The sequence below is a fragment of the Calonectris borealis genome, chromosome 2, assembly GCF_964195595.1.
Source record: "Calonectris borealis chromosome 2, bCalBor7.hap1.2, whole genome shotgun sequence".
Lineage (NCBI taxonomy): Eukaryota > Metazoa > Chordata > Aves > Procellariiformes > Procellariidae > Calonectris > Calonectris borealis.
In genome coordinates this window covers 122,523,499-122,589,722 of record NC_134313.1, presented here as the reverse complement: position 1 = coordinate 122,589,722, position 66,224 = coordinate 122,523,499, and the positions used below count along the sequence as shown (strand labels likewise).

Genomic DNA, 66,224 nt, shown 5'->3' with positions numbered 1-66,224 from the left:
GTGACCGCATCCCAACGGATAGACGGTCCCTGGCCTGTGCTGCCTGTGCCACGCTCCGGCTGACCTGAGCCACCTACCCCCATGGATGGCATTAGATGCTGGCAGCCAGCAGCGCTCCATGGCACGCTCTCCTGGTGTAGACATAACCCTCCTGTCCTCCAAAGGCAGCGTGTCTTTTCCTGGCTGTAGCAGGCAGATTCTGCTTCACTAATCCAAAAAGGAAAATGTCACCAGCACAATTTTGGCCTGAGTCGTGGAGTTTCTTTCTTGCAACTGTACTTCCAAAGAAATCAGTGGCTTCAGTCAAATCGGGATCCAAACACAGTGCTGCAGGTAAGCCTTCATCCGGGATAATGTTAATTTAGACTTTGAACCAACGGTTGGAGCCATTACTGATTTTTCTATACCTATTTTTTAGCTTAATTTCGTAAAGAAATGAGGCTTCTGTGACCATGTATGTGCACCTGATTGTATGTCATCTTCCAAGTCCCAGTAACTTTTGATACTGTTGGCCAATTTCAACCAACCATCCAGTTGGGATTAAATTCCTACCTGCAGACATCACCCCTCAGAAAAGGGGTGTGATGTGAGCTCTGTTCCTGGCGCACCCCTGAGAAGCAGCAGGCCACAGAGATGCACAGAGCACCCAACATGGGGACGCTTCCGCCACAGCTTGGAGATTTTTAGGTATCAACCAACCTCAAGACGAAAATCTGTAAGAGACATGGTTTTTCCCATTCTTAGTGCTTACACTTGTTGATACTGGTCCTGCTCAGCTTTTTAAGTTTATGCAGTGCTGAACCTTGGTGACAAAGAACCATATATATGGTGAAGCGTTTAGGAATTTGATACCATTCCAGAAAACTTAAAAAACCCAGCAGATCTGAAAGTCTTGGCACCTGAGATACTTAGGTTAAAAAACAATGCACCCTCAACCTTCACGTAGTAGAAGCTCAATAATTAGCAGTTGTCACCGATCATATTGGTTTAGAAACATCTTAGTTTCTGACTTCTTAAGTATTTAAGATCTTGATGTTGCTTTGAAAGTAAATCTTTAGTACCTACCTGTTCATGCTCTAGTCATAAGAGGAAATGACTCCTTTCTCTCCCAAAACCGGGATACATAAGGTAGTTTCACTGCTTCTTTTTGTCTCTTAAAACAGAAGCCTCCACAGCGGGACTTTAGTTATTGGGTTGATCTTCACAAAAATTTTGGTTTGATTGTTGCGGTTCTTCGAAGTAGCTGCTGGAGAACAGCGCAAGGTTTGCACAGACAAATGGATGAAGAACATTACCCACCCAATTCAGATTATAATTACTCATACGAATACTCTTTCAATGAAAGCAATGTCTGCGAAATGGGTGACTATTTTGTATTTTACACCCATCTCACTACTGTCCTCTACACTCTGGCATTTTTGCTCAGCCTGCTAGGAAACACTCTAGTGTTATGGATCCTGTTCAAATATGAAAACCTTACATCTTTAACGAACGTCTTCATCATGAATCTCTGTGTCTCTGATTTAGTCTTCTCCTGCATGCTGCCTTTCTGGGCAGTGGACCAGTCCTTTGGGTGGATTTTTGGTGAGTTCCTTTGCAAAGCCGTGAATGCTGTTTTCTCCATCGGCTACTACAGCGGCGTTTTCTTTTTGACTCTCATGACTATCCTGCGGTACTTGTCCGTAGTGAACCCCATTTCGACTTTGAGATCCCAGACGCAGTGCTGTGGTTTTCTGGTGAGCTTGGTTGTTTGGACTGGTAGCATATTAATTGTGGTTCCTGAGGTGATTTACACCACAGTGCAAGAAAACTTGGAAGGGGACAAGACCTGTGATTATGCTGACTGGAAATGGAAAAAGGTGGACATTTATCAAAGAAATGTACTCTTCCTGTTTTCCTTTGGGGTTATCGTATTCTGTTACTTCAAGATACTGATAATCCTGCTCAGAGCAAGATCTCGCAGAAAGCACAGAACTGTGAAACTCATCCTTATTATTGTGGTGGCTTTTTTCCTGAGCTGGGCACCTTACAACATCCTCAGCTTTCTGATTACGTTTCCACCACCTACCTGTCAGTATGAAAAAGACTCCAACCTTGCCTTTCACATCAGCCGTAAAATTGCTTTCTTCCACTGCTGCCTCAACCCTGTGCTCTACGTATTTGTTGGAGTCAAGTTCAAGAGGCATTTGTTACGTTTATGCAGTCAGTATTTACCCTGTGGCAACGGTCAAGTCTCCAGCCCCAGGATCTGCTCTCAAGACAAATTTCACTACGAAGGTGCGTCCATCTACTGAAGCGAGACCTGTTAGCACTAATCCTGGATGAACTTTCAGATTTTAAAAGCCGGGGATAAACTCTAATTCTTAGAGGCACTTCCCTGAGAAAGACACAGAAATTTACTCTTTGCAAACATGCTGTGTACGGAAAGTAATAAAAAAATGTATATTTGCAGTGGGATGGAGAGCTGAGAATGATGAGAAATTACTTCATTGGCCTGTAAGTCTTATCTTTATGATTTTTTGCGCAGTGAGATGGATTTTCTCTCATTTATAGTTTCTTTTTAAAAGCAAAAAAAAATATTGCTTTTTCCTCTGGGAGCTAAAACATCAGGTTTTAACATAAATGGTGTTGCATGTTGCTTTCTTGCTTGACTTAAAATACTTGGATTGTATATAGCAATGGATGCGTATGTATTTCTGTAGCTTTTAATGATTTACAGTGTTTATCAGTGCTGAACTCATTGGTTCTCTCTTTTTGGGGCTCTCAGGATTAACTGGCCTGACAATAGCTGCAAGACTTCAGAGTCTCTGAAGTTCTCAGTGCAAATGTTCTTTTATCTCTTGGTAGGTAAATATATATAAAACTAGCTTAGTGTAAAAGTAGTCTTTTGGGTCTGACATGGACATTTTGGGAGAGCCCTAGAAGAACACAAGCTGTTAAGCAGATACTTCACTAGGATATTAGTTTTCGTCCTGTTACTGCTCCTGCCACAGGCACATGAATATCCCTTCAGGCGGCTGCAGTGAATCGGCAGCCCATCTCCTGAGCTGGAGTGCAGGAGCATATTTGCTTCTAAATGCTCTCTCCCTCCTTTTCTCCCTTTGCCATGGTGCTGAGAAGAATTAAACTTTCTAAAAAGGTTATAGTGCAAGAACAAATGGCTTTTTTAATAGCAAGATAGAAGTAGCTTGCTTTAATTGTAAAATTAATGTTTGGCCCCTTGGCTCTTTTTTTTTTTTTTAGGAAGCCAGAGCAGCAGGTTTTAGCCTATATACTTGGATGCTTGCTGCTTCACAACTTTCTAAAAACTGCTTCACAGAGATGTTTAAATCTCTGCTTAAAACTTGATCATCAAAGCCAGTTTTTTTTGGTTTTGACGTGCTTCACCTCTGTCTAAATACCAGATGTGCTCCTATCTCTGAGGTGTGCGAGCGTCTGGTCTAACCAGCTGCCTGGCCACATGCAAGTTTTTCGTTTCATGCATGCATCTCATCTCTATGGGCAGGTGGGAAGTAAAGTGCAAATATTTGCATGAACCTAGCTTTGGAAATGTTGCTAAGAAGAGGGCTAGTTGTGTTAAGTGCAGGAGTGTTTTTACATGACCACTAAAACATGATTTCCCAACTAAAAGCAAGTTGAGGGAATTCAATTCAACATCACGCATTTTTGCAACAAAACCATTCACATTCTGATTACACCAATCAAGCCTTGTGGCTTTTTTTCTCATGGAAACTGATACTCTTCTTCATGATAGCTTGGTGGTTTTTTTTTTCCCCCTCAGGCAGTGTAACATGTAGGGCATACTCCAGTATAGCTGAATGACAAAGCCTCTGGAAACCAGAATGTTTAATTTTCTAACATTTGTATAAAAAGCCAAGGTAGCTTTGCAGTGGCACCAAGCAATGGTTTGGCAATGGTTCTAAGCAACAATTTGGTTTTTTGGGCAGCCATCTTAAAATGTCTCTGTGTTGTTTCCACATGGTTTCATTTGATCTCTAAAGATCATCTGGAGCAGACAACAGCTTCTTCTCAGCTATTGTATAGTTTATAAAAAGCAGAAACTCAGACATGCCAATAGTACAATATCCTATTTCTGATCGTATCCAGAAGCAAGAATACCTAGGAAAAAGCATAAGAATGGGGCAAACATATGACATATCTAAATAGTCTTCCTAGGGCTTGCCCATGGTTTCTAGTTTGTGCTTCAGTTTAGATGCCAGAACAAAGTGATCATATCTTGTCCCTTATCACCAGATGCGCTTTTCTGAACAAGCCAGTCCTGGTATCCCATTACTACAGTTATTGCCTAAAACTTAAAAAATTAAAAAGGTTACTCATTAATCCCACAGGGGAACTCACTTGTGTTCAGACAAACCATGGAAAAGTAGAAGTTGTCATTTGTCTGGTTGTGGTGGAGAGCAGCCTTTGGCTCTTGTCTCCTGATAAGAGACATTTGAAATTAATCTGGTTGCTTCTGTGCACTTCAAGAGACTTTGGACTGGGGACTCAATACTGTCAATTAGGAAGAGACAACCTACTGAAGGACAAATGAGTCCAAATTCTTCTTCTTCTGTTGTGGGAAGCCAGGACCACTTCACAGGCACCAGCAAAGCTCTACAAGAGGAAAATGCTGTGACAATGAGTAAAAGAAGGTCTCGTGCACCTACATCATTTGAACAAACTGTCATTCAACTCATTGTCCTAGAGCTACACTACCCTGAAATCTTTACCGTCGATACATTTTACATTTATTTTAAAAAGTCAAGAAATATAACAGAAGCATGAGAGATTGAAATGATCCTGCTCTGCCCAGTTTTTAACAAGTTATTTAAATCTGTTTGTAGCTTGAGCATCTTTTGGTACAGTATATCTGAGCATGTAAAGGGAATGCTTAACATTACCCAATTGTACTGCTGCCTACCATAACCAAAGTAACTCAGCATGTGGAGATTTCCCCTCCTGATATAATGAAGTGGTACTAATAAACATTCAGAAATTCAGTGGAATACTACACTGTGACTATTGTTCTCCGCCTTTGATAACCACTTATTAAAGTTAAGGTATTTTCAATTGAGGAAGTAATTGTGCATTTTCATAGATTAATTTAGCTTGGAAGAGTCTTCTGGAGGTCATCCACTCCTCCACCCTGCTCACAGCAGTTCTATCCTCCCACTTAGATAAGGTTGTCTGGTCAAACTCTGAAAATCTCCAAGAACAGAGGCTGCATAACTCCTTTGGGTCCCTGTTCCAATGCTTAACAACTGTCATGGTGGATTTTTTTCCCTTCTACATGAACAAAATTTCTTTTGCTGCAGCCTGGTAATGTTGCCTCTTCCTTGCCTTCTCTATGTCCTCGCATTACATTATGGAAAAAAGCCATCAGATCTCCCCTAAGCCTTGTTTCTTCCCAGGGCTAAACAAACCCCAGACAATCTAGTCTCCTCATACGTCATGTGCTCCAACTCCCTAACCATCCTGGTGGTCCTCCATTGGGCTCACTTCAGTCAGTCAATCTCTCTCTTGTATTGGGGGCCCCGAAACTGGATATGCTGCTGCAGATGTGACCACATGAATGTCAGGTAGAGGGGAATAAAGGTTTCCCCCAACCTGATGGCAACGCAGGCCCATACACGGTTAGTCTTCACTGCTGCAAGGGCACATGACTGAGTTGTGTTCAACTTGTTGTCCACTCGAACCTCCAGATCTTTTTCAGCAAAGCTGACCCCTAGCCAGGTGGGCCCCAGCCCATGCTCTTGCAGGGGGTGAGGCCATCCCACGTGCAGGACTTTGCATTTGCCATTGTTAAACTTCCAGAGCTCCTGTCAGCTCATTCTTCAAGCTTGCTGACATCTCTTTGCATGGCATGCAGTGTGTATCAGCTGCTCCCTCTTATTTGGTTTCATCCATGAACTTGCTGAAGGTGTACCATGTCCCATCATCCAGGCTGTTAATGAAGATGTTAAACAGTATCAGCCTCAGTATTGACCCCCAAAGCGTGCCATTCATAACCAGCCACTCATTAAGACTTCAAACCATTGACCATTACCCTTTGAGCCTGATGGTCCAGTCAGGTTTTCATCCACTTTGTAGTCCACCCATTCAGTCTATATGTCTCCAATCTGGCTACAAGGATGATGTGGGGGACTTTGTCAAAAGCCTTGCAGAAGTCAAGGTAAATGACATGCACAGCTTTCCCCTTATCCTCAGAGCCAGTCATCTCACTGTAGAAGACAGTCGACTTGGTCAGGCATTTTTTCTTCTTGGTAGATCTGTGCTGGCTGTTCCCAAATATTTTTGTCCTGCGTCTGTCTGGTAATAGCTTCCAGGAGGATTTGCTCCACCATCTTCCAGGGCACAGGGGTGAGACTGACCAGCCTATAGTTCCCTGGATTGTCCTTCTTGCCTTTTTTGAAAATGGGCATGACCTTTGCCTTTTTCAAATCATCAGGGACCTCCCCTGATCACCATGGCCTTTAGAGGCAATAGATAGCACCTTGCAATGATATCGGGCAATGCCCTCAGCACCATCACATGCACCCTACCCAGTCCTACAGACAACTATATGTCCAGTCTACTTAAGTAGTCCAAAGAAACTCTCCTCTGCCGTGGGTAGTACCCCTCTCTCCAAACTCTGCTATTAGGCACAGAGACCTGTAAGGCAGTTGGAGCTATATCCATTGTCAAGAAGAAATACGTTGGTGTAGCTTCCATCTTTGTTTATACACATATGTTATTGAATATCTATATTGCTAAAGCCACAGGATATGCCCAGTGCAGGTCTGGGGATGGGCAGCCTGTGTATCTCTTTCCTTCTGGGAGCTCCAGATCCTTGGAAAATACAGACTGCTCTGGGTCAAACATAATGCTCAGGGGACCTTGAATCTTTAATTTCTCTCAATCGATCAACTATTATGTGGTCTGAGCAAATGCAGAACTGAGAGAAAGAAGTTCATGAAGTGAAAAAGGAGAAATTAATTGCGTTTGGAAACCACAGTTTGTTTGGGGGAGGTGAGTGGTGTCAGATTGAGTGGTCACACTCATATTACAACTGTTGTACAGTGCCAGGGGTGCATTTACACAGGATGGTACCTCTAACCCTAACTGCAAGTTACAGTGAAATGGATATGCTCTTAATGTTCTGATGAAGTCCATATTAAGTTCCACCCAGTGGGAATGGGAGAACAATGGCTTCTTCCACAAGCAACTTAGCTGGATTGGGCCCTTCTCCCTACCTGTCTTTTCAGCAGGTCAACACAAAACTGAGCATCACTGCCGTAGCCTGTCAGAGCTCCCACTTTCTGTGCAGCCATGGCAGCCTGTGCCAGTCAATGATCTGCCAGTAGGGAAAATCCTCACTGGTAAGGGGTAAGGCACGTAACCAAATTAATCCTTTCTACCGCTAATGCAAACTGTCTTAAATAAAATAAGCAAACTTAAAATCCACACATTTAAGAAAGCATCCTGTCCCTACTAAAATCAATGATAATTTTGCTCTGATCATAATCAGAGCAAGAATCAGACTCATGAACGGGTGCAATGCATTGGGCAAAGCACAGCATGCACTGCTTATTGCCAGAAGTATTTTCATTGGGAGTCGGGATACCTCCATCTATAACTCAATATTTTGAAAATACCACCAGTGTTATTAAAATCATAAATAAAACTCTATTTTATCTTCTCCTTATGGTTACTCAGCAGTTTAAAGTGCTCTTGCCCTCATCCAGTGTTTAAATGGGAAGGCCCTGTGTTAAATGGACAGAAATTTGACTGATATTTGCTGTACTGATTAGATGCCTGCATGTTCTTCAGGAAGTAATACTAAAGCAAGCACAAAAAGTAGAAAGGAAAATAATGTGAGAGTTAGCTGTCAGTCAAAATGAAAACAGACCAGTAGGAAGTACCAGTAAAGATGACCTATGAAGACCAGTTGTGTATCATCGTAAAGGAGGGACAAACACAACAGTGCTTCACTTACCAGCATAGAGCTGTTCTCGAGATGAACTCACTCGCTCCTAAGCATACCGAATGTTGAAAGTGAGCCTCAAGACCATTTATTCACATAAGGAACCCCATCCACATTTAAAACACGAAGAACACTGAAGCAATCTCCTATGGGAAGGGACTGCTGCTAGCAGTCTTTCTCTGCATCTCACCTTCTTCATGTAAGTCTTACAGCAGTGAAAGAACCCAGTAAGGCTGGCCTCACAGAAAACAATTTGTGGTTTGCAAACACGATGATTATTCATTTTTATGTTATTTGCAAAGCCTTGTGTCTGAGACGGAATAACTATACAGGTTGGGGAGGGCAGCTGCCTGGGAAGGAGCTCCGCAGAAAAGGATCTGGGGGTCTTTGAACATAAGCCAGCAAGCACATTCACAGCAAAGGAGGCCAACCACATCCTGGGCTGTATTAGCAAGAGTGTAGCCTGCAGGTCCAAAGAAATGATCCTTCTCCACTATTTGGCACTTGTGAGGCTGCATCTGGAGTAGGTGTCTAGTTTTGAGCTCCCCAGTACAGGGAAGTCATGGACATACTGGAGGGAGTCCAGCAGAGGCCTTCAAGCCAGGCAGAGGTTGGAGAACATGATGGATGGGGAGAGGCTGAGGGAGCTGGGTTCATATGCCCTTAGGAAGAGAAGGCTCAGAGTAGAGCAGACTGCATCTGCAACTACCTGACTGGAGGACACAGAGAAGATGGAGACAGACTCTTCTCAGAGTTGGACAGCGATGGACACAAGCTGGAATATGGGATATTTCAATTAGGCATAAGCATTTGGTTTTTTACAAGGGTAGTCAAATACTGGAACAGGGACTCAGAGAGGTGGTTCAAGAGTCGACTGAACCTTGAGCAACCTCATCTGATTAGATCTGCTTCGAGTAGGGGTTCCCTTCAAATCTAAACTACTCTATGATTTTTAGGATTTGTTGCCAGAGCAACATTAAACCAAGTAAATGTTGCCAAAAGATTGTTTTAGTGCAGAATTCAGCCTGAAGAACCCAGTCCTCTAAGAGAATTGAACACAAAATTCAAAACTGAAAAGTTAGGTTTTGATGTCCAAAGCCTTCACTGACCTGTACAATGAACATGTCATGGAAGTTATTCCTAGTTGAGATTACGCCTGTTAAAAAAATAGCATTAGTTAAAAAGGTCTCATTTTGCTTTTGTGTGTAGGTATAGAAATGGCAAAGAATACAGTTCCTGGAAAGATTAATTCATGGAGATGTAAACCAGAAATTCCTGCCACATAGGGAACCAGCATGTTTTATTGCAAAGGTTCAATAGGTACCATATGCAAGGGAGAGGTTTGAAAGGAAGCCAGCCCCTTCTGACAGATTGTGGCCATTTTCAGATAGAAGTTTTAGGCTCTGTAAATGTTCAATATATATGTATCTTCAGTTTTAAATCAGAAGAGCAGTGTAAGACAAAAGATCCTGGCTGGTTGAAGCAAAGAACTGAGAATGACAAAGAAAAGTGCAGGGAGTGGAATACTCTCTCCGTATTCAGGAACCACTGAGATAGCAAATCCAAAATATTTTTGAGTACTTTCATTCCTCCGAACAATGCTGCTTTCTGAGGGGTCAAGTTCTGTTTCTTCATGGCGGTATTCTTCCAGCCACCTTAACCAGCTCTTAATCTCCAAAGCTTTAGTATGCTCTTTATCCATGTGCCACACACCTTTATGTATACAAAAGACTCTGGTTCATTTAAACTGTACAGTCCAGAGTCTCTGTCCTGGTTCTGCCATGTCATTGCTGGTTCAGTTGAACCAGCACCAAACCAGCTCAGAATCTTGGTACCTACTTTGTCCACACAGGAGTGAAATGCAGCCAGTTCTGAGCAGCGATAGCTCCTAACCCGATGTGCTCGGGTGGAAGTCATCTCAGAAGCTGACCTGATATTAGGAGAATATTCTTCCAAGCCCCTCAGCCACCTTGTCCAAAATGCCAAATTTGCTTCTAGAGGTTTTCCAGAGCTTTGCTGGTTCTTTTTTGTTGCCTGCTTCCAGCTTTATACCTACTGACAATTACTTGTCCACCTATTCAAACCAGAATGCAAACAAATGCAAAAAGTGCTTCCAAAGCTTTCCCCCCACAGCCACAGAAAGTCTCTGATGATGAACAGCAGCCTGTTGTTCAGTCTAGCTACAATGGTATGTTAATCCACTGAGGGTGACCAGGGAAACTGGGAGTTTGCTACTCTCGTAAAATACTTCAGGTGCCTAATGGAAGCAAAACCCTCCCCGGTTATTATATAACATCAATTAACTCTTTAAAAAATTAAAAGAAAATATGTAGCACATGTAACAATAATGTCAGACAGATAGAAAGAATGCAACCTATGGACACATACTCAGAGATCACTATGAAATATTCGCAGAATCCAATAGCCACAGGTGACATTTTTTCTGTTTTTTGATAAAGCCCAGTTATTTAAGAGGGTTTAGTAAAGACCTGCTCTAGTCAATGAGGCACCGGGCTGTTGTCAGCATGAGATGATTGATGACAGTGTATAATTTTACTTTATGGCGAGCTAGACAGTGTGAATGTAAATTGACTTGCCTGAATGGAGGAAACTTCCCACACAAAACTAGAGCACATTTATGCATCACAATCAAAACTAAAGGATTCTATATTTATTTGCAAACTTCATACAGAAATGGCTTCTAGTGCCACCAAAATGCAAAAAAAAACCCCAAACCAAATCAACCCACATTCAAATCGTATTTTCAGAATCACTCTAAAAGAGCTGCTGCTAGCATTAGATTTAACTTCTGATGTCAGAAGTTGATTTCAGCCCTAAATATTTATGCTGACTTACATTTTAGCCATATGGAACAGAACCTAGAGAATACAGCATGACCCTTTAATGATCCTTAATACATGTTAAGTAGCAATTTAGTAGTTTTAGTTGACTGAGTTGGGTACCTTCATGGAATATATTTACAATCGCAAGGGTAACATTCCATCAACTAGTGAAAAGATATGCCCCAACAAAGGTTTCCTTTTGCTGGGATGACTGACATTGCCTTTCCTGGGCTAGGAAAATTGACAATAATTCCCATCCAGCTTATCATAGTTTATGGAGACATTGATCAATAATTTTTATCAGAATAAAAATAAAGAAAAGCAACACAAATGGAACAGATAACGCATTTTTATTTCTAGGGCAGTTTTCACAAAACAAAAATCTTGAACCTCTTTTGTTCCTAAGAAATGAAGAACATACATAGAAAATTCTAAGGAAGTGTTGGTCATCGACAGACCTAGTTGGAAACAGCATGTGTTTCTCTGAAGAAATTGATGTCTGTATAAACAGGCAATAGTTCAATAATTAATGTCAATAATTAAATATTTCTGAAAGTAGCTTGTTACTACATAATTAAAAGGAGAAACAATCCATTCTACTTGATTATTTTTCAGTGAGAAGTAAAACTGCACAAAGACTTTTTGAAAATATATAAAACCCCCTCCATTGCAGTGAAATTATCTGGGATTTAATTTATCATTATTTGCAACTGATGACCCTGAGGTTACTTTTGGAAGACACCCAGTCGTCTACAGATCAATGGAAAACAAACATTCGTTTTCAGCAGGTGCTCCTGGCCCTATACTGCATGATGCAGCAAAGCGTGCCAGCCTGAAGGCTGCTTCCGAACTATGTAAGACATCCCATTGTGTTTCACGAGTCATGTGCCCATAACACGCTTAGCTCTACAGCCTGCGCTTCTGAGGACATTAAAATGCTTTTGAGCTATTCAAAACCATACATTAGATGAAGATTATTCACCAAAACTTAAGGTCACTTAGTCATCCTTAAGTTGAGGATGAAAAAATGAGGCTGATGGAGACATGTCAATGACTACATACTACATGCATTTCCTCAGAGTCTTGAAAATACTATGCTTTGATCTTATGGCTGCCTAAGCTGAATTTTATGACACTAATATAGTCACGAGCATTGTGGCAAGAACTGATGACAATCCATTTGGTCACAAGCTTTATTTAAAATGATTTATTTACCAAGCCAGTGTGGAAAAAAGCAAAGGAACTTAGCTTTCAAGTACACTTCAAATACAAAAACAGTGTCACCTATTTCAGAGGCTGTGAAAGGAATGTCCTTTCCGAGTATCATATGCCTCATGGAAGGGTTAAAATTTGAAAAGGAAGAGTGGAAATAGCTTGCTTGTAGAAGGAGCCTGGTTCCAGCTGGGCAATGGTGTGGGAGTATTAGGATCCCTGTGCCCTACGTAACCCCCCGCACCCCACCTTAGGAAGCGACCTCTTGTTCCAGTTTCACACCCGCTTTCTCCCAATCTCGTACCATACATGACCTTTATTAATCCCTACCTACGTCTTTCAACGGTGGGAAGAGGGTTACCCTTTTCGTGAAGCGACACGGGCAGAAAGGGGAAATCTGCTCTGTACTGGGTTTGTCCAGCCTGACTTTCATACTCACTTCAGTTGCCTGTGCAAAGACCTTGATGAACTCACGCATAAAACCAAAAGCAATCAATCAAAAAAACCCCATACTGTCCTAAAAGCGACGGTCGGTACTATATTAGAAAGTTACGCTTCTTGACAGGCGACCTTGCTTGAGGGTATCAGAAACACACACCCCTGAAAGGAAACCGCCCCAACGCGGCAGCTGTCGGCGAAAGCGGCTATTTTTTCCCGCAAATCCATTTTTAAACTCTCTGTTTTCACCACGGGGCTTTCCCCCAGCCTCCCTCCACCGCCTCCCCGCTCGGGCAGGCCCTCCGCGACCCGCTGAGCGGACCGCCGCGGCCGAGCTCGGCCGGGAGCCCACAGCGGCGCTCCCAGCCACCGCCTCGGGGGTGGGGAAGCACCTCCAGCGGCCTCACGGGAGTTGTAGTCGGCGGGGAGCGGCGAACAGCGCCGGAGCCTCACTCCGGGCCGCCTCTCCGCGACATGGCGGCGGCAGCGCAGGTAACACGCGACACTCCCCTCACACTCCGCTGAGGGAGCGCGGAGGGTGGCGGGGCCGGTGGGGAAGAGGTCGGCGGCTGCCGCGGGGGGGGGGGAAGTAACTTCAGCGACTTCCACTTGTTGCAGCTCGGAGCTCGGCTCCGAGGGGAGGAGCCCCGGCGGTGGACGGCGGGGCGAGGCGGGGGGGAGAGATCTGCGCCGCGGCCCCTCGGCGCCGGGGCGGTCTTGGGGGGAGCCTGGCTCGGCCCTGTGGCGGGGGGAACGCGGGCCCGGCAGGGCCACCTCAGCCCGCGGTGGGGTGACCGGCTTCGCACACACAGGCCCTGGGTGGCCTGGATGGCGGCCAGTGTGCGCCTAGGCGCTGGCCCTGAGGGACGGGGAGCTGCGGCTCCCCGCAGCTCCCCGTCCCTCAGGGCCAGCGCCTAGGCGGACGGCAGCCACCATCCAGGCCCAGTCGCCTTAGGTGTCATCGTTTCCACCTGGTGAGCGATGATTTTAGGCCGACATAAACACTCTTTTCTCCCCTGTCATCCACCTCTGAACGGACCCTCCGAGTCCTCCCCACAGGTCACGGCAGCTGCCAGAGGAGCAGAGTCACCCCAGGTCCTGCTAGAAATCAAATACCCGCCTGTGTCCGTGCCCTCACCCGTTATAAAGTGCTGAGAGACAAATATTTGCCACGGCCCTAATCCCGCTTGCCCTTGTGTCAGCAAATCTCCGGCGGACGGAGAGGGAGAGTTTTGCTGGCACACGGGGCAGCTGGGTCTGTCTCCAGAGCAGATGCTGGGTTTGCAGCCGGCCCTCCTCTGGCTTACGTTGATCCCGATAATCCAGAGGGAGTAAGGAAAAAAAAAAAAAACCAAACAAAGCGAATCTTTAGTGAAATGGTCGTCGGACGCCTTTGGGCTCTGGATTCTCCTCGGGCAGAGGTCCTGCAGTGGTGAGTAGGGCTGTGGAAGGGCTGTGCCGTGTTTTGGAGGCTGGTGAATTCGTTGCTGCTGCAGCTGCCTGTTTAGGAGCTGAGAGCCCTGGTGTTTTCTGCCTGGGTTATTACACCCAGCTTCCTGCTGATTTTTGCCTGTGCAAAGGTTTGCTTGGCGTATGGAGTTGGTCAGGTGTAGGTGCCATGCTCCTGGTTCAGCCTTTCACTTGAAACCGAGTTACTTTTCAAGTGTATACAAAGAGAGAGGAGTACAAGGCCTTCACCTCTTTATGCTGAAGAGTGAAAGTGGGTGTTTGATTTTAGCCAGCTCTGACTTCATGCACCCATGGAGGCAGGCTGGGATTAAACTTTCAGGGTACAACATGGACTCTATCTTGTCAGCAACATGGCGACATGTTCTCTGTTGGTGTTTTTCTTGTTTTTGGTTCTGACATGATGTTGCAGAACATGCAGCAGAGGAGATAAACTGCCTTGCAGTAGTATGTTTTATGTTTTCCAGATATTGTGTACAAGGCAATTTCCTGAAGTCTTCCAATGATCCTCATGGGAGTGCTTGAATTTAAAAAATGTTCTAGTTTTTCCAAACAGTGTTTCTAAACATTCATATTTAGAAGACTGCACTGCAGTTAAAAAGTTGTATCTAAGATACTATGGTGGAAAACAAATGATAGTCGATTTTGCTCTTCTTGTTGTAGTATATGTATTTGACAGCGTTTGTTGTGAACATGGTCTCACCACTTCTTCTGAAGATCCAGTTAGTTATGGAGCCTGATTTTCATGTATAAAGGAGCCTCTTATGTACACCATCTGATAACAGTGAAAGAGTGTATTGTATTTGCAGTCCCTCTCTCCACTGCTAGAAGGTTACATAAAAGGAATAGTTACAATAGTTACAAAAGATTACATAAAAGGAATTCGTACTAACATCCGGGAGGCAGGGTCCTGTAAGACTTGGTCGGTGGGGGATCAAGACCTAAAGGAACAACTAGGGAGAGAAAACTATTCAAAATGTAAAGAAAAGTATGAGTAAAATTGCAGAAATTATCCGGTGGACTCAAGGAAAAGTAGTGCTGAAAATTGTTTTCAACTCAGATTGTTATTTGTTTTTCTTAGTTGATCACATTTAAAAATTAACAAGTGCCTATTTGTCAAATAAACACTGAACCCTTCTAATATTCATTAGATGTTGTTGAGATTATTAAACTGAAGGGAACTGTAAAAGCCCTAAGTGTGTTTATTGTTACCCATTATTATTTTTATTTATTTACATTACTGTGTTTTGATTTCTGTTTTGTTTTGCCAATGCAAGGAAACTTTTTAGCAGTTTGTATCTAGTCTAGTTCATATTTTTGTGTAGTAGTTCCAGTTTGTGACTGTTTGTGTCCTAAAATTCTATAGTAGGAGTAATTTTAAATACTCTGTCCAAATGTATTCAGAAGAAGGCTTTACAGTTTGTAACACTGGTAGAAGGAGCAGAACCTTTTATGTAAAGCGTCTCAATCTCAGTGCTTGGAACAGCGCTGGGAAACTGTTGCTGCACAGAGCCTTAACTCTTACACTCTTCCCTTTGATTTAATGTTTTTGTCCATCACAGTGTTCTGTGGTTGCTGATGGTATAGTGATCTTGGCAAAGACATTTGTAAAGAGTTAACCCCCAAGTGTGTCCACTATGACATTTAATTTACTGCTGGGAAGGAGGATGAGCACAGGGAAGGTCTTGCTACTGCTGCAAGCCAACTTAGGTTTTGAAAGTGAACAGGATGGATCAGGGTATCCCCGAATAACTGGGCTCACGCCAAGCCTGCGTCATCTATGAGCCTGTCTGTTCCCACACTGCTCAGTGGTGGCAGTCTCATACAGGCCTCTCTTCCAAAGGCTTTTACATCTTTGGGGTTTGTAACTCTGAAATTTCCCTTCTCCCCCAAAATGGTGACCTTCACTGGAAAACCTGGGAGAAAAGAGGGAGAGAGGAAATACTCCATAATTCGTGCTACAGAGGAAAGAAAACAAGAATTTTTGCTGTTGGCTCTGGGGTAGCTTGATTCACTCAGTGGCCTGTCAGTTTGGGTTGTCTCAGCATGGTTTTTGCTTAATGTGCTTGCCTCGCCTCCCGTTTGATCTATGTGTGCGTGGCCAAAACCTGTAATTTTCAGTGTTGCTTGCGGCTAGTTCACGGGGAACTACATATATGCCAGGAGTTGCCCTAGGGAGCTACTGCTGCTGTTGGCTGGATGGAGGACAGATGGAGTGCTACAGACGGGCAAGTCTCAACACCCACCCACCAAACTTCCCAAAACCATTAGTTGGAGGCAGCCTTTTCAAGTACTTCTGAAACCTCGGCTTGGAGGGACAGTGTGGAACAGTAGATACAGAGGTAAAAAAATCTTGCTAAGGAAAGCCCCCATTCAGAGTTAGGATGTAATGGTTGTTGCTTTTAACTATCCCAAAGTCTCAGAAGTGGCTGAGATGCTTTAGTCAGGCCAAGCTTGCTGAGGAAGTTAACAAGGCTCAGAGACCAACTTTGGAGATTTGAAAAACATGAGATTTTTTTGAAGACTCCAAGCTTGTGCAATGAGCGAGTTTAGTGTCATGAATAACCAACGCTCCTTTGCAGCTGGAAGTCCTCTAGTGTTTCCATTTCTGTAGGTATTTATATGGTGCTCCTCAGAGTAGCATTGAAGCGTCAGGTGCCTGCCTTGAAGAACTTGTAAGAGATTTAAATAGTTGGGTGAGTTACGGAGAGGAAGAACAGGTTTTGTGGCAAGGAGAGTACATAGGGACATGGGGAGAATGGCTTGGAAGAATGAGAGTGCGAAGGGGGAAAAAACCTTCTCACTTTTGAATGAAACCTCTCTCTTCAACTCACCATACAGGCATTGAGGCGGCAGGGGTACCTTTCCCCAGGCGGGGTGGAATAGGATGGGAGCAGTTGAGGAGAAGCAAGTTTCTGGGAGAGTTATGGTTAGGTTAATTCGTAGATGTTAGTAAACACAGTGTAGCGTTCCTGACATGGGGCGAGGTCTGGCGTGTCCTAAGGAAAAAGGGCAGATGAGTTTGTTAAAAGCAGTACTAGTGCAATTCCTGTTGTCAGAAGAGCGCTCTTCTCCTTGAGAACTGACTGCTTCCTCAAACAGGCACCTTCTCTCATCATGAGATGGGTTGTCTTTGTGAGGTACGTACAAGCTCATCCCTGTGGTGTTGTTTGCGGAAAGCGGTCATTTGAGTTCATGTTGTTCAACAGTTATTGATGTAAGGAATATGAGAGACAAAGCACTGTATTCTCCAAATCAGGAAACTGTGTCCCTGGTCTAACACATCTGTCCTATTTGGCAAAGTTCAGTGTAATGTTTTAAAGGGGTTTAAGTCAGATCTTAGAGTGGAGGTCCAATTCGGTAGGTGCAGCATTAAAAAAAAGTTGTTAGGTTTGCCAGCTTTCCCCACTCAGGGTTAAAAATTAACTCTATCTCATGGAGTTCTTATCGTGCCACTTGTATACTCGTATCTGTTGCTTAGATTTGATCTTTTTCTAAGAACAGTTTGCAAATACAAAGAATAGGGGGGAAATGCAGGCCAGTTGTCCACAGAATAGGGAAGTTTGCACAAAGATTATACAAAACTTTACTGATTCTTTTGTATCAATCCTTCCTGTCAGGTTAGGGGTGCAAGCAGTATTTTGTGAATATCATTAGTTTGTGTTCTTATGCTGTAAAATGCAAATATCCCTAAAGCTGAAGGGCCTCCCCACAAATGGACTTTACTGTAAGGAGTCCCTGACTATAAACATGCTACTTTTCTGCCAGGCATTTGCAAAATATGTGAAAGTTTTTATGCACTTCATCTGGTTACTCTCTTCTGTTATGCTATGATACTCTGTGAATTTGTTTTTCTGGACACATATTTTCTGCAAGTTGTGTTTTATTACTAAATGTTTATACGCCTGAACACTTCAAAACAAGGTTTGTGTGTATGAGGGTGTGGGAAATCAGCATAGGTTTGCAGCGTGGTCTCCTGTTTGAAATACTAAAAGAAATAAAAAATATTCCTCCAAAAATGTATTTTTGTAATTGAAATGTGAAGGTTTGTTGGTGTAGAAGGGGGAAGACTAATTTAGGAAGAAAATTTCACTTCTCGGAATGGAACCAAGCTTCAAAACTCCGAATGGAAACCGTAGCTGACATTCAGGCTGTGCGTGGCTTTTGTTTTTAATCATTCTATTTAATGTAGTCCAGTGTGCTTTTTTATCAGTCACATATCTTTATATGCAGTGTTAAAACACAAAGGGTGGAGTTGCCCAGAAAAGCATGTGTGTGTGTGCATGTCAGAAGAGTCACGCTGTCTTTTTTGCAGTTCACCTCAGACCCTTATTTCCAGCAAACAGTTCTTTAGCTTTATGAATGTGCAGCCTTATGTACCTGCATGATACAAAATGAGAAAAGCTAGCAGCACAGCTGCAGTAAATTCCACTGGGACTCTTATGTTTCCTGCAACAACAAAGTACGGAGTACTTTTTCCAGACAATTACTGAAATGAAATTATTTAACTAAATCAGTGGTGTTAAGTCCTGAGAGGTGGAGACCTCCTTTTCCCAGTTCTTCCTTCATCTTTGCCATGGGGTTTGTGTTCAGTGTTCTTTTGTCAGTGTGTCTTGTAGCCAACTGTATGACCGGGTAGGTTGTTTTTTCCACACACTTTCCAAAAGTGTGCCTTGCAGTTATCGGTCAATGTCTGCTTTTATGGGACAAATCATGTTCACTTTACACAAGGGAATAACATAGTTGAAATTGTTGTGACTCATGAATGTAGGATTTGGCTCAGTATCCTCCCTTGGCTGTTTTGTTTTATAGAGTGTTAGAACAGGTATAGAATTGTGGGCACCAAATAATTAAAGGTCTTGTGATACCAGTGGGGGCCATGTGATAAAGTGCCTTTGTTTGGAATGGCTAGACCAGAGTAGTTATGTTAACATGAAATATTTCCATAAGCAGTAGAAAGTAGTGGACCTTGGTTTCCAATGAATTTGGCTTGCAGATCCGAATTACTTTTTAACTGAATTACACCAAGTCTGCAGTGTGAGCTCTGCTCTTTGTGTACACTGAAAATGCACTTGGATGGGGAGTGGATTCTTTGATATCAGGCTATAACGGATGTCTTGCTGCAGCCTTTTTATCAATGAAGAGAAACTCTGCTTGTGGCCTTCCTCCCAGCTTCCTGTTCTGATTGCACATGGAGGAGTGTAACGTTTTGAAGACCTCTACCTTCTGTCAAGGTTGGCCAAAATTGACTAATGAATTAAAAAAAATGTAGCTGCTGAAGATGCAGACATGCCTACCGTAACACAAAGAGAAATTTTATGAAATCAGATTAAAAGTAGGTCATTGTAGCTACCCCACTAACCAACTTAATTACAGTCATTAAATTTTGTTTACTATTTTGCATGTATCTCACTCCCCTTCAGGTAAATCTTTTCTTTTCCTGTAAGTGGACTGTTTCCTCTCTGCTGCTTTCTTTAATCTCCAGGATATCCTTCTCTGTAAAGAAGATTGTCACCCCCACACTAGTACTTATGCCAGCAGGAAGGGGAGCAGCACCTTCAGACATCAGGAGGCACAGCCCAAGAGTGCGAGGAGGGACTGATGGCATGCCCTGTCTTGCCTCCTCTGCCCTACTCTGTGCCAGGTCCTTAGTGTAACTGCACTGATGTCATTGCAGCTCTGCGGTTTTGTGCAAGTTAATGCCGCTGGCCTTAGTCAAATGCTATTATATCAGAGGTAACGATGCATCACCTAAAAAGCTTTTGACCCACAGCAGGTCACTCGTGCCTGACACATGTATCATGTTGTTTTCACATAGCAAATATTTACAGGCGTACCTAACAGGATAGGAAATGCTGGAGGAACAGGGTTGTGCTCTGAAGAATTCTGGGCAAAATGTTCTGTGATCAGGAAGGACTAGATCAGGTGTTTACAGAAGCTCTTCCTATTTTGAAACCTTGGGAAACTAGTTAAGGTACATTGTCAGCTTTCTTTGCCATAGGAAGTGAGCGCTCTGCACCTTTCTGTGGGATGGACTGGGTTTTCTAAGAACACCTCTGGAAGGACCACGGAGGGGAGAAGTACCTTTTTCCCCCTTTTGCAGAGGAGAAGGCAGGTAGAAGAAGTTTCAGCACATTCCCCCTGTGCAATAGCCCAGGTGGAAAGGTCCTCTTCACCTCTGGGAAAAGAAGGGAGTAAATACATGTCTCATGGGTGCGAGCTGATGCAAGGAAGGGGGAAAGCGTGAGACCTTGCTCCCTGTACTGAGGAAAGGGATGACTGGGAGGAGACGAAGAAGAGGAGTAGGCTGTGCAGCTACATGCCTCCAGCTGAGTTGTGGTCTCTGTTCAGGGTGCCTGCATTCTGCCTAGGAGATCCTGGCAGGGATAAAGATGCACGTCTTGGGCTGCTTTGGCACAACAGGATCACCCCCTTGGGAACACGCTGCCTTCCCTTGCTCTGTGCCGCTGAACTGTTGTGCACCCAGCAGTCATTTATCTGTGACTTCTGGGCAAACGCAGTAACTTACATAGTGCTAGTGGGGCTGGGGCAACTCTAAACCACCTTAATCCTCCCCCAGTACATCTCTGCTTGGGCAGTCTGCTAGGAACTAGCACTTGACGAGGTCCCATGCTGTGCCTGTCTGCCACAGGATGCCCCATGTCCTGCTCCCCACTGGCTGTTGCAAAATAAGGGCTCAACTCCCAGCTGCCATCTCTTCCAGGCTCTCTGTACATGCCTGCAGTTGGGCTGGTCACCGTTTTCCTGTCATGCTTCTCGCATAGTCTTTGTGTCTCTGGAGCCTTGAATTGGAGCTTGTTCTGGCCTTTGGGAAAGATGGGCAGGATCCCCATGTTGGTCTTTGCTTTTTTTCCCTGTTGTGTGAGGAAGAGCATTTGGTTTGGCCACATGTTTTGGCTTGCCATTGCCCACATTGCAGAGTCTTCTCACTTACACTCCTTTCTGTAACAGTTGCCACACTGAACAGATATGGCTGATACTACTGTGCCTGCTTAGAAAAGGAAACATTGACTCACTGGGTTTGTTGTTCGTGCTTTTTTTCATTGGTACCCAAACTCAGCAAGTTGCCAGGAGGTGTGGTACTTCGTATGATCACTCAGTAGAATCAAGATAAGAATCTTGGGTATGTAATATTATTGATCTAGGGTGAAAAATCGTGTTTGGCACCACAAAAGGTCAGCCGGGCTATGCTGTGCTGGCCTTCTTTCCCTGAAGCAGCACAGTTGTGGTGGGGATTTTGCAGGCCCTTCCCAGACAGCACATGGTCCATGCGACAGTTGTGTCATAACATAACAACTGCCATCAAAATACGGAAATGGAAACTAGCAGGTAACAAAACACAGGTATTAAGAGAAACACACTAGTAAGCCTAGTTTCAGCCTTTTCTTTATATTTACCACATTTCTGTCTCTCTGGTTTTGTTCAGGTTTGCTTCGTTTCAAAAAGAAAAGAATATGGGATCACATCAGGACCATTTCCAAACAATACCTCAATAGCTAGGGTAGAAGGATGGTCCATTCGATTCATTCAGACACCTACTTCAGCCATGCCAGTTTAGTTAGTTTGGGAGTGAAAGAAAAAAAAGAGAAAGGATATGTAGTCATTTGACCTAATCACACTTGTATTTCAAAAGTTTGTAATATTTTAATTACAACTTAATTTCATTGTAGTTCAGCTTGAATGATAACAAAAGCACAGAAGTGTAATGGCAAATTTTCTAAAGATTCAGTACTCTGGGTGTTGTGCTTGCTTGAAAATTTGGCTGTACCATTGCAGGCAGAATTCTGAACAGCCTTTAAACAGGATGCTTAATAAGTTCCCTATGCAGTTTCTATGTGGCTTTTTTTGAACGATTGTTCCCAGGGTAGTGTTTGAAAGTTTGGGTCCCTAGGCATGGTTGTTTTAGTAAAGTGTTTGAGGCTTTTAATTAATTTTAATTAAGGAAATATTTTTACAAGTGCTAGGTATAACTCACTTGTCATTGTTCTAAGCAAGGGACGTGGTGCGAGGTTTATTTATCCAGCCAGGGATGCTGTAACAGAGCTTAAAATAAAGTGGTGTCCTCTTACATGTGTTGGGAACAGTGGGTTCTGAGGAGGGGATGAGAGATGTTTCTCATGCTAAAACCAGTACTAAATCTTTTAGTAGCTCTTAGGAGTTAAAAATATGCTCCAATGCCAAAGAATCCAACATGCATCATTTTTTGACTCCTTGGCCTGTGTCTAGTCTGTGTCTTGAAAGTCTCCCTGAAATGGAAAAGTCGTCATATCTGTTTAATCTGCAGCCTGTAGGGAAGATCTGGCAGAGGGTTTTGTGAGGGAAAGTCCTGTGTCATCAGAACCTCCCTCAGGGTCACAAGATGAATTGCATGAAATGCCAGCCTGAGCTGGGCTGTAAGACTAACTGTGTTGTAACTCCAGCAAGAGAAGATTGCTCTCTGAGGTTTGCTCAGTAGTTTTGAAAGCTATAACTGAAGAAATAACTGAACTGGAAAGTGAAATCTAGAAGGAAATTTAAAGGAGGTTCCTGGAAAAGAGTTGGCCTTACGGGAATTCATTCCTAAACAGGATCTGAAATGCTAAAGCATCTCTCTATTGCTCATTTGAGATGATAAAGACTTTAATTTTATTTTTTACTTTTACAGAATTGCAGGTGTCACAGAGAAGAATAATCTTTGTCAGCCCAGTGGTCATCAAGGATATGAACTCTGCTGTTTTTATCTAGATGGATGAAAAGGTTAACAGCCCAGAAGGGGAGCTCCTTTGGTTTTCAAGATGGCAGCAACTAGTGGCGAAAGCCAGCTGCAGCGGATTATCAGAGACTTGCAAGGTACAGTGCCATGCTGACAGATTCATTCTGTAAGCTGGACTGCATCCTCCATGTTTTAGATAATAGAGAGTAGGAGTTGTGTTTTCAGTTGTGTAACAATTTTGTGCAGCAATTGTAGCAACATAGTTCAAGGTGTGTGATTTTCTCAATAGAGATGTGACTGATTCTTTTGTGAGAGATGAACTGTACCTTCTGCAGGATCCTAAATTCTTAAATCCTGCAAATTTAAACATACAAGATGAAAAATAAGTTTTACAATTAAAAAATAAGTGTCTGTAGGGTGTGCGATGTGAGCTAGGACTTTGTCAGCATGAATAGAGCTACGCTGTTACAAGACTTCATGTGAGATAAGGAGAAGATATGATTTTTAGACCCTCCCTTGATGGGAAGCTGGTGTGGAGTTGCTGTTAATGTAGGAAGGGAAAAAACCAGAAGGCCAAACCGAACTGGGAATGGAGACCCAGAGGAAGAGTGATGGAGAATTGGATCTGCTGTTCTTGCCGCAATGGAACATGCTTTCTGTGCGCCTGACTTGTCCTCCACTAACAGTAGCCAACCTCATTTTCCACAGCTCTGTTGCAGGCAAAATTGGCAGCAGATTCATAACATTTTCCTGCTCTGTCTCTGTCCTAATCAGCTGCCTATACCAAGATCCAGATATTTATCCTTTTAATTTTTATTAAATATAAGGTATGATATGCACCAAAGCTGGGAATCTAGACCTTCCTGTAACATAAAAAGGAGATCTATGTGCCTGCTAACAAGAAGAGATTTTAATTTGCAAAGGGGATCGAGTGGGACTGGGAGCTAAGGCTCACTCAGGCATCTGAAAGACATACAAAACCAAGTGGAAAGGAAGCTCAAAATCAGTAATTTCTGATGCTGAGAAGTACACCCTTTTGGGGCCAGGGTGTCTCGCCCTCTGCGAGACAGCAGAGTTTGCTTTGACTTGAGATTTCCTCACCCACTACAGGTGTAGATTTTAGGGAAAAGGAGTTGCTGTATGCTTATTTTTATGTAAATTATTTTTCCCATTTCTGTTTTGTAACCAGCACAAGCTGAACCTTCCTGAATAAAGCATGGAGAAGATAAATGTGCTGACTGAACGACTGTTCTCGTGTTACTGATCCCCTTTAGCAGATTACGTGCTTTGTCCTTTCTAAACAGAATTCTGTTTGTCCTGTGGCAATGCCTTAATGTGCACATGAGACAGCAAAAAGTTATTTCTCTTTCCTCTACTGATGAACCAGTTAGCAATTGTCTGTTACCAGTTTTTGCTAAGTGTCAGAAGGAGGTTTTGCTTTTTTTAAGAAGTAGTAGTTCGTATACATAACTGGAGCTCTAGTTTTTTTATAGGTGGTGTTAAATTGCAAGCATATCAACAAGCTTTTTGCACTGTTGTTAAGACAGTTGGACTGAAAGAAACTGAATACACATGCACAATGCAGAAAACCCATTTATTTAGTTGTTTATGGATTCAGTGCTGTATATCTCTTGCATTAGTTAACCATTTTGGTGTCTTGTTTTAAAGATGCTGTGACTGAATTAAGTAAAGAATTTAAAGAAGGAGGGGAACCGATCACAGATGACAGTGTCAACTTGCAAAAATTCTCCTACAAGCTTGAGTACCTTCTACAGGTAAAAAGTGATGTGTGTCATTTGTAATCCTCCATTAAAGCTAGGCCTTGTTTTCTCTTATTGCCTCTTCAGTATGTGGGGTTTAACTCAAATAAGCATAAATATCCAGTTGAGTCTCTTTTTTTTTTTTCAGTAAGAGGACTGAATTGTGTGCTGCTTATTATACTTATTTCAAGTGAAAGTAAATAAATGTAACCAAAAGGCAGTGCTGGCAGTTTGATTGAGGAATGTAAGGCTTTTTCTATTGATCTGAAAGATTTGAGCTTGATTTTAAAGATAGATCCTGCTAAATTATCTTGGAAAAACTGGTAATGAAATCTTGACGACATTTTAATGCAGAATAAATACTAGTAAGCTGTTCACGGTGCAAATATAGTGGTGTGAGTAATTTACAGAATTTTTAGGAATTTCACTTGGGAAATTCATTTTTATTGTATGGAAAGCTTAACGTGAAAGGCTGATTTTTAATCTGGAATGCTGCTTTTTGGCTAACCTCAAAATTTTAGTAAAGGAGGACACTGCTGGACAAACTAAAATTCAGTTTGCATAGTCTTGTGTCTACACATACTGTAATCATGTCACTGATGGCAACAAAGACATGCTAATCTAGCCTTAATCTAGGCAAGAGAGTTTTAATTGGGTTGCAGAGGCTTCAGCAGAAGCTGAAGAATCCTTTAGGATTTGAATGGTCCAAGCTGCAGTCCATACCCTCGCTGCATTGCTGCTTTGAATGTGATTTAGCTAGAGCAGGTTTTTCTGGTACGTACATGTGTGCTATTGCTACACTTGACTGCAGGTCTCTCAGCAACTGGTTGTTAGTTCCTTGCTCTTGAACCGCTGCTGAATCTGCTGCAAGTCTTTGTTTCAGCAGTTTTGAATAAATGTCTGTATTTTAACTAGACCCAGAACATTATTATCTGTTACTGTCTGTAAAGTAGCTTTTGTAACTGCTGGATTGCATCAGTGCAGTACAACGTCTCTTTCCTTTGTGGATACATTGACTAAAACTAAGAGGAGTCATGAAAGCACATGTTGCTGGGAAAGGAGCAGAATTCCACGTAGCTATATGTAAGTATATTTATATTTAAGCTTTGCTCATTGCTTTTTGTTTTCCTTGGTTAAGTTTGACCAGAAAGAAAAAAACACATTGCTGGGGACCAGAAAAGACTACTGGGATTATTTCTGTGACTGCCTGGCAAAAGTCAAAGGAGCTAATGATGGAATCCGCTTTGTCAAGTCTATTACGGAAGTAAGTATATCAGTTAAGCATCATAATATGTGGTTTATGTTTGGTATGTCTTTTCAGAGAGCAGTAGAAACCAAAAGAGAATACACTGCTTTTAACATATGGCAAAAAAAGTTGAGAATTTTTATTTTTAATTCTCATGTAAAGTATAAAAATGGAAGGTTACTCTTTTTAGTGGGGCACTAAATTATATAGGATTAGATAGTCTGACTCTTACTTATTTTGAAAACCACTTACACAAGTGAATGGTCCTTTTTGTCTCTGGTTGTGCCCCGCGTTTCATAAACTTAGTGCCATTTTCTCTAAAAATTAATGAAAAATTAAGTCAATGGGAGAGCCTGCCGTCTTTAGCACAACTTAAGGCAGGACTTGCTCTAAGAGTAAGAAGAAAAATTCACCATGTTTGACATTTCTTAAGACTTTTTCAACTGGTCAGTAGAGTTGAGGAGGACTGACTGAGAGCAGTGTTTCATCTTCTGTCTCAACTTTGTTCCTCCATGTCAAAAAGCATGATGTAATGGCTTGGGATGGTTGTCATTATTCCCTTGGGTAAGCTGTCATGAACAGGACAAAAAGCTTTATTTTTATTAGATATAGTAATAAAAGCTTAATCTTGTAACAGCCATGTTATGTCTTCGGCAAAATGAGTGGGTGAAGTAAGTGCTGTGAGAAGCTTTCTGTGCTGATCCTGTCTGAGTCTTTAGAATAATTTGAAGAAGAACTTCCCTTGTTGAGGCAGGTGGTGTGGTGGTGCCAGCCAGCATTGTCCTGATGCTCAGTTCTGTTATCTGTGAGCAGTGCTAACTTGTATTAGCCAGTTACTATTTACAGCAGATTTCCTTATTCTCTTAGCAGCTCTAGATAATGTTGTCTTGAGCCATCTGAAAGAGAGCCATGATACTTTAGCAGAGGCAGGCTCTGTGTTTCCTACCTCAGTTTCTTCTCTCAGCAGCTTAGGCAACATTGAATTTTGCTGTTCCAAGGCAAACAAGCCAAGGAAGGGCTCCAGCTTGTTTTACTACTGGGAAGGGAAACAGGGGAGAGCCATGGAAATTGGGTTTGACTTTCCCACTACTTCCAGGAAGACTGGAGAAGGACAGTGACTGCTGCTGCAGGAAAGATCCTCTGACTGTAGCTACTGGCCCCTAAATTCTCAGCAGCCGTAGCCAATCTGATTTCTCTGCAAAGGTGACTGTGCTGTAGCCTGTGGTATCACCACATGTAAAGGCTGCTCTGCTTTTTCCTCCTTCTTCAGTACCTCTGGGTGTTTAATGGTTAGCATGATATCAGAAATTATTGTTTGGAAGAAGGACATTTTCTATTTCAGTTTCTGTGCAGCCATAGAAATTAGCTTGTGGAAGACTTCCTTTAACTTTATTAGCTTGTGGTTTAGGAATATGAACTCTAAAAAAAATCAGTCAACTGTTTCAGGTAACTGAGCTAGCAGACTCAGGTCCAGAAAAGAAATGACAGGTGACAGAAAAACGTATTGGTTATTCTCCTTCATTACAGATGGAAATCAGCAGCCAATTTTTGAACCTGGCTGGATAGAACGTAAAGGTTTCCAAATGTCATTTATTTGCTCACTGAATAGTACTTGTTGACTTTCAAAGATGGAAGTGAACAAGGAGGAAAGAGTAATGGCAGTTACTTTTTAAGAATGGTCAAACATTCTTAAATATTAGGGTGCTTGATATGCTAGAGAGGTGGAGCAAGGAAACAAATAGGAACCCTGGAAACTGCCCAGCTGTTAATTAAACAGAGTGCCTTGTCCTTGATGGCATTAGGTGAGCCGTAAGTTCTAGTTGTTTCCCTTTCACTGAATACACATCTTTCCAAGTCTTACAGCCACACATTGCACATGCTACAGTGCTAGAGCCGTACATTGCACCTTAGCTATAGTGTTTGCAGTCAACATGGAAACACTGACAATACCAGACACTGCCTGCCTCCCTGAATTCTGGCAGGGCCCTAGCAGGAGGTGACATGGTTTTGCTTCCTAGTCAAATAGTCTTTGGCTACTTGTAGCTGCAGATACGTAAATATTTTCCTCTACTTCTCCTCATGTAGTATCTCCATGCTTAAAAAAGGCATTGCGATTTAAATTGATAAACCAATGGGAGTAAGGATAGGATCAGTTCAGTGGCTTTTTTTGACTATTCTTAAGATATTCACTAAATATACCTAGTTAGGAAAAACACTCATAAGCTTCTGTGCACAGGGCAGGGACGGCATCTCCCTGAAGAAATATTCAGACATCTACAGGGTGAATGAGGGCAAAAAACAGTTAGCAATTAAATTTCCTGTTTCTGGGGTACTTAGCCTTTGGGGACCATGTTATTTCACACTTTGTGTCCTATAGAATTCAAAACAAAAAGCAGTAAAAGGTGTTGCTTCCTTTGCTCCACATTTCATCATTCCATTTAAAAGGAACATTTTTGTATATAGTGGATTGCTGAGATAAACGAGGAACCTGTGCTTGCTTGAGCACAGAAGCCCAGTAACAGCAAAATCAAGGAAACTGAGAGTTAAGGTATCGCTCTCACTTCACCACAGTGGAATACTGGTCAGAAGGAGAGAAAGCTTATGTGGTCTTTGAGCCTTCTTTCACACTAACTTTTCAAGCAAAATTTGCAGTAAGCTCCTAACTTGAGTCTCAGCCCCTGTAATATTTTCCTTGGCTTCCAGTTTTAAATCATTAATATAATTGGTTTGTTAGTTGGATGAGTAGTTTGGTTAGGAGCATGGCTGACTGGCAAGAAATTTTTTTAATCTCTTTTGTTTTCCATTCCTGAATTGATTACTGATTTTGCTGGAAAGGAGAAATGAAACACTACTGTTTAGCATTTCATTATTTTGCAGGACAACAAATAGCTCAGATATAAAAGACAAAACAAAACATCAATTCCCCAAGTCAGTAGCTATACCAAAATTTAGTGGAGTTTTGTGATCCCCCTTATGTTGATTTAACAGCTGTCTTCATAAAAAGTTCCATTAATTTCAGTCATGCAGCTGTTCTTGGTCTGAAATAAGAATTAGATTTTTATCAACTTAACGGCTAAGTATTAAGAAAGGCTTTTTGCATAGTCTGGGATTACTGTTTCTGTGGGGATGTTTATTTGTATATGTGTACATCTTTGTTCTATGATTAGATCTGCCCTAAAGCTCTTCCAGCTGTGGCCAGACACATCTTAGGTAACCTAGGCAGTCACTTCTGGCTTTGCCGGGCGCATTGAGATTTTGCCTTATATTGGGAATTGCCCATCATATTAGATGATTCTTGGCTTGTGACACCTTTTATATTATTATAAAGTGGACAACAGCCAGCTGTAGATACAAATTCGACATTCAGAAAAGATTCCACCCAATGACAGTGTTGGGAGAAGGTGTCTCTCAGTGGCGGTTCTTAACTGCTTCCTTTACAACTAGTGGCTTATTGTGGGTTTTTTTGTGTCGGTATGTAGACTGTTCTGGCCATGTCTCTACAGGATTACAAATGACGTTTAAAATTTTCTTTTCATGTGGTTTCTCCCTTCCAGCTACGAACATCTCTTGGAAAAGGAAGAGCATTTCTTCGTTACTCCTTGGTTCACCAAAGGCTAGCAGACACCCTGCAGCAATGTTTTATGAACACCAAGGTGACCAGGTAAATAGCAAAGTACCTTGTTAATTAATGGGTGTTTGCTCAGTGTGATCAAGCAACATCACCTAGTAGCGATTGAAAGAAATTGAAACCCTTCCAAATGGTTGGCTTAGAGAGCCAGTAATAAGATAGGATAATAGACCTTTTGGCCTGGGTCATACCTATCTTAGGCTGGTAAAGGTTGAAAGTTGTTACAGCTACATGTGTGTGGCGTGGGTGGTGCTGATGCTTCTATATGTCATTTTCAAAGGTGACATTTTTATAAGCATTGAAGATCCTGGGTTTGATCTTCTGTGCTGTACATCATAAGGGAGGATTGATTTGGATGTGTTGTGCAAAGCCCCAGAAAGCATTTGCGTGTATCTCTGGATTGTCACACAGACGAACAGCTTGCCCCTGGCCAAGGAACGCTGAAGATAGTTTGTAGTTGGTTGGAGGGGCACTGGTAGGGCTTTTAGAAAAAGCCAACTATTTGCACAGTGTATTTAACTCTGGCTGCTGCTTTCTGTCCCTCATTTTTGATGTATTAAGTATGTGCTATAGGTATTTACTGTGTTATTATCCAGTCTATAGCAAATATTTTGTCTTGCCAGTGTTTTGCCCAAGCACTAGAGCAAAAAATATTTTGTGCAGGGGCTCCTTTAAAGATATTTCTGTGGAATTCATTGAAACGGTTTGATTTCATTCACAAGGGTTGGGATATTGGTTGGTGGGTCTTGTTGTTTTCAATTTGCGTTTAGAATAGCGTATCATAATTTTTCTGGGGTAGAGAGAATAATGACGTTGTGGGGTTTTTTTGAAAGTGAACCTGCTGCTTCTTTTTTACTTATGAATGAGTATTGCTTAATTTTTTTTGTTTTCAAGTGACTGGTACTATGCAAGAAGTCCATTTCTGAATTCCAAAATGAGTTCTGACATTGTGGGTCAACTCTATGAGCTCACTGACGTTCAGTTTGACTTGGCATCAAGAGGCTATGATTTAGATGCCGCTTGGCCAGCATTTGCCAGGTAAGATAGAAACACTTTGTCATTTTGTATTAACAGGGCCATAAAATACCTGCCTGCTACAGAATCTGTAAAAGCTTCTGCTTTTGAAGGTAGGAGTACTTGTGTTAGAGCTGGCATACACTTTCTCCATGTAATCAGTCTATGACCAAATTGGTCTTTTTTTCCTTCAATAAACTGTGTACCAGAGAACAGAGTTTAGAATAGTTTGGATTGGAAGGACCTTTAAAGGTCATCTAGTCCAACCCTCACCATAGGCAGGCACAGCTTCAACTAGGTCAGGTTGTTCAGAGCCCCGTCCAACCTGACCTTGAATGTTTCCAGGGATGGGGCATCTACCACCTCTTTAGGCAACCTGTTCCAGTGTTTCACCACCCTCACTGTAAAAAATTTCTTCCTTATATCTAGTCTAAATCTACCCTCTTTTAGTTTAAAACCATTCCCCTTTGTCCTGTCGCAACAGGCCTTGCTAAAAAGTTTGTCCCCATCTTTCTTATAAGCCCCCTTTAAGTACTGAAAGGCCACAATAAGATCTCCCCGAACGCTTCTCTTCTCTAGGCTGAACAACCCCAACTCTCTCAGCCTTTCTTCATAGGAGAGGTGTTCCATCCCCCTGATCATTTTCATGGCCCTCCTCTGGACCCGCTCCAACAGGTCTATGTCTTGTGCTGAGGATTCCAGAGCTGGACACAGTACTCCAGGTGGGGTCTCACCAGAGCAGAGTAGAGGGGCAGAATCACCTCCCTCGGCCTGCTGGCCATGCTTCTTTTGATGCAGCCCAGGATACGGTTGGCCTTCTGGGCTGCAAGTGCACATTGTGGGCTTTTCATCCACCAGTACCCCCAAGTCCTTCTCGGCAGGGCTGCTCTCAATCCCTTCATCCCCAGCCTCTATTGATACCGGGGGTTGCCACAACACAGGTGCAGGACCCTGCACTTGGCCTGGTTGAACCTCATGATGTTCACACAGGCCCACTTCTTGAGCTTGTCCAGGTCCCTCTGGATGGCATCCTGTCCCTCAGGCATGTCAGCCGCACCCCTCAGCTTGCTGTCATCTGCAAACTTGCTGAGGGTGCACTCCATCCCACTGTCTATGTCGTTGATGAAGATATTAAACAGTACTGGTCCCACAGTACTGGTCCCAGTATGGACCCCTGCGGGACACCACTTGTCACCGATCTCTATTTGGACATTGAGCCATTGACCACTACCCTCTGGATGCGACCATCCAACCAATTCCTCATCCACCGGACAGTCCACCCATCAAATCCATATCTCACCAGTTTAGACAGAAGGATATTGTGGGGGACCATGTCAAAGGCCTTACAGAGGTCCAGATAGACGACATCTGTCGTGTAGTCACTCCATCGTAGAAGGCCAATGCGTAGAAGTTGATGCTCTGTCATGGAGTATTTCTAGTAACTGCAGTTTAGGCCCAAATCCCAAGCTATTCTCATCTTCAGAGGCACAAGAAGAAATGTTCTTAGCTCCTTCTGTTTTAAGAGCTGAGATGTGTAGTGACTGAACAGCCAAGCAGTGTGCTTCACTTGCAGCAATGGTAGAGATGACAATATGCGGTCACCACAGCCTCATCCCACCTCAAAGGGGGGAATAACAAAAGCTACTAGGTCTGATCCAGATCCATTTGTGTCAGTGGGAGTTTTCTAGGGCTGCACACTGCTACCATCTGGTTGAGCTGCCACCACATAGCAATACGATTTCTTAGAGCAAAGCTGCATTGGTTCTTGTGGATGTGGGAAGTCACGGTTACCAACCCCATAATCTTTTATAGGTGCCTTTGATATCCCTGTTTTGCTTTCCATCAACTTCAGTGGTTGTTGGCCCAGACACCAGGTGCAGTTATGTCTTTTTGTATGTGGTAGTTACAATTAGATAAATCTTACATGTACGAGTAGAGAGACATGTATGTATGTGCTTAGATTTCTCTTATATATTGTTTCTCTGTGTGATCAACAGGAGGACACTGTCCTCGCTTGGATCTTCAGCATATTTATGGAAGCCCCCAAGTCGCAGTTCCAGCATGAGCAGTTTAGTCAGCAATTATTTGCAGGTAAGCAAATTATAAATAAATATTTATGTGGCATGGTAGGTCTTTAATTAATGGCATAGTTCCAGAGAGGTTGGTAGTTTTATGGTGATTATGACTTTTATAATGGTAAGCTACAAAAAGAGCTCTTAATTAAAAGTAAAGGGAATTGTCCAGTAGCTGATTCAACTGAACATGCAAATCTCGTAGAGGAAAAAAAATATATTCAGAAGGCTGCCTGCAGATAGGTATGTTTTCATTTATCTTTTGTGAAAACAAGCCCCATTTCCTATAAGTTGATATTTTATAGTGCTGTGAATGCAACATAGGTCACTGTGCGTTAAGAACCTGAACTTGCCCTCATTTGAGCACACCGTTTAAATGCATGTTAAACTTTCTGGTTTTCCCCTTCTGTTCATTTAGGCCCAAGAGTTTCCCTCCAGCCCTGATGCAAATAGTTCACTAAATGTTGAACACCTTGAGGGCTTTGAAGAGATGCGTGTAGAACTTGACCAGGCTGAGCTGAGGCAGAGGGAACTTCAAGATCGTATTCACCAGCTGGAAATGGAAAACCAGGAGCTACAGGCAGCTGTCAGCCTTCAGAAAGAACAAGTACAGGTAGAAAAGGAGAAGAGCAATAACTACAGCGAGGAGAACTCCCGGCTGACAAAGATGATCACAGAGTTACAGAAGCAGTGTGAGGTCTCGCACTCCACTCAGAGCACTGTTCATGACCTGCAGAAGTGCCTGCAGTCACTGGAACTGAATGCAGTGGAGCAGCAGAAGGAATATTCAACAAAGCTGGAGCAGCTGGTGACCAGCAAGGAAGACTGTGCCTCAAAACTGCAGGTGTTGAATCAGGAGCTGGAGGCCTCTAGGGCTTTGGTTGCTATGAAGAATCTTTGCATCGATGAGCTCAAAGCCAAGCTGAGTTCCACAGAACAGAAGAACCTCAACCTCCTTGCAAAAGTTGATGCTGCTTTGGAGGAAAAGGGACAGCAAGCCACAGCCCACTGTGACTCTGCCCTACAGATACATGCACTGTTAGAGAAGCTTCAGGAGACAGAAAAGGAAAAGGCAGATATGCAAAGACTCAATGACGAACATGTATCTCAGCTGAAAGCAGCAAGGGAGGAGCTGCAGCTGAAAGAAGAGGTACAGAAGGAACTGGAATCCAGATATAACCGCCTTACTGCTGACTCCAAAGAAGAGAGTGAAAAGCTGCTTGGGAGCCTGGAAACCATGGCAAAGGAAATGGATGCACTTCAGAAGGCCCTGACCCTGAAAGGAAAGGAGATGGCTGAGCTCCAGACCCAGGTAATGGGGTCGCTGGCTCAGGTGGGGTCACTGGAAAAAAAGCTTGAGGAAGCAAGGAAAGGAAAAGAGAAACTTGAGGAGGAGTATGGTAGGAGGGAAGGAGCACTGAAGCAGGAAGCCCACTTGCAAGCAGAGCAACTTGAACTACAGGAGGGTCACTTAACAAAGGTGAGTCAGACTGTGTGTAGCCTTGAGGAGCAAAACCGGAAACTCTTGTCTGAGAAAGAGCATCTCAGCCAGAAAGTCAAGGAGCTGGAGGAACAGATGGAGCAGCAAAACTCTGCAGTGAACGAAATGGATGAGGAGAGCAGGAAGCTGAAAGCAGAGAATGCGAATTTGCAGGAGTCCAAGAAGAAGATGGAAGGGAAGCTGAAAAATTTGGAAGCTTCTAAAGCTTCCCTGGAAGCTGAGGTAGCCAGGCTGAGAGCCTCTGAGAAACAGCTTCAGAGTGAGATAGATGATGCCCTGGTGTCAGTTGATGAAAAAGAGAAGAAGCTCCGGGATGAGAACAAACAGCTGGATGAAGACTTGCAGAATGCCAGGAGGCAAAGCCAAATTCTGGAGGAGAGATTAGACACTCTGCACTCAGACTATGAAGAACTAAAGCAAAGAGAAGAGACCACCAAGGAGTCTTATGCCTCACTTGAAGGACAGCTCAAGAGTGCCAAACAGCATAGTTTACAAATGGAAAAAAGCTTAGGTACCTTGAAGGAAAGCAAAGAGTGTCTCCAGTCACAGCTCACAGAGAAGGAAGTAGAACTGCAAGGCATGGAGAGCCAGTGTGAGCAGCTAAGAGCAGAAGCTGAAAGACATAGGAAGAAAGCAGAGACTCTTGAGGTAGAAAAGCTCAGTGTTGAAAAGACATGCCTTCATCAGACAAAGCTTATTGAATCCCTCACATCAGAAAAGGAATCAGTGGAAAAACACCAACTACAGCAGGCAGCTTCCCTGGGGAAGGAGGCAAAAGAGCTGGCCTCCAGACTAACCATAAGTGAAGAGCAGTTGGAGGTCAACCGAGGTGAAGTGTCTAGGCTGCAAGCAGAAGTCCTCGACCTGCGAGTCAAGCTTCAGCAGACCACTGATGAGAGAGAGCAGATGAGAGGTGAGCTGGCAATCACAGAGACTGTCTTGGGTGAACAGAAGGTGCTTGTCCAGCAGCTGAAAGAGCAAAGTGAGTCACTCAACAGAAACCATGTGCAAGATCTGGTGCAGTGTAAAGAAAGAGAAGAAGTGCTGAAAAAAGAGCAGGAGACAGCAGCCCATGAAAAAGCTGAGCTGGAAAATAATTTGCTGAACCTGAAGGAAGAACTATCCAAGGTTAAGCAGTACCTGGAAGTTGCTAGAACGGAAAATGAAGAAAACAAAGATCTCCTCCACAGGACCAACACAGATATGGCTGAACTTGGTATTCAGATTTGTGCCTTGACCTCTGAAAAGGTGGATGCAGAAGAGCAGTTAGCCCAGGCCACAGAAAGGCTCAAAGAACTGGAAGAACAGGCAGCAGAGCAACAGGAGAAGCAGAAGCTTGACATCTCTAATCTCAGACAGGAGAACAAGAGCCTGCAAGAGAAATTAGAAGAGGCTCAAGTATGTGCTGCAGCTGTCCCAAGTCTGCAGTTGCAGCTGGAGACAGTAAAGAAACAGGCACAGAGTTTCCAAGAGACCAGCCAAGAAGAGCTGTCTGCAATAAAATTTCAAATGAGCACAGAGATTCTAAATTATCAGACAAAATTCAAGGTAAATTAATGTGATTATTATAGCTGAGGGAGCTGTGCAGGATTTCCCCTGCTTTACCGTCTGCTGCAGCAATTACTGCGTGGAATCCTAAGGTTTGTGTTGGTCAGGCTCTGAGACTAGCACACAACTAGCTTTATCCTGGGATTCTGAAAATGTCTCTACACTCATGACCTAGGCCTATTTGAGGTAAAATAGCTCTTCAGAGTTTTTTGGAGATGTATATTGTGGCCATCCAAGCACAGTGGAGAGGCCATGTGATATGGAAAAGCCAGCCAGTAATGGAGAGGGTGATGATTTCTTATGTTGGCACTGAAGGTGGCGTCTTCTGTAACTATTCCCTCTGGTCACAGCTGTGATTTTTTTCTTTTTTGGTAGGAACATTGCAAGACCTGTTCCCCACACCCTAACACTACTTCTCCTTAAAACCGGTTTTGGTGAAAGCAAACTTAGACTGAGACCAGATACTTTTGCAATTAATTCCCTCATGTATTTTTGCTTTCAACCTCTCAAGGTAGCAGCCAAGAAGATAAAAGTTTTGTTTCCAGAAAAATGTGAGTCAGCCCTGTATATGTGAAACAGCACACCTAAAGGCTGAAGATTTTGTTGCGTTTGTTCCGTCATTCTGAGATAATGTCTAAGACTGGCAGTTGATCAGAGGCTTATGCCACTGGTATCTAGAAATCCCACAAGTTTGAGAAAATAGCATACATTCATTTATGTTTCGTTTTCATAAAGGTTTCTTAAACCTCACTCTTCTGAGCCAAAGCAATTCGCAAGCTGGGCCTTCTTTTTGGTAAGAACTGTAATAGCCCATAGCAAGTAACAGTAAAACACAGCTGGTCTGCCACCACAGAGGGGAGTTTCCTTGAATCCCTGAGTTGAGTGTCTCTTTAGCTGTCTTTCACGAGCCTGACAGTGGTGCTGCGTTTACCCCATACATGGCAGTAAAAGTACTCGTGATTCACAACTGGGAATTTCGTAGATGAAGGGGTGGCCGCTAGCGGAATGCTAACTCCTGGCTCAATCTCTCTGCTAGGCTGTCAGTGAAGAGTGTGGGAAAGTAAGAGAGCAACTTGAGGAGCAGAAGCGACAACAGCATGCTGCAGAGGAAGAGATTGCGGAGTTACAAGTAGGTGCTCGATCTGATTAAAAGACAGAGGTGTTTGTGTCAGCAAGCATTAGTGTTATAATTGAGAAGGCAGGCAGCATTTCTGATGACTGGCTGTGAGTCTGAGAATAAATACAGGTGCTGCAGACAAAATACTCAGCAGCTGGAAGTTAGCCGAGTACAGATTATGAAAAGCATAATGGCACTTAGGATTTGTCCTGCTTTGAAAGCTAGTCAGGTTTTATCTAAGACCTGGTTATGTGTAGACTTCTTAAATGGGGGTGCAGATTTAAAAGATTTAAAAGATGTCTGTCTTAGGCCCTGCGTGCCCACTGCACACAGCCACAAGTGTGGATCCAACTGTTTGCAGGCTGCAAGGGGCACTGAATCAGAGAATTAATCTGGCTGAGAAATAACCCAGCTGGAAAAAAATAGGATTTTTGCAATGCATTTATCAAACAGTTGAGTTAGGAGGGTCGTACTGAGGTGTAAGGAATCCAGAAAGAAGAAAGTTAAGGTTATTGAACCTGGCCCTGCCTGCTAGCAGAAATACGTACACCTTTAGATGCAGTTAGGTATGTTCCCTGGGGACTCCCAAGTTTGGCAGACTTCTCTGGAGAGGCTAGCTGTGAAAGAAGTTTTTGTTTCCATTGTTCTTCATGTTCCATATAGCTTTAATAAACAACATTTTCCTAATTTTTAATTTTTTTTTCTTTTGAAACTTCTAGGTGGTGAAAAAACTTTTAGGGCGTGCTCTTTTGCCATTGTCTTTGAGAGATTTTCCTTGATAAGGAGGCAAAAGCTCAACTGACATGGACTAATAAGAATTACAGGCTTAATACTGTCTTTAGAGTCTATCCCTTATTCAGTGTGACAGAAGTAATCAATCACTAGTACACAACTAATTAGTGTCTCCTTATACAATAATATCTTAATTGGCGGTTTGGCTTTAACTGATTCTTTTAAAGCATTGTTTAGGTGTCTTTGTAATTGTCCAATGCTTGGTAAAGTTGTTTTTATATGTAAGGAAACACAGTAATTTATTTCACTAGGCTGCAAACACGAGTTTGTCTAGAAAGCTGGATGAAGCAAGAGAGCAGCTGTCTGAATCAGAATTTGCTCGGCTGCAGAAGGAAGAGGAGGTGACGTCTCTGAGAGAACTCTTGGAAAGGTGGGAGTTTGGGTTCTTTACGCAAGCTGTTAATTGTGAGCCAACCAAGGAGCCAATAACCAAAGCATACGAAAATTGCTGTGGTTTATGAAATAGCATATGCCATGGGGTTTATATAGGGCAAGTAGTGCATGGGCACTGATGGGGAATATCGGATTGACACTTCAGAGGAGAAATATGTAAATTACACAGCACACATGAATGCAAGGTTTAGGTTTTATGTATTGTTAATTTAGCTGATGACGTAAATTCATTGTATGTCTTCCTTTATGAAACTGCAAGGCATTTTACAACCTCCTTTTACCTTATAGGTTAGTCACAAAATTAAAGTACCAATATTGGCTCTTTTTTTTTTCATAAGGAATGGAAAATTTGCGTTTTTTGACAGTTTGTTTTTTCTCTTCTGTCTGTGAAGTTTCAGGGAATCAGTAAGAATTATTGGACTGGGACCACATCCTGCATGTCTTTGTCAGGTTTCTTATCAGTTTTAAGTATCTAACGCGAGCTAAGGTCTGTAATGTGGGCCTGTGTGGTGCGGATTACCTGGCAGTCTGAAATAGATCTTCATGAGGCATGGGCTCACACAGAGTCTAATGGGTTAACCGAAGCCTATGTATTTTTACATTTTTGTGCTGATATCATCTGTCTTTGTGGGAAGACTATGATTCTTGATCTATGCTGAAGGTTGTCAGTACAAAATCTAACTCATCAAAATATTTAAATTCAGCTGAATTGGCTGAGTGAGTTGAGACCAGCTCAGCCCTTGATGTTGTGTTGCTGTAGCATTTTTGATCCATTGCTAGGACTCACAGTACTGAAATTACCATATTGTCAAGCCAAGACTTACATTCTTGGAAGCTTTCTGGGGACACTTCTTTCCACTGACTGTGCAGTGAACTGAGGTGTCTTAACCTGGAAGTGTCTTAACACTGCCCATGGCAGGGGAGGTTGGAACTAGATGATCTTTACAGTCCTTTCCAACCCGAACCATTCTATGATTCTATGATTCTATGAACCTTTAGTTTTTGAATTGCATCTGTGTTAGAAGAATATAGTGAGAAATTGGTTTGCTTCCCTTTTGTAAACATGAAGGCTGTGGAGGAGGATGTGTTAAATGGCCCTTTTGTGTGCAACCTGCAAATGCTAGGCAACCTGCAGCTATAGGACTTTCCCCATTTAGTTCAGTTTGCAGCTGCTGATGCTTCCAAGGACACTAATTTTATTCCCAGTGTGGTAGCCATCATAAGCTTCGCTATAAGCAGGGCATCCAAGAAATTGCTGATTGCTGACTGTATTCACCAGATAACGAATCTGTGTGCACTTTCAGTGATGCAGAAAACTGGAGAGATTCTGGCTAGCTATAAAAAATATGCACACTGAGAACAATTTCACTGAAACTACCTGTTTATCAGGGTGGAGGACCCCTTTCTTCCATGGGGAAGACTTGAATGCACATGAGCTAAAAATGATTCTTAATTGCCTTTGTATTTGATTAGGATCCAAAAAGAAGCTGATGAAGCAAAAGAGAAGGCCCTGGATTACAGTGAGAAGCTCAGCAAGGTGGCAGCAGACAAAGATAGCAGTGACCAGAAGTTATTTGCTGAACTGGATGACCTGACGAGAACAAAACAGTTCCTTGAAGAACGTTTGATAGAACTTATCAGGTTGGCATCAAAATAAACAGCAAGCAGAAATTAAAATCCTAGCTTAGGATGTTAAGGGATACTGCTTAGGTGGTTCAGTCTTGTATTCCTGAATTGAAGATACAGGTAATGGCCAAGTTCATCATCAGTTGAAATTTTGCATTTCCGTAATGCAGTCAAAAATGTAACACCCAATATTATCTCCTCCTTAATTTGCTGTCTGTTTTGAAAAAATATGTAGTTTTCTGCATGGCATGTATTTTTCTGCCCCCCCTTCCCAAGAGCTTTGGTAGGTTTTTTGATCTGTCTTTATTCCTGAAAGCTCCTCAGAAGTTACAGCAAAGCAATTTTTACTATGAAGCTTTCACCTGCATTCAAATTGAGGTTGGTTAACAGTAAAACGGCACTGATAATTTGTGTGGTTTTTTTCTTTTAACTGTGTCTCTACAGAGATAAGGATGCTTTGTGGCAAAAATCAGATGCTCTGGAGTTCCAGCAGAAGCTTAGTGCAGAGCAAAGGTGGCAGGGGGACACAGAGGTTAATCATTGTCTGGACTGCCAGAGAGAGTTCTCATGGATGGTGCGCCGACACCACTGCAGGTCAGTTTGTTGAACTCTATTACACTGTTCAAAAGCAAAATTCAGTATGATCGTTTACATGGATGAAATACTTCTTAATGTTCACAGTTTATTGGTCAAAATCATTGATACAGGGCATTGTAGAGGCTGAAAGAACACATGAGCTCACAAGGGGATAAGAGACATTAATGGAAAGGTCCTTGACATGTATTAAGGCAAAGATCTGGATGCAATTCTGTCTTGGGGAGTCTGTCAGTTTCTCATTTCTGGAAACAAAGATAATCACACCCTACATAGTGTATTTCTTTGAAGGACTGTGTTTTTAATATATTTATTATGCACTGTTCTGTGCATGCTGTAAATAATATTCACTAAGATGTTTTTGCTATTCTGATAGAAGTATTCCAGAACAAATCCAACATGCTCTGCAATTATAAATTTGGTTACTTACACTAGTTCAGAAATAATTACCGATTGCAAAGTGATCTTTTAAAAAAAAGTTAATATTAAATTATTTCCTATACAGTTAGCCTGCTTGGAGTTATTAGTTACGTGATCTAGATTTATTCAAATATATTTAAGTGGATACATTTCAGGGTCTTAGTGATATTTTGTTTTGGCTCTCTACTGTTCTTTATCCTCACGACCTGATTCATCATGTAAGGTATGTTGTACTGGGACTTCCAATTGCATATTAACGTAGGGAACATTCCATGGGGATTAATGAATAGTGAAGTCATTTCCAGTAACAACTTTCAAATTACTCACTTCTGCTAAAGTCTGTGAAACCTGCTCCTGTTTTCACCAGTACCTACTAATGGTTTAAATGTTTATGAAAAACAAAACCACTAAGACTTCACGAATAACAGTGATCCCTGCTGGGTGCTTTTCTTCATGAAAATCTTAACATGTTCATTAAAAAGTAGTTGACAGGTTTAATACTGAGGGACTGCAGAGCAGAGAGGGCAGGAGGGATGAATGTACATGTATGTGTCCAATATTGTTCTTCTTCCCTGTGTGAAGGAGAGAGGGATGATTACTAAGTAGAGACATACAGACATTTTCTTAAACTCCTTACAATCAAATAGAGTTTTGCTCTGAGTGTGAGATTTGGCCTGTGAAGTATTATTAAGTACATTTGCTTCATATGTGCTTAATATATATTATTTGTTTGTATCGCATATTTGTGGGTATTTAATTGTTTTTGTGTATTTTTGTGTATTTTTTTTAGTATTTTTATGTTTTTTCTGTTTTCCCTATTTATTAAGGCAGCAAAGTATGAATGTGCATTTCTGCATCCTGTTTGTCAAGAAAACTTGCTTCACCTCAGAAAGCAGTGCAGTCTGTATTATGAGTTCTGCCATGAGTTTAGACTTTTGCAAAGAACAAGACCATTATGACAAAGCCCCAGACTCTGTCACATAGATATGTTCCACCTGTATGTGGTACTATTCTAACACCTTTGGTTTTGACTCATTTCTAGAATGTGTGGTCGCATTTTCTGCTACTACTGCTGCAACAACTACATGGTGACAAAGCCTGGTGGGAAAAAGGAGCGTTGCTGCAGAGCTTGCTTTAATAAGCCTAGAGTCATTGTGGACAGCACAGATGACTCTGGATCCAGTGCCAACCAGGAAGGATCACCAGCATCATTGGAATCACCTGTGTCACCATCTGAGAGGGCTTTTGGTTAGTGTATTGTTTGCGTGCTGCAGAGAAATAAGTAGGGTTCTTAGACATTCTCCAAGGAACCGCATGGTCACCTCCTGCTCCAAGGACCTGCATGTTCATGGAGTGTTTTCAGGATGGGATTGGTCCATCTTTGAATTTGATTGGTATTGACAGAAATTTGTATGTATATTAAATGAGTGTCAGTCAGCCTGAAATTTTCAGTTGGCTCTAGTAGTTACCTAATGCTTCTGTAAAGGTAGAGGAATGGCCCAGTCTTCCCCCTTAACGGTTTTGCTTGTTTGTTTTCCAAACAACCAACTAATATTGTTAATGTTTCTTTTCATGTCCTTTTATGGCACAGTTGCAAGTGAAGCCTCTAAACCACCAGATGATGCAGCATTTGATATAATCACTGATGAGGAGCTGTGCCAAGTACAGGAATCAGACTCTCTCCACAGTGAAAGTCAGATGGAGGGAGAGTCTCTGGATCAAAGCGTGACAGATCTGTGAGTAAACACTGCTTCATGGAGAGGGGGGACTCTTTTGGGTTTTGTTTGGAGTGGTGGTTTTTTTTTTCTGTTCAGTGGGGATAGCCAACCTCTGCATAAAGAGAAGACATTTCTGTTCCCAGCCACATGTTCAGTAGACCAACACAAAATAATTTTGGCCTATTTGCACAGTCAGCATCAAATCTAGTAAATCCAAACAGCTCCATCCTCTCCCTCCACCTGCTGCACCACAGCACAGAGGAGTAGTCCCAGTTCTGTGCTGTCACCAGGCCAGCTGTCACCATTAAAATCAGCTTGCAGGCCATACTGGGTCACTGGTCATTCACACTTAACTTATAATAGGACCTAAGCGATACTCTCTGTCAGACTCACCATTACTTAATACCAAGAGAACAAGGGCGTGGGGAAAAGATAAGGAAAAATTTGTTCTTTTTATGGCAGGCTTCATTGAACTGAATGTAAAATAACTGGTCTGTGTCTGTAGGATTCCTTATAACTTTAACAGCTTACAGAAAAGAAAAAGAACAAGAATTGCATAGCTAAATCTGGCTCAAGTTTGTTCTTTTTTTCTTAAGAAAATGGGAGTGAATGCAGGTTTCAGTCATTTTTTTACATCTATTTCTACATAAATTAGCAGTGAAGAGGGTCTAAGGCCATCTGAATATCTGAGTACTTGGTTTGCAAACTATGTTGTAGTATTATAGTTTAATGAATATCCATGTTTATATAAAATATTGTTTTACTATCATTCAAATATTTTCAAATATTTTCCAAAAATTCTGTTCAGTAAAATATATTTTCTTTCAAAAACTTTCATATTTTTGAGAAGAAAAAAAAAAAGAGCAATTTCACCTAAATTCTGTACTTGTTTTGCTTCTGAGCAGAAAAATAAGCATGATAAATCTAAATGCTAAACTGAAAATAGCCACAGAGTAACCAGCCTGCTGCTGAGAAAGCAAACCCAGACTCTTTTGCCCTCAGCAGATCCATTTCTGGCATAAACGACAGTGACTTGCAATTTGGGTAGAAGGCAGACTGTACAGGCTTGTTTATTTGAAAAAAAAAACTTTTCAAAATTCTACATTTTTGTTTCTTGGTAAATAAGTTCTATGTATTCTGCCTATTTTATGTACTGTTGACACTGACAGTATATTCATGTTTATCATCCATTGGGCAGAGATGAACTCGCTGAGCTTCACAATACTCTTGTGAAGTTAGTATTGCCTTTGTTTGGCAAAGGGACAATTTGCAGAGGCTGGAGGTCCAAATAGACAGAGAGAAGGTCTGCGATAGACATGGTCTCTTGACATGGTTTCTTATAGCCTTACTCTGGCTGTGTCTGGCTGAGATTTTCACAGTGACCTTACCTTACTGTGGGTGTGAGTCCTTGCTGGACTGGAAATGCGAGTTGGTGCTCAAAGCAGTGCATTATCTTAAAGGGCATTTTCTTTTCTGTTTGTCCCGCTTTTGGTGTCTACTGTACTGTTACTCTATTTTTCTCTTGTTCTTTTACTTAACCCTGCCCCTATAGTTCTTTCCTTGAAGTGACATGAAATTATTACAGTGGCATTACTTCATAACAGCAAATTTTGAGAGACTGCCTTTATTGGTACAGGTCAATTGAGAACCAAATAAAACTCATCTTGGTCATGAGCTGCACAGGTATGTGGCAAGGTAAGATAGATGGTGTATCAGCGTAACTCTGGCTGACCTTGAAGCAGCTCTTCCCTAAAGGTTAGGATTAAGCCGCAGTGGCTTCAGGCTTTCAGGACTGTTAGTGAGTTTGGAGCAATCTGATTGAAATCTTAATGTGAGAAGCTGAGATAAATCGTGCAATTGTGGTACATCGTGCTACTTCAAGGCTCATGAATTCTCTTTTGAAGTGTTGTATTTTTAAACTTTTTTCTTTCTAACCATTCACATTTGCAGACTGTGTTCTAAAACAAAGGTCAGGATATTGTATAGCACTGGGTCAAAGTCCCCAGGGTAAACCAGTGCACTGTGTTTCCATTTTAACATATAGTAGAAATTACTTGCCTGCAATAAATGTTGCAGCAGCAGAATCAAGATCATAGATGGCAGAAGTGTAAAACAAAAAATTTAAAAAAAAAAAAAATTACCGCTACTCTGGTACAGAAACAAAGAGTTTATTCACATCTTGGTACTGCTTTTAGTAGAAAGGACATCTCAGCCTGTCTGCACGGTGGTTGCTTTGATTTGGATTCTTTTTTACTTAATGACTCATAACGCTCTTTCCTGACCTAATTACAACTCACATGGCCGGGCAGGGTGCCAGCGTAGCCAAAAGGGGGAACTGCCTGTGGTCTGAAGCATTCGCTGCCCTGCGCAGAACCAGCCAGGGAGAGGAGTGGGGACAGGAGCACCTCTCGCCACCCTCTGCTGGCAAAGCCTGCCTTGCAGCTGTGTGTTGGGATAGCAGATTCACGTGCCACACAGACGTGAAAGCACAGCACGTTCCTTCCTAGTTTTGTTTTTAAGGATATTGCACCATTTTGCCATGGGAGAAACAAGAGAGATTGTGTAGTAAGGAAAGAATTGCCTAAGCAGCTGTTTTCTAAGAGGAAAAAGGTGACATGAACACAATAGTGCCAATAAGGGTCAGGTACCACTGAGCTGCAGTGATCTGGTAGGAGGGACTGAGTGTTAACGGGGAGAAAAGGAACATCCAAAGTGAGCATGGTTATTGCAAGAATGGTTTGAAACAGGTTAAAACTGGTATTTCAAAGCTGTAATGCAAAGGACTTTCAGCCTTTGGGCCGGACCCAACCCTGCCTTCGTCATAGGCAGCCCACAGCTGCGTAAAGTCCTCCCTCTGCTCCTCTCCAACATCCGTTCCTTCTTTTCCCTATTCCAGTCTCCACTCCTGTTCTGCTACTCTCTGCAAGAGCTTTTGCATACTTTCTGCCCTAGTCTGCATAGGCCCCTGTGCACCTTTTTGCCTCCCGCTGGGAAGTGAAAAGGCCAGAGGTGGAAAAGAGGGACTTCAGGAACAAGGAAGGAGAACAACTAAGGAATCCACAGTTTCATGGCAAGGGAACCAGGGTGCCAAGGGGATACCAGAAAAAACAGACTGGAAAGATGTCATGGTGCAAAGAATGTGTGGGAATTAGGGTGTGAGAGTTTGCGTCTAAGGAAACACTGCTCAGTGTTAGAACCCACGTGTGGTATGATATCCCTTGTGTTGACAGCGGGTCTAGTTATCTGGCAACATGAGCTCTGTTATCAGAAGTAAGATACAAAGACGTGTATGGGAGATTCAGACCATGAACCTGACGTTAGATGGAAGGCAGATGAAAATGCTGCTTTACTACAGAAATTTTAGATGAATGCTAAAGGAGTGTGTGTGGAGACCTTCTCCCAAATGGAAAAATACAAAAAACCCACAAAAAAAACCAACCACACAGGAAACCCAGCATGAAGATTGAAATGTGTATGGTTTTAATCCAGAAATTCTCATGAAATGAATGAGCTGAACTAAAATCTGTAATATCTTTGAAACAAAACTCATAAATGCTTTTGTTAACAAACACCTTTCATGGAAAACCAGCAGGCCAGAGGTTTGGTGAATGTCTCCAGCCCTTCTGGACTCATGAAGTCCAAGTTAGCTTTGTGTCATGAAGAACGGAGTTTTACCTCATTGTTTCTTAGACCTTTTGAAGATCTTCTGTGTAGTTAACTCATTTACCAGCTTTGTCTTAGGATCAGGTCTCACCAGGAAAAGCAGGAAACGCTGAAGTATCATGATTAAGATAGGTTGGCCTAAAGCCGATCACAATATCTTCACTAATGGGATTGTATTTCCTCTTTCATGCAGGCTTCCTATCTCAGTATTTCAAAGAAAAAAAAAAAAAGAAGCTGTAAATAGTTGCCAGATTTTCTAGGCAGTTTTATAGCGGGTACATGCTTGTTGCGTCTGCATTATTTGAGGCAGTAAAAGTTCTAGAGCCTTCCTCTTCCGTGGTTTGCCACTGTTTAGCCGTAACTTGCCGTTTGACGCACCTTGAGTTTTTAATAATTTTCTGTAAGTTCCTCCTGAATTTCACCCCCGTGAAGAAATACAGAACAGGGTTAAGACATCCATGGAAATAAGCAAGAGCTTCTGTTATGATGATTGCATATTCAAAGCTGCTGTTCAAGTTAAAGCTCCAGTCTATAGTCTTCATCAGTCTCAAGAAAGTATAGGGTGACTGAGTAAGAATAAATATGACAACTACAGAAAATATTTTTTTAAGAGATTTGTTCTTTTGAAAACTCCTGGCGTGCAGTAAGGTCCTAATAATTAGTGAGTAGCAGATGATCATGGCTAGCATGGGAATAAAATAGCCAAGGGTCACTTGGATCACTTCAAGAATCAGTTCTGTGCGGTGGTTTGGGTATTCTTCCTGACATATTGCTTTATCAATATTAAACACCTCACTAAAAATAAACTGCGGTGCGGCAAATGCTAGCGAGATCACCCAGATAAAGACACAGATTAATTTGCCCCATGTCATTCGTCTGGTTTGACACATATGTGCTTTGGTGGCAAAAGTAATAACAATAAGCCGGTCAAAGGTGATAGACGTTAGAGTTAACATTGAAGTGTACAAGTTCAGAGTATACAAGCCCCGTATAATACGACACGCCACGGTGCCAAAACTCCACTCCTGAGCAGCAGAATATGCCCAGAATGGCAGCGTCCAAAGGAAGACCCAGTCAGCTGTAGCCAAGTTCAGCAAAAATATATCTGTCAACGTCTTCAGTTTCTCATAGAAAACTAGTATGACAAAGACCAGTGCGTTTCCTGCTAGCCCAAGGATGAAAACAACTGAGTACATACAAGGCAGGAAGATTCTTGTAAATGTGTGAAAATTCTCACTTCTGTTTTCGTTGAGATCAATGATGGAGAAGTTATAATAAAAGTTAGCAGCGTCTGTAGTTGCCATGTTGCCTTCTTTTTAAAGGCAGCCTGTAAGGAGACACATGGAGATTTTTTTACTCAGCAAATAATTAAATCCTAATGCATCCAAGAGACAGACAAAATCCTAAGTGCTAACAGTTAAGAGCTGTAGTAAAACATCCATGACAGACAAAAGCAAATATATTTATTTGCTGAAGAGGGTTGTCTTGACAGTCAAGACCCAAACACAACAGCTGGCGGATTTAAACACATCATCTGTTACCAGATTTATACTGACGGCAACTCAAAAGATAAACAAGACAATTACAGAGGCTTCCGAAAATAGAATATGGATTAAGCTTTCAAATGCATCAGTGGTTTAGTGTTTGGATCAAGGGATTCTGGAGGAACCCATGAGAGAAACAGAATTCGTTTTGCCAAATTCAGCCTTTAGGCTCAGGTTGCAGGCTCTAAGCGTCAGAGTCATTTGGCTTGGGTTGGACCTGTCTCGAAAAGTAGGGTTTCAGTCTCAGTGAGTGAGCACTTTAGAGCTTGTGGTTCAACCTTAGTTCATTGTTTAGATGTTAATCACATCATCAGGTGGCGGCACTTCTTCCTTTCCCCTTCTCAAGTGACTTACTGGAAACACGGAGGATTTTCATTAATGTCTCTTCCCCGCTTCATTTTAGTTGATCTGTTTCAAACATTTGTATTATTTGTATTTCAAACATTTGTCAAAGGAGTGACCACTTCTCTGTCAACCCCCCTCCATCAGACCCCCTCTCCAGAGCTGACGCAGTATCACAGTGTCAGCTCTCCAAGGCAAGGGGCTGTTTTCTGTCAGGTCTGTTGCTGTAAGAGTCACAGCAACAACCAGATTTGCAAGCTGTTTACCTTGTAAATAAAGTCTTTTCTGAGACAGGTTAATGGGGTTTTCAAAGATTTAGCCTAAGGTTAAGTGTCCTCTCTTGAGCTACAAAGAGCATGTTTCTATGGGACTAATCCTACTACAAGATATTACTCAGCGTAAGATTAGCAGAATTCGCCTCTGAATCATTTAGGTTGGCTGAAAGGCCTTGCCTGTGTGAGTTATAACGTGCAGCAGACTGAACGTTACCCGAAAAAGTAGTTTCCATGGGGCCAAGAAGCAGAGCCAGTGCAGTGTGTTAGTCACCAGAGAAGTACTATAAAACTGCGTGCCCCTTTTAAAAGTTGCTGGCTTTTTATAAAATACTTTACTTTCCAATTCAGATGGAGGCCAAGCACGGGATGAAGATAACCTGCAAAAGTAAGATAGGCTCAACAACATCAAGGCACTGTATACTGAAACAAATGTTTTATTTTACGTACTCTTTGCAACAGCAGTCAGCTGGTGTTTCTTGCCTCTTCTTGTAAAGGAAAGATGTTTTCTCTAAGCTGAAACAAAGTAATTACCAGGCACTCAGTTTTGTAGTTTGACAACATAACATTCCGTTGGTAGCCTTACTAAAGTAGTACAGATCTTTCTGGTGTCCAAGCTTACTGGAAATTAGCATTTAGGAGAGTCTTATTGACTTTTCTAAAAGAAGAATTTTTAATACCCGCTTTTAATCCATAATAGTTGTTTTTTCATAGTAAGATACAGCATTTGCTCTCTGGACAGACCAAAATATTTAAAATTTTAACTAACTTTTTTCCTATTACATTAATGTTCTTCACAGAAATTTTCAAATTCAGGCAGTAATACCCTAATTTGTTTTTGGTGAAAGTAGATGGGAGTTTTACTATGGATTTCATACGGAAGCCAGGCTAGGATAATTTTTGAACTCCAACTGTGAAGAATTTTCTTATATATACGAATAGCAGGCACTGGCTTCTGATATTCTTGTCTCCACCACATGCTGACATGAACAGATCTGCATATCGATGGAAAACAGAATGCTGCAGAAGAGATCTTTCTAAGTTGAAAATGTTTTTTTAACATGTCACAGGCTTTCCATTTCTCAGTTAGCTGGGCTCCTAAACTCAGAATTTATGGATCATGTTTTGGGAAAGAGGTGAGGTGACTGACACCATCAAACAGATAGCAAAGGATTAATGGGAGTCCTTGAATGTGACCTTTCAACTGATGCTCTAGAAATTTATTTTCATGTTACTTTCTTGTGATCTTAAAGGCCTTAAGTTTTCTTTCTTTTCCTTCTTTCTCCTGTCTGAATATAGCCATTTAAGTTCCTTCTTGGTTTGACAGCAGGAGAAATGAATCTCAAATGCCTGACTGATTACGAACCCCTCTGGGGGGGAAAAAAAAAAAAAAAAAAGAAGAAAGTCCTACATGCATAAAAATAGGTTAACCTTGCAGAACTGTACACTCATTTTTGAGGCAAAGTCAGGTGTGGAAATTTCTAGCCCCAACGTTTTTTTTCCTTTCTTTTTTCCCTTTTTTTTCCCTTTTTTTTTCTTTTTTTTTCCTTTTTTTTTTTTAATGCTGGAGAACAATAAGGAGCTGAGAAAGAGCTGCTGAAGCTGAAAACTTTTTTATCTCAACTGTTGAGAAAGCTGAAGTTACAGCTCAGAGTTGTTTAAGAAGGCTCTCTTAAAGGCTGATCCTGTATTATGAGGCTGAACAGTTTCTGGATCAGCTGACCACCTCTGCCAAATATTTTCAATCTTTGTTACTGAAAACGTGCTGCAAGTGTGTATAAAATGGTATGGAAGTTAAAAACATAGGGGGAGATCCTTACCTTCTGCAGACCAGCCTCTCCACTCCACTAAAATACAAACCAGTAAGCTTTTTTCTTCCCCCGCAAGTGGATGGTAACTTTTAAGAGAAAGAAAGGCCAGCAATTTCCTTTAAAAAGGTTTTCATTTATTCATCATGCATTGTTGTTATGTTACCTGATATTTTTCTAGCCAGAAGCTCTTAAAGCATCCTGCTTGTTACTCACACACCTAAGTTAGAATCCACATTGGATGCTGTTTCAAACTTCAAAGTTGTTACGACTTGTCAGACTAGTCGTTTATGGAGTTATTCCAGCTTTCCTCAACGGAAAGAACAGTAGTATATTTTCTACCTGAAGTGAGATAGCGGGAAAGCATTGTGTTAGGTAGATAGGGAGGAAGGAAGAAGAAAATTCCCTGGTCAGGAAAATAGCAAGCAGGATGAGTTTATTTGCAGGGAAATGTTGTTACAATCTGTATGGACTGAGTCGAGGTTCTAAAAAGATTTAGAAGTTTAACAGAAGCTTAAATTGGATAGGAACAACATCACGGGTAGAAAAGTGATCTAAAGAGAGCCATGCAGAGTCCAGTGTGTTAATACTTTGAGGATTTGCTTTGAGGTCTGGTGCTGTTAAAATTAATTCTCAAATTAATGAAACGGAAATGCAAGCAGGTAATGGAGAGTCAGAAACAAGCTATTCTGGTTTGCCCCAGCATAGATAGTTCTCCTCCTGTCACCAGAATAAGGCTGCTTATCATTTCCACCACTCTCTAAATTGGATATCACAGGAACTGGTAGTCTCAGTATTACAGGGGGTTTCCCCCATTTGGTCTCCATGGTCTAATTTCTGTTGTGCTGATCAGCTATCCTGCTTTAGTAGCTGCACCTGAAAAGCAGGGTGTAAAAAGCAGAAGTAATGATCTTGCCCGTTGTTCATTTCTCTTGTCTCATGGTTCCAAACAGAAAATCCAATATAGATCACTCTTTTTTTAAATAAATGTAAATAAAAAGTAATTTTAGCATATAATAATAAACAGCATAATTTGCCATGACAATAAATACAGGCTATAAACAGAAAAAGATAAATAATGCTCATCAGCATCATGTGATGTGCCTTGCTTAGAAATGAACCGATTTCATTACAAAAGGGTTTTAAGATTGTAATCGGAAAAGGTGAAATTATCTCATACATATATATTTGCTGGAAGAGGTGAGAGGTTTTCAAGCACATACCAGTTGGAAAAACAGATTCTAGAGCATAAATGGAAAGGAGATAATTAACATACACCCTCTGAGTTCCAGATATCCAAAAAATTTGTCTAAAGACCTTTTTCAAAAAGTAGCAAGTGTAAACCAAAGAGCTACTGCAATAGCAAGGCATCGGAAAAGATTTAATAACAAAACTAGAATGCAAAATCAGTATCTTCAACAGTCTGAATAAAAACCCACCCTTTCTCTTAAATTTTGCATATCAGGATGGAGGATATGTATGATACTAAGAAAATCTTTCAAATTTGAATATTTCTAAATGTTAAAGCTGCTTTTTTTTTGTTTTTTTAAACTGTCTACCTATTCAGCTGAAGTCAAGAAAATAGTCACTTACTAGACGATGTCACATCTTGGGGGAGCGCGGTCGTCTTATCTTTCAAAGGAAATGTGAAAGCAGCAGTTTGCTTTATTTGTCAGTGCTGAAGCCTGTGCTGCTGCCTCACAGCTTTCGTAGTTGTTGTTGACCAAAGCAACATGAAGTTAAATCCTTTGTTTTGGTTCTTGAGTGAGACTACTACAGATACGATAGTATGAACAAGCTGTGCTCTCAAGATCCAGTTAAAATTCACTTACATGTGGCCATTCATCTGAAATGTCCAGAATCAAATTGATTTTTCAAAAATTATTTGCAGAATTAAAAATCAATCTGTATTTACCACTTACCTTTTTTAATCACTCATGCATATTTTGTGACAATACTGGATTTTCCAATTCCTTCTAGTTTTTCTATTTTTTCTGGGGTAAAAATATTCTAGTGACAATTTTCTCTCAGATTTTTTGCCCATCTGAGATGAGCTAGAGATGGCTAGAAAGATACGGTGTTGGTGAGCATCCCCAAGTGAGTTTTTTACCTTTAAGGCAATCTCAGCCCTAGTTAAAGTTAGTGCGCATGCTACATTTTCTTTCAGAGTCAATGAAAGAAGCTGGGAGGGCCTCCATACATTTACAAGGGGACTGGAGGGGGTCTACCTTATGCAGGGGTGACTGTTTTCACTTGCAGCAAAGGCGGGGGTGGGAATTGACTTACAGCCTATGGGTACAAGATCTGGGAGAGAAATAGTTGTCAGGAGGCTCTTGAGAGGGTGCAGGGAAGTGGAGGTGCCTGGGCGACGCTGCTCGATGAAGTGATACTCTGCTGTTGGTTGTTCCTACTGTAATTAGGGACATCTTTTGTGCACTCCTTGTAACTAAACTGCATGCCTGTCCATCACCTCAAGTCAGCATGAGCTGTAGCTTTCATTTAACCTTTCCTGTGGTATTCCTTCGTAGGAGGAGCCCAGTACCTGCACATAAAAGCAATGTGCTGCATGCAGTGTACATAACATTTCCGGTGGTTTCCTGGATGTGTTTCCTAGCTGTGTTTATCAGGTGAGCTCACTTCCCTAGTGAGCCTCGCTACTCTTGATAGCCTTTGGAGGCTCATCTTCAGGAGCAGTGATTAGTGTAGAAAAGTAGTAGCCTTACTCATGGACAGATTCTGCAAGAGAGGAAGGCAGTATTCAGAGAAACTAGCCCATGCAGTTAGATCTTTGCAGGACCCTGTGGTACAGCAGCTGAAGTGCTTCTGGGACTCTGTCCTGTAGAGCAAGTATACTTGTACCTCTGAGTACTTGAATTTGGTAGCTGCAAATGTGTATTAAAAAAACAACACCAAATTTGACTTAACCCTACAGCATCATTTACTGAAAGAAGACTACTTGCACAAGAAATGCAACACCCTGTAATGCTCTTCAAAACTGAGTTCTCCCTTGTGCTTCATTGCATGTGGTAGCAATTCCTCTGTCTCTGAGAAACAAACCTGCAACAAGGAGCTAAATATTCACAAACTGTTCCTGTCAAACAGGGGAACAATAGGTTGCAAAAGCCACCTGCTTTTAGCAGTTATTTTCAGATGCAGAATAAGGTATGAGGATGATAAAGCCGTGGCTAAGCTATGTGGTAGCATACGTACCCTGAACTGGTGTGAATATCTGCCTTGAGAAAAGATAAAGTTCCCACCATGTTGCAGAGGGCCAGCAATCGGCCTCTTCTGCCAATGAGGCCCATTTAAATTCCCTAAAACCAGAAAGTGTTCAGAGTCACTTTTGAATGTCTTAATCATGCATTTATGGAGAGCTCATCTAAGCTACTCTGTCAGCCTAGTTCGCAGTGACCTCATTGCAACTGCTGCTTCCTCAATCACAGGGATGCTCTTTTCTCAGACTGTATGGGCAGGAATGGCCTTCCCATGGAGACCAGTAGCCTCCTGACATCCATTTGCCCTTATCCATACACGAGGAACCCTGGGATCACTTCTGTGTAACTTCTAGTAAACTCGTTACCAAAGACAACTGCAGTATCAGCAGTATTCAACCCTTTATCATGCAGTTGGGATCAAAAGAAACTCAGAGATACTTTATTTCAGCTTGCTAGCCTAACTGTAATTTGACCTGTTTCCTCCTTTGTTTCATAAACTGTGTTTCCATAAAATATTTTTTGATGGCCTGCTCGAAGAACCCCTCTCCAGCATAGGAATGGTGAGGGCTGCTGCTGTGTGTGTCTGCATACATGTAGCTCTGTAAGACTGGATGGCCTTCCTTGGTTTGCCTGCAGGAGATGCACTATAGCATGACTGAATTATCACTGTAACTTAGGAATTATGGTAAAAATAGAGGTAGGCTGTGTGAGTTTATGTCAGGGAAAGGGCTGAGAGACTACCTGTTACTCCTGGATGGGTCAGCCTGAAGAATGTTTAATTGTATAGTTGTGAAGCCCCCTGTGTGGGGAAACCGCATCAGCTGCAGGGAACCAGCAGGCCCTGGGATGGAGCAGCCTCTGCAGAGGTACAGGCTGGGCGCTGAGGGCTGGGCAGCAGCTCTGCCAAAAGGGCCTGGGGCTCCTGGTGGACAATGGTATAAACCCAAGCCAGAAATTGCCTCTGCTATACCTCTCCTATAATTCTGCCTCAGTCCCTATAATAGCCTCTAAAGAACTGTGCAAGGACAAAATTCAAAGGTATCTAAGAAAAAAACAGCTTGGTTTTGGGAGCAATAACTCACAACTGAAAAAAGCTAGGGTTACCCGTAGAGCTCGCTGTAACTTTGGTGACCTACAGACTGTGCGATATTTAGGATCTTTGGGGCAGCAGCTTGCCAGTATTTCTAGTGTTGATTCCGATAGTCATCTGTTTGCTGCCTCCTGCTGGGGAGGTGACTTGAACACACCCTGGTAATTCCAAATGGCTTATTTTGAAACCTGTTATCTGAACCTCTTGCAAATGCAGCATTTGACTGATGACTGAAAGCTGTCTTCATCTCAGAGCCTTTGCCAAACCTCTTCCATATCACAATACTAAAAAAGTCTCAAAAGATTTTGCATGTTGTCCCTTGGAGCACAGTAATATCCCTTTGTCATGATTGTTTCCCTAGCTTGCTTTCTCTGTATGCTCCAGTTGCCTCTGGTCTTACAGATAGAGTGTAACCAGTTTTAAGGCAGGGGAGTCCTTTTGGGTTTTGTTGTTTTTTTTTTCATACAGGATGTAGCATAGTTAAGTCGTACATTTTTTTTGAGAAACGACTGGGATTTCCTGTGTACCAATATGCAGGTCACCCACAGCACATAGTGGCGGATCTTCATGTCCATCCATTTTTTTTTCATCAGCTGTCTGCATGATACTTTCCCACTCCTACATGTGTCGGGGTTTGCCCGTGACCCTTCCACCCCCTTCCCACCCATACACACTCCTTCATGCAAGGTACTGTCTTGCAGCCTGTTAAAAACTCAGTGGGCTCTATATCCCCCATGCTCCATCCCAAATCATGCCTCTCTTCTTGCCCATGCCAAGGGCTGTCTGTGCATCCTTTCTTCTGATCCTTCACCATCCTCTTTCTTTTGTTCTTTCTCTTTGTTGGGCTGGAGAGGAAGGCTGGTAACTAAGTTAAGGTGCCTGGGATGAGTCTGACCTGCCAGGTAACAGCAGGCCCAGGGAATCATTGGTGCACTTCAGCATAACGCCTTTGATTGTTTCTTGGCATTAGAGACATTTGCAGAGGTGCTTGCTGGGCTAAGCAGCTGTTAGGAGCTCTGTACATCCTCCACTCTCCGTTTCAGGTTTCTGGCTTTCACACAATTCAGTAAGGTTCTGGCCCTGGACAGCTGAAGTTCTCTCCAGAAATCATTGCACTGCTGACAGGCAGATGGCTTATGGGATTTCACTGCTCAGCCACATGAAGTCCACACCTCAGACGCGTAGCTACAGCTGCCAGAGCTCAGGCGTTTATGAAAACAGAAAATTGTCTAGGGCAGAGTTGAACCAGCTTTCTTCAGGTTTTAATTCTGAAAGGGACTTCTTATTTCTAACTCCCAAAGCCATTCATGATGTTGGTCACAGTATTTTTAGTATCATTTGTAAGAAATGCTTTCCATATATAAGAACAGACACACTGGACCAGACCATCCAGCTGAGGGACAGTGACCAAAAGCAGATGCCTCAGGAAGAGCATAAGAACAGGACAAGCATGAAGTAATACTTTTTCAAAATGCTCCACCAGCCTCCGACAATCTGTGTCTCAAGGATTTGCTGAACCAAAGCTGTTCTCTTCTTGCTGTAGTGTCTTTTCCATGCTTCAGTTCTTCCTGCTATTCATCCCCACTTCATTTCACTTTTAAAAGAAAAAAAAGAGAAACAGTCTGGATTTTAATAGGTACACCAGAGGGTGCATATTCATAGACTGGGGACCTGGCAAGCTACAGGAACATCTTTAATGCTGCCACCTAGTGTGAATACGTCATGCAAGAACAAATTCTCCGGTCAGGGGGACAAGAGCTCCAGTTAAATCATGATATTGTATTTGTTTTATATTCCACATAGGCTATCAGACCTCGGTTTAGACCGTTGGACTCAATGGGATATCATAAAGAGAAGGAGGATTTGCTTTGTGATTGTAAAGCACTTGGGTTTAAGAAACAAAGTAGACGACTTAGTGTTCCTTTAGCCTATTGTGAGTAGGTGCAGTGAATTTATTGGTTAGAGCAGCCAAGTGGCAAACTAACCACCTAACCATGTGCTAGGTTGCAGCAGCAGGAATAAGGAAAAGAACATGGAAAATGTATTTGGTCCTGGGATTTAATTTACATTTCAGGGTCCCAAAAGAAAGGTGAAATTAATGGGTTAAATAAGGAACTCTAATGGCATTGTGTAATAAATCATGGAGTTTGACACTTTTGGGAAGCCTGTAGTCCTGTAGTTCTCTTGGTCTGTATGAATTCAAGGCTGTGAAATTAAAGCTGTGTACCTGTCATGGTGGGAAGGGAGAGTTCTGTGGATCACAGCATGAAGTCTGTTGCTGTTCCCACTGTGCAAGCAAATATATGTATAGGTTTACAAGCTATAGTTTAGTTTTCTAGGGTTTTCTTCAGAATCAGTTTTCTTATCTAGTTGTATAAAGATAGTTAACAATGAAATTATTTGTATAATTTGCTAAGTATTTCCATAGATGTTGTATTAACCTTTACGGACCAACATGTACTATGTCATTCCTACATTTCAGTTGGCAGATAGTGTTTGGTTATAGCTCGGGTTTTGGCACTTAGTCACAGGTTTGAGTCTTCCCTGCAGGTCACAGCTGTCTCCTTAGGGTATTAACATTAGTGGTATGACTCCGAAGAAGTCAAAAGTTACCCAAGAGGCTACAGGAATGAAAACATGAATTCCGCGGATAACAGTGCTTTATGAGTTCAGGAAACATGTAGACACTGGGTGCAGTTTAATTTGCAGTCATAACAGTAAATTCTTCCCGTTTCCAACCAATAGTGTCACCCCAGTAAACTCACACGTGGTTGCGTGTGCTGACACAGTATATTCAGATGCCGCTGATGACCAACTGAAGGTGCTGTTACCTGGAGATGTTTTCTCCTGCTCTTCTGCTTAGCAGTGCTGCTTGTAGAGCAAGGTCCTGCAGGATTTAAAACAAAATGTTAAATTGTGCATTGGTTTTGAGAATTGGTCTACAGAATGTGTGACAATTATGCCCTTGCTACATGATTACACTTGATGGTTCAGAAGCACATATAAGTGATATTACATTTTATTAGATTCCACTGGTTTTTGGAAGGAACCAACCAGTTGTTTCCCTGTATATAAGAATCCTTGGCATTTTTCTGGGAATGACAGTCTAATTGTCTCAGTTATCAACCTGCTGAGATGCAGAGAAGCAAAGTCAGTATCAGTTAGAGAAGCTCTAACTTACTTGGAAACTATCAGCGTTTGTTTACTGACCCTCAAACTCATTCTTCTGTCTGTGTCCCAGCCCTGTAATGCATAGCTGGTGCTACTCCAGTGTTCACCCAGAGCGTGCACTCTTTTTGAGGTAAGGAGTGGATGGCAGATTCTTCCATCTTCTTCCTCTGCTCTCCTGGACACAACATGGTGGGGAGGAGGCATCCTGCTTTGTCATCCTGTAACAGCTTTTGTGTTTAAATCATCCAGTATTTCTTGTATGGAAAGAAGATACATGGTAGTGATTCTACAGCGATAAAATATGTTTTGTGTATACCATTGTCAAAGTGAGGAACTGGACAATATGTTTGTAAAACACCTCACAGATTAAATCCAGGGCAAATGTCATATCCCTGTGCAAGCTTTCTTTAAGGGACAAGTCCAGACTGTTTTGCTTATGTCTGCCCTCCATCAAGATTTCCACCTGCCAGGGAATCTTTAAAACCTGGCAGCATCTCAATAGGGGATTTATCTTAAGACTGTTGAAGACATGTTCTGGACCTATGTATTCCTCTTAGCTCATGAAACCAGGATAGGAACAGTTTTACATTTGTGCACAGTGGTTAGCAGAACGGGGCTGCAGTTTTGCCCAGACAGTTTTGTCACTAGAATGCACAAACTAAGAATTCTAGAAATGCAGGAATAAGGAAAATCACATGTTAGAGGAGAACATGGAAAATGTATTGGTCCTGGGATTTGATTTACATTTCAGGGTCCCAAAAGAAAGGTAAAATTAATGGGTTAAATAAGGAATGTTTCTATTTTAGGAAGGCATCAGCATGCAGATGGTATTTGACCACATACTGCTCAGAGAATCATGGCTTTCCTTTTTTCCTTGTCCTAGAAACAGCACGTGTAATTCTTCAACCTTTGATGAATCAGAAGAGTGGCAAGTTGCTCAAGATGCTGAGATATGCTTGTTGAAGTCAGGAGAAATCATGTAAGCAGAACAGTTTCATTACTAGCAGGCTGAAAGAATAAAGGCTGAGCTCAGATATCAGCTCTGTGAGCACAAGTCTTGCAGACTCCTGGAAGAACTGATCGTTTGTGTCCCACGTAGAATTTGGTCTGAGGAAGAGCAGAGAGTATAGCTCAACTACGCAGAGCAGCAGCAAAAAGCCAGGTCCTCTCTCTTCAGTCCTGCAAAACTTTAGTGCAAGTGGGGAATAAGAAGGAAAGATCTGGGTCCACATCACATCAGAAAACCTTCCTTCCTATTCTTACTGCAGGAGGTGCTGTGAATAGGAATGGGGCTTAGAGATAAGTGTAGTTCTAGTAGTCTCTGGAAGAAATGGCAAGGGAAAGTCAGGGAGTGCTGTGCTAGTCAGACCTTTGTCAGAGGGAGGGAATTCATGGCCTTTTGGAGCATATATCTATTATTTATTGGTGGCCTCACAGAAACTGTCTTGCCTGCTCTGGTTGATATATGCCATAGCATAAAATGTTCAGCTGAGCCTCTGCTTGACCTCTGTGACCCGTATGTGCACAATTCTCTACACATATCCTGCTCTGAAATTAATATTTACATGCAGTAGTGATACAGCATGTCACTTTCAGAGCCAAGAAAGGAATCTAACATATGAAAATGCCCGTGACTTGGAGAAATTCCCCTTTGCCCACTCTCCCCTTAAGCCTAGCTTTGAAATTTTGGCTTAATTATGGGGAAGATTTTAAACTTTTGAATGCAGGAAGATGAAACATTAGTCCGTGTTTCAATCTTGTTGCTGCTGTTCAGAGAACCAGGTAAATGAAGCAGTAACTAAAATCATAGCCGGGCTCTAGGGCAAAACCAAGAGTGATCATTAGTTTGTTAAAATCAAAGATCCCCTGAGACACCCCAGCAGTTACTTCAGCTAAGAGGAAAAAGTAACAAGGTACGCAAAACTTAATATAAAGCTTCCTCTCTGGCCAGAGTACAACAGTTACCGTAATAACTCAGCTGTGATCCCTAAGCACTGTGTAGTCATGGTTGGAAACTGAACTCCTCCTTACTCTAGAACAGCAAATCGTCATGGTGACTGTGTGGTATCTTCTGGTAAATGTGTTGATTTTTGATAGCTGCTGACAAACAAATCGCAGTACGGTGATTTACTGTGAGCTCATTGATTTGGAAACAATTTATTTGGCCTAAAGAGTGATATGTTAGATTAGTTTTAGTTAGGGTAATGTAGGTGAGATCCACAGCTCTTAGAAATTACAGGTTTTCCCTGAAGAAAGCAAGCAGCATTCTCCTGTTTAGGGGCCTCACTGTTTGCAGTCTGAAATAGATATCAGAATGAGGTGAGCTAATATAATGCTTCAGGACTCAGGATCATCTATGTGCTAAGACCTTCCTTTTTAATTGGAAGTACTTTGAATCAGCTTTTATGCAGCTTGCTTGGGTAAAACAGACCAAGCTGTAGCATTAAGTGCTTCAGAGAATCCTCACAGAGCTGCTGTTCACTTTCCATCCATCTGTCCCTCTGTACTCCTGATCCCTATTTCCTGTACAAATGATATCTAGAAAGGTGAATAAATTAGGTGACTATTTTTTGTTTAAATTTTTGTTTTAAAAGAACAGTAGAGGGCAGCAGATTCTTTTTTATCATAGTAACTCTAAAAAGCTTTATTCAAGCACTAGATTTTTCTAGTTGAAATGAAATAAATAAGTGAAATATCCACATTTGCCAGAGCAGTGAAAGTGCTTGGTATCAGTCATCGTTTCTGTAGTTCTTGCCTTCATTCAAGGCTGAATTTTCCTGCATTTGTGGACCTGTCCCAAAGTGCTGTGGAATCTGCCTCAAACAGATGGAAAATAAAAAGCAATTATTATTGTTTCTGTCTGAGTAATTAGACTGGATCTCTTCAAGTAATTGTATTTTTCTCCCTCACAGGATCAAATTACCCCTTACAGTGGAAGAGATTTTAAATTTTGGGGAAAGCAACAGAGAGCTGTTCATTAAATCCAGCACCTACAGTATCATTCCCATCACCGTTACAGAGATGGGGCTAACAATTAGCTGGATCTTTTCATCAGACCCTAAAAGTATATCCTTCAGCGTTGTCTACCAAGAATCAGAAGACACACCACTGGATCAGTGCAAAGTAAGGCCTTTGTTTCCTTACTACCTTAGAGATTGTAGCACACTGCAATCAGCCATCTAGAGGACTCAGCAAGTATAGCTAGGAGGTCTCCACAAGAGTGCCAGTTGCTATTGCATTAAGGACTTGTTTCTCCAATTAAGCTATAGTTCTGCTGAAGGCAGAGCTACATCTTTAATTATTTAATGTTGCCTAAAAAAGCTGAGTTGAAAAGCGCTGTAGCTTCTATTGGTCGCATCTGAAATTCATCCACTATTATTAAGCAAAAAGAAAAGTCGAAGCTTGCAAAATTCTTCTTTTTTCCCTCCTCAATATTACTTAATTTGTAAGTTGCTTAGGGCTGATCTTGCCAGGCTCTTAAGCAGAGGCCACAAGGAGATAGATAAATTGATTGGGTTACCTGCATTTCGTATAGCGAAGCATATATTTAAGTGCCTTGATGGTGTGCAAAATCACTTTGCCAGTGCCCAAGGTACCAGTTTTTATATGCGCTGTCCGTATTTCATGAGGATTGTGGATTAAGTGAATCTGTGTTACTCAGCTAATTGCAAAGTTTTAATGAAGAAAAGGCAGCTGTTGATTTAACCCACCGTGGCAGGGGGAACTCTAAGGCTGTGATTTCACTGGGGGAATAAGACGTTTATATAGCATGCATTAATTTACTCCACGGTTACTAACTCCATGTAAAATCTCTTTTTTTCTTAATCTGAAAACTGAATGAAGAGTGAATGTTGCTTCCGTCTTGATATATCTATTTGATATAACTTTGGGTTTTATAGGGTCGTCCTTGATCTACGTCAGCTGCTGTTCTGACAACTGTCTCTGCTAGGGTTTTATAGCAAGATGGATGGTTACACACACTTAGATAAACAATTAAGATTTGCTGAGAAAGCTTATTTTATAATACAACGAGTAAAAAAGCGTATATTAAAAGACATATTTAGCTAAATCCTGCTCTTGGATATATTTGTATGGATTTAATGTAGCACTGCTGATGTTAATAAACTTGCTTAGATTAACATTAAAAAGATCAGGATTTTATTCTATTTCTAAAGCAGAGATTTATAGCCATAGCTTAATGCTGTAAAGAGGTTATCAAAGGAAAACAGGTGTCTCACTGTGAAATTTTAGTTTGGGTGAATTTTTAATGCTAATCAGTGAAAATAAATAGTTTTGGAGGCACGTATGCACTTTGGGAGTTTCAAGACGGCTCAAGTCTAAATATCTTTCTGAAGGAAATGACAATTTGTAGGGCAAATAGCAAGTTTCATTTTGATTTGTATTGAATTCCAGGTTCTTATTCCTATGACCCGCTGCAACTCTCATAAGGAAACTATCAGAGGACAGGTTAAAGTCAGAAACACTGGAATCTACACGCTGATATTTGACAACACATTCTCTAGGTAGGTCCCAGCTGGGTGTACAAGGTGAAATAAGCTTGGTTTTACAGACTGTGGAACTGATGGGATGTACCATTATTCTGCCATTCAGAAGTAAGTATGAGAAATTGGTCTCGGCTTGCCAAACGATCTTCAGCCTGAGTTTTGGTTCTTGTTCTTGTTTGGGCTTTTTTCTCCCCCCATAGCAGAATTTCACTCTTCTGTCTCTACCTCTGGAAAGGTAAACAGAAGTAAGCAAGTCATTTGTGACTCTTTCCAAGACAGTTTAGTCAGGATTGTCATCTTATTAACAACAGCCCTTGCACAGGCATACTTCTTTTTAACAACAGTCAGTTTTTTGCCTGAGTATAAATTGAAGGACTGAATACACTTTTAAGGCTTCCTGTCTAGTTGACTTCAGCTAACGTGATCATCTTGCTCTCTTTTTTTCTTTGACAGGTTTATCTCAAAAAGAGTGTTTTATCACTTGGCTGTTGAGCGACCTGTCATCTATGATGGAAGTGATTTTCCATAGCCTTGAATATACTGTGTTATTTTTAATTAAATTTTTAAGAAATGCTATTATTTATGTACATGTAAGCATTGTGATTACCACTGTGTTTGAAGACTTTGAAACTATGCAATAGTTATAATGCACTTAGAGAACATGTATACACTAAAAAACTGAAGCCTTTTTAGGAACACTAATGGTTCTGTACTGTGTACAGATTGCTGAAAAGCCATGTTGTTTGATTTAACAGGTCAATAATAACCAAATTTTTTTCAGTGGGGAGAAAAATAAGTGTGGGGGTGTCTCAATGCAAACTGAAATTCTCTACTGAAAATTGAATTACTTTTCTGCCAAAAATATCCTTCAAAAGGAAATGTAAAGAAAAATGCGTATTTTTATTGATCTCTTCACTGAGGAGTAAACATAACCATTTCTGTTCTGCTCTACTGCTCTTACAGTCAGAACAACTATGCAATACTTCAGTCTTCACAGACATATATCGTAATCCACCTAGAATTTTTTATCTTTTCCAAGTTTTATAAACAGCAAACATACAGGTTTTTTACATTTTGTGCTAAGATTTTGTAAGTCTGGCTTTTACAAATGCTTTGGTACTGAATACCAGCTACAAAACAATACAACACAAAGCAGCAACTCCTTTCACTTTTGCTCACCGTACTTTGTAAGTTGGTCCGCTGAAATCAGCTCTTACGGTGAGTACCAGTGGCAGAATCAGGAGCATCATTTGTAGAATAAAGCACTGCTCACTCTGTGATACCAGGAAGAGGAGCGTTCCTTTTTCCTGCTTTAGCACCTTAGTCATCCGCATTCACAGGAAGGAAGTCAGCAGTCTCTCTCTCTCTAGACCACGTGAAAGGTAGCAATAATGTTTGAATCGGTCTCAAAAAGTCCATCCAAAACCAAATGCATATCCAGCCCTGATGAGCTCTCCACCTGGTGTTAGCGTAGTCTGCCCCTTTCCTGATCCTTGCGGTTGCCCTAGCCAACTGCTGACTTTCCATCTCAGATCTGGGGACAGAGCTGGCTGTAAACACTGTCTTTTAAGGAAGGCTGGGTTCTCATTTATACAAAATTTCCATGCAAACCGTCTGCTTTCTATGTAGAATTTCAACTTTTTGTCAAAATATCTGAAAGCAGATTTTTCTCTTTAAAATTCCTGTCTTCTGATGGAAAGGCAAAACATTTTGGCAGGAGAAAGGAGAAAAGCTCTTTCTCCCAACCAGCCTTCCTCATCATTTTAGGTGTGTCTGATTTCTAATGTTGTTACTCTCCCAAGGAAACCTCAGACCTGGAAGGTTTTAGTGCAGCAGTTGGTAGCAGACCAACTCAGCCTGCCAGGAGCCCTGTAGACTCTTGGTGGCACCTGTAGTTGGTAAACAGGGGTCATGGTGGGAGACAGAAAATAAAACATGAGGGGGAGGAAGAAAAAAGGGCAAGCTGAAGCAAATTATTTAGGGGAGGGGAAAGAAAGCACAGGGGCAAACTTGTAAATGTAAAAACAAGGGCAGGGAATTGGAGGGATCAGTTCGACTAGGGAAGGAAGTCGGGAGAGTCCAGCTGGTGTTTTATGTGTTGCTGGTCCAATCCCATAGGGGATCTCCTACAGCAAAAGGCTGGTTGTTTAAAAGATGGAGATCACAAGACAAGTGTTGAACATTTACATAGTAGCAGCTGAGGTAGAGGGAAATTTCTGATTATAGGAAAGAAAAGAATACTGCGGATAAAGCTAAAGGTTGCTAATTGTTCATTCCAGTTGTTAACACTGTATAAATACAGTGATCTTGAAAAAGATTGTGAAAGAATGACTACCTTTCATGGAGCACCTAGATTTTAGGTATCTGGCTGATCGGAAGCTTTCCCTTCCCTTCAGACCCCTCTTCCCAGTATTGGTGGTGTGCTCCCCAGCCTCTGCCAGGCAGAGGGGTCAGTGGAAGGTGCCAGCTGGTTTACTCCCCCTCCTGAGGGAACAGGCTGCGATGCAGTTAAACCCTTACCTGGCTGCGTGCATGAAAATGAGGTGGACAAGAGACTGAAGTTGGGAATTAAACAGGCAATAAACGGTGCAAGGATCAGTTCATGAATTATGGCATATTTCAGTGTTGAAGCTATGTTTTATATTTAATTAGGCAAGAAGAGACTATTTATTGCTTAAAAATTGAGTACTGTGTACCATATGCTATGCAATTTCACTGAGCTGTTACTGAAGTCTGCTGCAGTTTTCCTTTAAGCTTTTAGGTGTGTTTTTTAAAAGCACTTTGGTATTGTTTTAGTTAGAATACTAATCTTACTAGGATATCTTTCTTAAAATGCCAAATGTAAGATAAAGGGACACTGTCAAGTATCTTAGGCCACAATATGACAACTCTGCTCAGAAATACTTGAAATATCTCCATTCAAAATTATCTGACAGACTTGCCTCTGGATTTCCTCTCTGCATCCCAGTTCTTAGCATTTTTTCATCCTGTGGCAAATGTTTTTAAGCCACTGTTTATGTAACTCTTAAAGTAATTGGCTCCATCTAGTAAGCCAGATGTTTCCCTGCAAGTCTTTCATGTAGACAGTCCTGAGGCTGGCTGAAGCATATATTTGCGAGGAGGGGAATAAAAACACTGGATTGTTTTTATTTAGCATTTGAGTCTTTATGGTACCCTTTCTTCAGGTTTTCCTGCCTCATGAGAGTAGTTTTTTGGATTTTTTTCTCTCTGAAAGAGGACTAAGAGCAGGAGCCAGAACCTGTAGTTTAAAGACAAAAAGAAAAGGTTTGCTGCTAACCGAGGAGAGTATTTAAGAAGGAGAAGAAGTTTCGGAAGAGGAAATACTCAAGCTGGTAGGGTACAACAAGTGGACAGGAGTGCAACTGTTCAAAGCAACTGTCCAAGAACAGAAATCCCATCATGTCAACAAGACGAAGGAGTCTCTTCCGCCTCAGTGGCTGTGCAGAGAAGACAGTAAAGAACCTGTCATTAGTACCGACCTTTTGTTTGAGTGTCCCAGATTGTTTACTACTGGAGCCATGGAAACCCAGTAAAGGACTTAGCGCAAGTGTAGGTTTGTGAAAGAGATTATTTCATTCAAGCACCTTATACGTCCATTCATAAAGCACTTGCTCATGTGAGGTGCACCAGGGATGCTGATGAATCTGTTTATTTACAGGTGCTCAGGTGATTTATTGAATTGGGCCTTTTATTGTCCGCAGGAATGCAATTGAGAGAAAAGAAATATTTAAAATTGATCATGAAATTAATTGAAGGGGATGTCACACTCATGGGACAAAGAGAGTATATGCTGTGGTCAGTATAAGCAATTGGGTGTTTTTTGTGGGTGCTGGAACAATGGAGGGTAGTATTTTTTGTTGCGCAGAGGTTTATGCAAAGGAAAGAACGTAGTCGCTTTAATAAAATGACAGTGTTCCTTTACTCAACATTAGTCAACGTTGCTTTATGAAAAATCAGAGAGATGTATTGCATGAGAGCGTACCACGTTACAAAATAGCAAAGCTACAAAAGCCTGACTTTGCTACTTTTTAAAAATTGAAATTGCACTATAGTTTTAATTATGCTCAATCACTGAGATTGTAACTTGTTCAGAAGCATCTTTTGGTCTTAACTGCCAAAGACTTGCAAACCCCGTTCACATCAAACTTCAGGCTCCAGATGGGGGAAAAAGAGATTTATGTATACCGGCGTCTGTACAGTTACAGAGATGTAGACGGTTGTGTACTGGAATGTTTCCTGATGCTTTTTTTTTTCCTTTTTTAACCTCAGGAATTAAAAAAATAAAATTCTATATCATTGAGAATGTGTGTCCCTTTTCTGCCTTGTAGAGATAGCTTTGTCTGGGAGGTAAATCAGATGATTGTACGATACACTTCTAAGCAGGAAAAAATTTTACAAAATAAGGAAAATAGAAAATAGTTTGTCATGCTGGTGGACAAAGGGCACATCTGTACAGTACAGCAGAGCAGCAGTGGAGATCCTTAAATAAGTACTAAGTGTGCCGGCCCCCAAGCAAGAGGAAATATCA

The 66,224-nt window shown here is 41.8% G+C and overlaps 3 protein-coding genes across 13 annotated transcripts; 2 read left to right on the top strand and 1 right to left on the bottom strand.

Annotated features, from left to right (window-relative positions):
• Positions 1-1,277: 1,277 nt before the first annotated feature.
• Positions 1,278-2,410, top strand: XCR1 (X-C motif chemokine receptor 1). The gene has a single exon (XM_075140745.1). The coding sequence runs from the start codon at positions 1,278-1,280 to the stop codon at positions 2,292-2,294; it is 1,017 nt and encodes a 338-aa protein (XP_074996846.1). The 3' UTR covers positions 2,295-2,410.
• Positions 2,411-12,841: 10,431 nt separating this feature from the next.
• FYCO1 (FYVE and coiled-coil domain autophagy adaptor 1) lies at positions 12,842-65,999 on the top strand. Of its 10 annotated transcripts, XM_075143232.1 has the most exons (21): positions 13,381-13,888; positions 22,589-22,773; positions 24,305-24,411; positions 25,535-25,660; positions 29,197-29,303; positions 30,165-30,308; positions 32,282-32,375; positions 32,775-35,405; positions 36,442-36,534; positions 37,566-37,684; positions 39,181-39,348; positions 39,778-39,927; positions 41,390-41,595; positions 41,939-42,083; positions 43,702-43,760; positions 57,026-57,149; positions 57,241-57,300; positions 58,054-58,149; positions 60,083-60,293; positions 61,584-61,693; positions 62,129-65,999. In XM_075143232.1, the coding sequence occupies exons 2-21, from the start codon at positions 22,719-22,721 to the stop codon at positions 62,202-62,204; spliced, it is 4,881 nt and encodes a 1,626-aa protein (XP_074999333.1). In that variant the 5' UTR covers positions 13,381-13,888; positions 22,589-22,718; the 3' UTR covers positions 62,205-65,999. The 10 variants fall into 10 exon arrangements, with proteins under 10 accessions (XP_074999334.1, XP_074999335.1, XP_074999338.1 ...); XM_075143233.1 differs by lacking the exons at positions 13,381-13,888; positions 43,702-43,760; positions 57,026-57,149 and adding an exon at positions 12,842-12,948; XM_075143234.1 differs by lacking the exons at positions 13,381-13,888; positions 43,702-43,760; positions 57,026-57,149; positions 57,241-57,300 and adding an exon at positions 12,842-12,948.
• On the bottom strand, positions 44,004-51,322 carry CXCR6 (C-X-C motif chemokine receptor 6). 2 transcript variants are annotated; one of them, XM_075143244.1, is made up of 2 exons: positions 51,288-51,322; positions 44,004-47,055 (listed from the first exon to the last, which is right to left on the bottom strand). In XM_075143244.1, exon 2 carries the CDS (start codon positions 47,030-47,032, stop codon positions 45,995-45,997), a length of 1,038 nt encoding a protein of 345 aa, XP_074999345.1. In that variant the 5' UTR covers positions 47,033-47,055; positions 51,288-51,322; the 3' UTR covers positions 44,004-45,994. The 2 variants fall into 2 exon arrangements, with proteins under 2 accessions (XP_074999345.1, XP_074999344.1); XM_075143243.1 differs by lacking the exon at positions 51,288-51,322 and adding an exon at positions 48,337-48,406.
• Positions 66,000-66,224: the final 225 nt, after the last annotated feature.

Excerpts from the sequence above, each read along its gene's own strand:
- XCR1 (XM_075140745.1), top strand. The coding sequence starts at position 1,278 with ATGGATGAAGAACATTACCCACCCAATTCAGATTATAATTACTCATAC.
- FYCO1 (XM_075143232.1), top strand. The coding sequence starts at position 22,719 with ATGGCAGCAACTAGTGGCGAAAGCCAGCTGCAGCGGATTATCAGAGAC. Across the intron at positions 22,774-24,304 it reads GATTATCAGAGACTTGCAAG|ATGCTGTGACTGAATTAAGT; the intron begins GTACAGTGCCAT and ends CTTGTTTTAAAG. Across the intron at positions 39,349-39,777 it reads CGTTTGATAGAACTTATCAG|AGATAAGGATGCTTTGTGGC; the intron begins GTTGGCATCAAA and ends GTGTCTCTACAG.
- CXCR6 (XM_075143244.1), bottom strand. The coding sequence starts at position 47,032 with ATGGCAACTACAGACGCTGCTAACTTTTATTATAACTTCTCCATCATT.